General features: G+C 43.1%; 1 protein-coding gene, 1 long non-coding RNA gene and 1 pseudogene across 3 annotated transcripts; 2 read left to right on the top strand and 1 right to left on the bottom strand.

Moving 5' to 3' along the window:
• The first annotated feature begins 5,575 nt into the window (after positions 1-5,575).
• Positions 5,576-9,399, top strand: LOC309974937 (bolA-like protein 2; annotated as a pseudogene). Its single transcript has 2 exons — positions 5,576-5,701; positions 8,883-9,399. The product of its transcript is annotated as a bolA-like protein 2 (transcript).
• Positions 9,400-34,963: 25,564 nt separating this feature from the next.
• LOC309974783 lies at positions 34,964-41,381 on the bottom strand. The gene is made up of 3 exons (XR_014326914.1): positions 41,118-41,381; positions 39,627-39,731; positions 34,964-35,297 (listed from the first exon to the last, which is right to left on the bottom strand). It is a non-coding gene; the product is annotated as an uncharacterized lncRNA (long non-coding RNA).
• A 2,402-nt stretch (positions 41,382-43,783) lies between these two features.
• SLC46A3 (solute carrier family 46 member 3) lies at positions 43,784-61,031 on the top strand. Its single transcript, XM_082859547.1, has 6 exons — positions 43,784-44,546; positions 45,003-45,216; positions 50,536-51,406; positions 52,869-52,952; positions 57,101-57,257; positions 59,281-61,031. The coding sequence occupies exons 2-6, from the start codon at positions 45,028-45,030 to the stop codon at positions 59,363-59,365; spliced, it is 1,386 nt and encodes a 461-aa protein (XP_082715673.1). The 5' UTR covers positions 43,784-44,546; positions 45,003-45,027; the 3' UTR covers positions 59,366-61,031.
• Positions 61,032-72,089: the final 11,058 nt, after the last annotated feature.

The following is a 72,089-nucleotide window of genomic DNA, read 5'->3' as shown; positions in this document are numbered from 1 at the left end:
AGATTCATCAAGACAGAAAGTAGAGTACTGGTTGGCATTTCCCTGGTGGCGCAGTGGTTAAGAATCTGCCTGCCAGGGCAGGGGACACGGGTTCGAGCCCTGGTCTGGGAAGATCCCACATGCTGCAAGCAACTAAGGCCGTGCACCACAACTACTGAGCCTGAGCTCTAGAGCCCACGAGCCACAACTACTGAGCCCACGTGCCACAGCTACTGAAGCCCACGCGCCTAGAGCCCGTGCTCCGCAACAAGAGAAGCCACCGCAGTGAGAAGCCCACGCACCGCAACAAAGAGTAGCCCCCGCTCGCCGCAACTAGAGAAAGCCCATGTGCAGCAAAGAAGACCCAATGCAGCCTAAATTAATTAATTAATTAATTAATTATTTTAAAAAAAGAAAGAAAGTAGAATGGTGACTGCCGGGGCTGGAGGAGGGGAGGATGAGAAGTTATTGTTTAACGGGGACAGAGTTTCAGTTTTGCAAGATGGAAAGAGCTCTGGAGAGGGATGGTGGTGACAGCTGCACAACGATGGGAATATATGCCTCGGAACTGTACACTTAAAATGATTAAGGTGGCAGATTTTATGTTACGTATATTTTACCACAATTTGTAACAAATGTAACCAACAATCAAAATAATACAGGAAGCAAAGGATGGTTTTCATAACAACTACAGCCTCTGCCTCAAGGATCAGTGGGATCCTCCCTGCCTCCTTCCCGGGCCAGGTGACACAAGACTGCCAGGCTCTGGGGCCTGTCCTGTGTAAGGCTCGGGTGTCGCGTGTGGGCGTTCCCCGGCCAGTGACAGGGAGCCACACCTCCCCAGTCTGAACGCTGCCCGGCTTCCAGGCGAGTGGACCACACAAAGCCTGAAAGCATGTTTCACCTAAGCCCTGGGCCCCGCACAAGAGGCTCTGGAATCCCAGCTACTCCTCATCCCTCTACTGTGGCTCTGGGTGCCCGCCAACCTGGCTTCGGGGAGAACGGAAAGCCTTTCACCCAGAGCAGGGAACGCAGAGCTGGAAGACGAGAGGACCAAAGGCAGACTTCTCAGGCTTCTGACAGTGTTGCTGGGAGCTGGACTTAGCTGTCCGTCTTTCTTTCCTCAACATGTTCATTGAACACTGGCTTCAGTTATTAAATACCGTCAGCACCACCTCCAATGTAGATGACACGTTTGGTTCCCGTTCTTGAAGCCTGGCTCTAATGTCCAAGAGTTTAAAGATCTTTTTTTCTCCTGAAGTTTGATTACGGTTTAGAGCACTGTAGTTAATAGCCTGAAAGACCCTGGCACAAACTGGGTCGACTGGGTTTTGCCTCACACATGCACACTGTCTTTCCCTGTTTGCCCTGAAGGTCAGTCTTCCCTCCGATTTGAGGCTGCTCAAATGATCCAAGTGGTACAGAAATCATAATTTCTGTCCCTAGACCTCAGATAAATTCCCCCAGGCAATTATATTTGACGTGGCTGCAACATCAGGAGAATAAAAATGGCTGCAATCCTCTTGATGCTACTTGAATTTTAATGCATGTTGACTCTCTTGACAATGTGACGTTAATTTAGGGCTATAACAAATACTGCATATTGAAAGACATGTTCTTCGCTTCCCTTTGCTTATTTTGTGTACTTACAGCGAAATAAGCTTCAGTTATTATGGCAAAGCCTATTGAAAAATGTATACATCGATTTTAACACAATCTATAGCATACAAAGAATCTTCTTCAGGAGATCTGATATAGTCAAACCAGTTTTCCTAACATCCCAGATTCCCTAATTGTTATTTTATGCTATAGTGTCTAAAAACCAAATCACAGAAGACGTTGCAAGAGGCTTTTTTTAGGAGAATGGAAATCCCCTAGCATTTTACCTAGGATCCCAGAAAGTCATTTCTCTGGAGAGCAGTGAATACTGACCAAAAAAATCAGACATGGTTATAAAATTTGCACAGTACTGGTACACAAGGTACTTATATTCCTCCAGGCCTCCCATATCTTGACCAGTTTGCTCCAAGAAAGGTCTTTTCCTCTTTCGCTAGGTGTTCATTCCTCCACAGGTGCTTACTGGGCACCTACTTCACCCCAGCGCAGTGTGAGGTCCCTCCTCTCAGGGAATTTACGTTCTGGGTGATGACAGCTGGTGCGAGGACTGCGGAAGAAATAAATGGGACAACACGATGGAAACTTGGAGGGGGTGGGTCTCGACTTTGGACATGAGCGTGTCCTCCACTGGTACTGTGTATGCCTGGCTGTGCCTCTGAGGGAAGGAAAGTGACAACGTGCCCAGGTAGAAAAGAACTTCTAACTACATCTTTGTCTTCATAACTTTTTTTCTAATTTTAACAACTAATTTTGAGGGTTTTTTTTTTTAATTTCAGGGTTTTTTTGAGCTTTTATTTTCCCAAAATTGAATTATTGGGTTAGAGAATATTAACTAATGACTACATATATATATAACAAATTATATATGTGTGTATGCGTATATATTGTATACAGGTGTTTGTATATACGTATATCAAATATTTGTGTGGCATATGTATATCATATATGCCACACAACATATATATATACACATAAATAGAGATCCAAATAAAAAAGCCCGCACCAGTTTATACTCCTATCATGAATGTACAAGAAAAGCTATTTCACATTTCTTCTAATCTCCTTTAAAATGCTTGCAAATTTGATAAATATAAATAGTATCCAAGTTCTTTCATTTTTCTTTATCATGTTTTTAAATATAATATTGGAAAATACAGAAGAATATGTGACATGTACATACGTTACAGAACAAAATAACACAGGTGAACCCATAACTCAGCCAGTAACTTGCATCCATCCTGAATAACTCCTCTATCCTCTTGCCTCTTCCTCACTCCATCCCCAGGAGAACCTGTATCCTGTATTTTATGCCCATTATTCTCTTATCTTTCTTTTAAAATAACTTTATCATATATGTATATATAACTGAATAATGTATTAGTGAATTTGGTTTTTTAGCCTTATAAAAATGATATCATACCTAATGGAGTTCTGCAACTTGCTAGTTCACTCAACATTATGTTTCTAAGATTCACCTATGTTATGGCACATAATTTAAGTTCATTTGTTTTTTCACTGTTATATAATATCCATCATTTTCCTGCTATATAATATCCATCATTTTCACTGCTATATAATATCCATCATTTTCGTGTTGGGTTGTTTTCAGGGTTTTTTTAAATTATAAATCCATATGAACATCTCATAAAAATCATCTTGTGTATCAAAAAGCATTCAAGGGCTTCCCTGGTGGCGCAGTGGTTGAGAGTCCACCTGCCGATGCAGGGGACGCGGGTTCGTGCCCCGGTCCGGGAAGATCCCACATGCCGCGGAGCGGCTGGGCCCGTGAGCCATGGCCGCTGAGCCTGCGCGTCCGGAGCCTGTGCTCCGCAACGGGAGAGGCCACAACAGTGAGAGGCCCGCGTACCACAAAAAAAAAAGCATTCAGTATAATGCTAAATATTTTTGCAATGTACCAACGGAAACATCAGCTGTACCAATGTACATTTCCACCAGCAATATATACCATTTATCCTCATTCTCTCCAACACTTGACATGGTCAGACTTCTTCACTGTTGGCAAGCAATTGTTGTGGGTATAAAATAACATCTTGCTGTGGTCTGACTTGATATTGCCCTGATTACTAATGAAATAGAACATGTCTTCTCATGGTTACGTGCCATACATATTTTCTCTTCTGTGAAATACCAGTCCACCTCTTTTGCACATTTTTTCATTTCTATTTAGTGATTTATCTTATAGATTTATAGAAGTTCATAGCATATTCTGGATTCTAATTCTTTGTTGATTGTATATATTACAAATATGTTCTCCCAGTGAATTACTTAATTTACGTTGACATTATGGTATTTTTTGAAGAAGTCTTCATTTTAAAATAGTCAAGGGACTTCCCTGGTGGCACAGGGCTACAAAGTTGTAAGTCTTTATATCAGCTAGAGCAAGTTCATCTACCTTATGCTTCTTGACTCTTTAGAACGAACCTGTCAATTTTTTTAATTAATTTATTTATTTATTTATATTTGGCTGTGTTGGGTCTTCGTTTCTGTGCGAGGGCTTTCTCTAGTTGCGGCGAGCGGGGTCCGCTCTTCATCGAGGTGCGCGGGCCTCTCACTGTCGCAGCCTCTCTTGTTGCGGAGCACAGGCTCCAGACGCGCAGGCTCAGTAGTTGTGGCGCACGGGCCTAGTTGCTCCGCGGCACGTGGGATCTTCCCAGACCAGGGCTCGAACCCGTGTCCCCTGCATTGGCAGGCGGATTCTCAACCACTGCGCCACCAGGGCAGCCGGAACCTGTCAATTTTAATGAAGATTTCATTTCAGATTTTCTTTGGAATTTGGAGAGAATAAACAACTTCATGATACTGAGTATTCCTTTCCAAAAACATGAATATTATTCCATTTTCTTGGGCGTTCTTCAATGTCCTCCAATAAGACCTTATGATATTCTGCATATAGATCTTGCACATCTTTTGTTAAAAGTATTCCTAGTGTAGCAGGTTGCCAGTTGTCTCCAAAAATCCATCCATCTCTTCCTGGGCACACAGCCACCCAGAGAGATTCTACTCACCCCAGGAGTGATGGTACAGCCTCCAGGTAGCGCCTACTGAAAGAATCACTGCTTTCCCTGGACTCAGCTTTTCCTCACCTGTGCTGACCACGACACTGATGTGGAAGTGGCCCAGTTCTGATAATTCAGATGAGTACAGGACTCTCGGGAATGACCTAGCAACAAAGTGAAAGGAACCCAGGTCTCTGGATGACCTGTTGAAGCAGAGCTGTCTGCCAGCCTAGACCAACCACACTAGAAACTTCTCTTTTATTTAAGCCATGCTATTCAGGGGTTCGTTATGTTATGCTATGTTTTTTACACGCTGTTAGATTCTGTTTAGTAATGTTTTACCTGGAATTTTTATATCTACGCTTAAGAGTGAGATTGAACTGCAATTTTCCTTATTCTCGTGTTCTTTCCTTGTTTTGATGCCCTAAAGTGCATTAGGAATATTTCCAGCCTGTCAGTCCTCTGGAGGAATTTACATAAGATGAAATAATTTGTTTCTAGAAAATTTAATTGAACTCATCCGTAAAACCATCTGGATTTCATGTAGTTCTTGTTGGGAAGAATTTTTACTGTGAGTGATTTCATTTTAACACTTTCTTTATAAATAAGTAATGAGTGCTACCTCGATGCAGTTTTAATTTCCGTTTTATATTACTAATAGAGTTGCTCATCTTTCCATATGTCTATTAATTGCGGTTTCCTATTTTGTGGGTTGGCAGTTTATTTCTTTTTCCCATTGTGATCATTTAGATTAATTCAGCTTCCCCTCCCAGTGTGGATGGAGTACCATTCTCCACCCCAGTGATGTTGGGCTTGGCCATATGACTTGCTTTGGCCAATAGAACAATAGCAGACATGACACAAGCAAAAGGCTTTAATTATGCTTGCTCAGATTGGTGTATCTCTTGCACTAGTGCTGTCACCATGACAACCAGCCCTGGGTAATCACTGGCCTTAGAGTGATGAGCACACTTGGAACAGACCTGTACCCAAACTGCATCCTGGAGCCAAGCCCAGCAAACTTGGAGCCTGAAGAAGCAGAGTCACCCAGCTCAGTGCAATCTAAGTCAGCCAAACAGCAGACTTGTGTGAGAATAGATGCTGTTGTTAAAAGCCAGTGAGTTTTAAGGGGACTTGTTATGCAGTAATATTGTAATAATAGCTGACTAACACATCTATTATCTATCAGCGTGTTAGAGAATTTCTTATCATTTTTTGTAATCATTAGCTTATATAATTTTAATAGATAAATTAATATTCACATAATTTATATAATTATTAGTTTATTGCTGTAACTATCCCCCCGCCCCCGCTAGAGTTTGTCTTGTATTTTGATGGTGTTTCTTAATTTTCCACATAGGGAAATTTTACTCATTTTTAGTTAAGTTTGTACATTTCTCCCCCTGTTGCTCTTCTATTCCTTTTGAACCTAAACAGTCTTTCCCAATTCTGAGATTTAATAAATAATCAATTCCATTTTCTGTTTTATAAAACTTTAAAAGTGTGTAATTCTCTAATCTATCTGGAATAAGAGAGGTGTATTAATCATTCCTAGACCCTCTTATTTTTTTTCCTGAGTTCAGTGTGATATATCTAGGACCCCTAAAAATTAATCCCAATTCTAATTGGAAAAATGTTTAAATTGAAAACTCATTAGGATTATATAATAGTCACCCTTTTAGCTAACGGCTTTGTTTTTGCTTTAAATTTTTAATTAAATTGGCACACCAATTTAACTATCCCAATTACTTTGTGTTTAACCAAGCTGAAATTACACTTTCATTTGCTGTCCAATTCCTCTAGAGAATTCAAATTCACCACAATCTTTTAGTAACCCACAGCTCTGTTCCTTATTAACCAAAATAATTCAATCACTCACAAAATTTTTTACTATTTTTTCCTAGATTATCTTACAATCCTCTTATCTATACAAGTTGAAATTGAAGGAGGCATACTGCACTGTTAGAAGGACTAGAAAAACGCTGTGTGAATAGCATCACTGTATTGAAGGTATCCTGCTGTGAGTGAAGGTGTGTCCCTCGGTGGAGCCTTCCCGGATTCTGTAAGGGGAATTTGCTGCTGTTCTCCCTGTGGTCCCGTAGCACAGTATGTATGGGACTTGCATTGCAACGTACTTTTGTTTACATGTTTGTTCACCCCATTTGAGTGTGAGTCCCCCATTGGCAGTTACTCATTTCTAGTTGTCTAGCACCCATCTTGGTACTTGGCTCATAGAAGATGCTCAGTACCTATTGCTTGATTGATCAACTGATTGGAAGATTGCAATGGGTGATAGTAAAGTGATGGTGGGCAGCCTATTTGGGTAGCTTCCTTTCTCTTTCCTTTCTGTGAGACCACGACCAATATATAATTCATTTAAACTCTTATACCAGGTCATTCTTTTATATCTCCCACTCTAGGTAGTTATTGGAGTGCCCAAAGACCACACAGGAGATAGGAAAGTGGGGATTAAAAACTTCTCCCCAGTTTCTATAACTAAGTTATTCTAGCACCATGATATATTGGAAGGAGCACTGAACTAGGGGTAGGGAGACTTAGGGTCCAAGTCCAGCTCTTCCTCTTAATACCCAGCTTAGAACAGGTCACTTCATTCCCCGGGGCTGCAATTTTGCCATCTGCAAATTGAAATGTGCCACTGCATTGCACAATCTGTTAGGTCCTTAGGACTTTAGTTCTGTACAGAACTACTGAGGATGAGAGTCATTCATCAGGCAGCCACACTGCATAGTGGAAGGACATGGGGCTTTGGAGTCAGGTGGTTGGGGCATTGTATCCAGACTGTCAGTTACTAGATTAACAACCTTGGGCAAGTTATTTAGCTTCACTGATGCTCAGTTTTCTGTGGGACGTATAATACCTCTCTTGCAAAGCTGCTGTGAAATTTAAATGAGATAAGGCAGATGAAGCCTGTGGCACTGCGCTTAGACTGCAGTAGAGTCTAGACAGGAACCTTAGTTGTGTTCGTCACACCCCTGTCCTTGCACACAGAGGAAGCTCATCTTTCACCTTTCACTGATGCTCACATACACTGCACACACACGTGCACACACACACACACACACACACACACACACACACACGGTGGAATAGTTAAAGACAGCAGAAGTCCAATTTTAATGACTTTTTTCCCATGGTTCTAGTACCATCATTGCCAAAAGGAGAGGCTATCTTACAGGCAGTGATTTAATGGTTAAACGTTAAATTCTTGATGTCTTACAATCATTAAATAAATAGTCCCTAGGTAATTCCCCCTATGTCCAATAAAATGAAAAATCACCTGATATATGGAACTTGGAAACTGGAGTTATTAGGTTCTTTAAATCCTGGACACAGATACCATTAAAGTGTGGGTCCCTTCCAATAACTTTTTAATTATAAAGAATATTTCATACACAGTAAGCAATATTACAAGATGGCGCAATAAAACAGTATTGCCAACAGTTCCAAATGTTATGTTTCTGCTGTACTTTACATCTTGGGTCTGGATACTAAGGTTTGTGATTGCTTGTTTTAAAACAAAACCCATCTACCTACAAGGCAATTCACTTTGGAATCGGTTACTCAAATTTGCAGCAGGCTTCAAAGCCCAGAGGGAGAACATTGATGATTCAACTATCCCCTCAAATTGGGTTTTGAAATTCGTGATTTGGGAGCACTCTCTTCACTGACTTTGAGGGAGCGCTAACACCTGGTCTGCCCAGCAGAGGGCAACAGGACCCGAGGAAAAGCAGCAAGAGTATCAGCAGGGTTTTAAACTCAGGCTCCCCAGGAGGGGCCACCCAAGGCCAGGGCCAAGGAGGATGACACTCCTCCCGGCCACGAGGAGCACCAGGGCCAGTGCAGAATGGAAAGATGGGTGCCTTGTCCAAAAGCACCTCAAGCCCACTCCCCTGGACCGCTCTTGCCCGGAGACAGTGGGGACGCCCCCCTCCATTCACGCACAGCTCTTTAGATGTCACCTTCTCAAGGAGACCCTCCCCAGCTAAAACAGCATCCCCATCCCCCTCTAAGTGGGACCTGACCCTGTAACCAGCTTTATTTTTCCTCCAAGCACTTACCGCCAACACCTGATGTATTATATTAGTCTGCACTTACTAGAATGTCCACGGGAGCAGGAATTTTCTAGAGTTTTCGGTCCATGACTGTATCCCCAGCTTCTGGAATGGTGCCCAGAATGTGTAAACACTGGACTGTTGAAATGAGGATATGTCTTGACAACCACTGATGATACAAAAGTAAAAACCAAAGAATATCAGTGCGGCAGGGGCCCGAGTTGCAGTTCGTCCCCGCTTGGGGACCACAGTGGAACTCAGCGCCCAGCACCTCCAGGGAGAAGCTGCACGGGGACCTGGAGATGGAGCACGTGCAAGTGGGGGACACGACTCCCAGCTGTTGCGCGTCCAGCCTCCGCGTCCTTGTGGTGTCGGCCAAGTTCAAGGGGAAGCCGCTGCTTCAGAGACACCGGCTTGTGAACACTTGCCCAGCAGAAGAGCTCCTGCACATCCATGCCTTTGAGCAGAAAACCCTGACCCCGGCGCAGTGGGCCCGTGAGCAGCAGAAATAAGGGACCCAGACCTGCACACCTATTAAATTATGGATCAGGGCCAAAAAAAAAAGAGGAAAACAAAACAAAACAAAAGAATAACCAGGGCAAGGCCTGCAGGGCATACCTGTCAGATCAGCAGATGGGATGGGAAAGACTATCCCTTTACCTGAATGCAGATTAGCTCTGAAAGCAGAATGCCGACTGCATAGAACCATCATATTTTCCCATCACCTAATCTGTGATACTTTTACAACGTCCTTGGAGAGTGACTGCTTCACTCCTTTTACAGGTGAAATAAATAAAGCCCAGAGAAGTACAGAATCTTACACAAGATTCCAGAGTCACACAGCTCCCGTGGCAGAGGCAAATCAAGAAGACCAGAACTGGGCTTCCCTGGTGGCGCAGTGGTTGAGCGTCTGCCTGCCAATGCAGGGGACAGGGGTTCGAGCCCTGGTCTGGGAAGATCCCACATGCCGCGGAGCGGCTGGGTCCGTGCGCCACAGCTACTGAGCCTGCGCGTCTGGAGCCTGTGCTCCGCAACAAGAGAGGCCGCGATAGTGAGAGGCCCGCGCACCGCGATGAAGAGTGGCCCCCGCTTGCCACAACCGGAGAAAGCCCTCGCACAGAAACGAAGACCCAACACAGCCAAAAATAAATAAATTAATTAATTAAAAAAAAAAAAAAAGACCAGAACTCAAGCAAGACTGACGTCTATCCTCCTGCTCTTTCTGAGGTCACGCTGTTCCAGACGTGCGGTCTGCAGTCTGACCTTTTCATTCTATCCCAGGGTCAGGAAGATGAACTTAGTGGCCCAGCGCCTTGGGAATTGATTCAGCTTGTTTGCAGAGACCAGTCAGCTTTGCCTTGGATTCAGTTCATTGTCAACATATCAGTAATTCTTTTTTTAAAAAATAAATTTATTCATTTTTATTTATTATTTTTGGCTGTGTTGGGTCTTCGTTGCTGTGCGCGGGCTTCCTCTAGTTGCGGCGAGCAGGGGCTACTCTTCGTTGCGGTGTGTGGGCTTCTCATTGCGGTGGCTTCTCTTGTTGTGGAGCACGGGCTCCAGAGTGAGTGGGCTTCAGCAGATGCAGCGGGTGGGCTCAGTAGTTGTGGCCCGTGGGCTCTTGAGCGCAGGCTCAGTAGTTGTGGCTCACAGGCTTAGTTGCTCTGTGGCATGTGGGATCTTCCCAGACCAGGGCTCCAACCCGTGTCCCCTGCATTGGCAGGTGGATTCTTAACCACTGCGCCACCAGGGAAGCCCAATAATTCTTTATTAATAAGCCCAAGCATGTGACATTTCTGAGCAATTGCATATTGAATGTCAAGGGAAAAGATAGGGAGTGCATTGTGTGTTGTGAAATATTGCAATAGACAGGCATATTACAAGTTATGTGATTCTAAGCGTTGCTTCATAAATGACCCTTGATCTCTGGCTCCTGTAGAGTTCATGATCTGGCCCTGAGCTGGCACTCACTCCAGACCACATACTGTAGCTAACTAGCCACAACTATGTTGCACACGAGGCTTTCCTTTGTGGTGAACTTTAATATTCAGCTGGAGAAGAGACACTCTTATTCCTTTAATTGTGTTTTTCTAATTGAATTGCAAATTGTAATTGTTTCTTCCTCTTGAAAGATCTTAGGTTTCATCATTGAGTTCCTGTGCTCACATATCATCTTAACTATTTTTAAGACTTTGGCATGACTAAATAACCAAATAGACCTTGCCCCATAGATAACTTTTGGATAAATATAAAATTTCCTCTTTGACAATAATCTTCTCACAACGTGACTCTCTAACAGTGTCTGATGTATAATTATTACAAAAGGGACAAGAATAATACGTCAGTGTAAACAGACAAAATGACATGTATTGTACCCATATCTATGAACCACTATATTTCTCCTTTCCTGATCTTTAAAATGGAAGAAGTTCCATTTGACTCTGCTCTACTTAAAGGAAGATTATGAAGATTAATTGAACACTCTTGGAAAAATCAAAAATATTATAGAATAAATTTTGGCAAGCAAAGTTACCAAGTTAATAATAAACTTTTTTACAACATAGCTATCTCATAACAGCTTGATAAAGATGATGAGATTTGTAGAGCACAGAATTTTAAAACTGGGGGAGATTCCAAAGGTTATCTGGCTCAAATTCATTTTACAGAGGAATAAACAAAAATGTGCAGAAATAGCAAATTTGAGACACTGTTTTAAAGTTTTCCTTTGATAGACTAAGATTATATAATAAGTTATGTTTAGAGAGGGAATGAAACTTCCTATTTAACTCTAGGCTACAGCACAATAGTGAGGCCCTAGCCTCTCTTTGAGGGGCTCTGGACTATTTACAGCAGCTTCTTTATTCTTCATACATCAGGCTTCCCAGATCCTTCACGATCCTGATAAATTTTAAATTGTCAGTGTCCTTCTCAAAATGACTAAACTTAGATCCTCAATCCTATTCTCACCATTATAGGGAACTGTGGGGTTGGTTCCACCTTGAAACCCAGATGGATCTAATTAATGCAAACCAAAATCACATCCATTTTTGGAACGCCCGCCTAAGCTAAAACCGCTACCTAGGCTTCTCCTATGAAACTGCTTTAAACTGGGGCACAGCTGTCCTTTTTGTCTGCTTGGGAGCCATCTCTCCTGCTTCTGCAACAGCACCCCACGTTTGCTTTGGGGAGTTACCACTCTAACCATCTGAGAGAATCTTGGAGGGACTGTCAATACAGATGGCCTGCCCTCCCCTGCCCAAGAGGTGGGTATGTGAGTCAAGCTAGACCAACCAGCTGCCCTCTCTCCAGGCAAAGATCTTGACTCAGAAGAAGCTACGAAGAAGCAGGGGCGGTGGGGTGGAAGGCAGGACCTGACTGGTTTGAGTGGGTGTGCTGAAAAGATACTGTCCGTCTGTCAGTCACTTCTAGTTTCCTAGATCCTCAAAGTTATTCTGGTTTGGGAGCTTCCAGATCTTGATTCTCCAGCCTTTCCTTCGATTCTATGAGTACCCCCTGCATCTTTTGTTAAAAACAAAGTCAGTTTCTGTTGCTATTAACCAAAATCTCTACCTGGTACACCTGGCCTCCAGGCTATTTTCCGGTTTGTTTCCTTGTGTGTTTTCTGCCCCTCATCCTCTTCTATCAGAGATGGAAGCTTGTCTGCCCTGTTCATTGCTGGATCTCCAGAACAGAGAATTATGTCCGTAACATGGGAAACTCTCAAGAAATATATGTTGGATAAGTGACTGATAGACAACTCCCTAAATAATCCAGTTGTCAAATCTGAGTACCTTGGGATGATAAACTGAAAAAAAAAAAAAAGTTTTGTTGCTGTTGTTTTCGTTTTTGTTTTTAATTTTTTGGCTGAGTGGCACGTGGGATCTTATTTCTGTGACCAGGTGTTGAACCCGCACCCGCCGCAGTGGAAGTGCAGAGTCTTAACCACTGGACCGCTAGGGAATCCCCAAGGGTTTTTTTTTTTTCTTTTTTTAATAAAGGTCTATTACTTTATTAACCTGAGCTCATAAAAGAAATGAGGAAAAATGTCTATAAGAGAGGACGTAAGACCTGATCCTCACTAACTCAATGCAAGTCCTGTTTTCTGCCAAATTAGCCTCAGAATTGAGCAGCTGGGCAAAGGGTGGCGAGGACCTTGTGACCAAGTGGATGGTTCAACTCCTTCTGCCTCGGGGGAACGGAGCCCCAGGGAAGGACTGCAGCTGCTGTGGCCACAATCACCCCCCGCCCCCATCCCCCAGCCCAGCAAGCCAGGGAGAAAAGCAAGCAGCTGAGTGGAAATGATCCATGGAGAAATGGCTCTGCATTTCTGCACTTGCTGTGTGATCCATGATAAATTTCAGGTGGGCCTAAGACTGGTCTTGGTTTAAAAAGAATGAGGAGAAGCAGCAAGAAAGGGAGGAGTTGTCCCAATAGGATTATTGTGGCCAGTGTTTGCTGCTGAAGATAATTAGGTGAATACTGAAGCCTTTGGCACAAGAGGATGCTCCCAGACTTGCCACCCCCAGGTAGGATATAAACAAAATTCGAACTATTATTGCTTTGGAGGCCTTTAATAAACTATGGAGGGGATATGAAGTAAAGCCCTGTGTTACAGAAGAAGTGTCAGTTGGTTCTTACGCCTCACAGGGGCCTTACCAGAGATGCTTCTTAATAATGGCTAATGTGAATGAGTGTCTGTTGCATCCCAGACCAGATGCTGACTGTGCTAAGTGATTTGCATGCATTTTCTTGTGTGATTGCACAATATTCCGGGGTAGATACTGCTATAATCTCCCATTTACAGATCAGGAAAGTGAAGTTTAGAGAAGTTGACAACTTGCTCAAGGCCACACAGGTACTAAGATTTCAACTGGATAGCAAGGGTTGCTAGTCTAGAGAGAGGGAAATGGAATAGGATAAAGGAGAGAGGCCAGGGAGATCCCTGTATCTGCCCCCCTTGTGGGTGTGAAAGAGAAATTTCAGGAAAAGATTAGGCAAGGAGAAAACCAGAGGGGAGTGTAACAGTATTCAGACGGCCCAGTTTTAATGGGGACCTGAGTGTGTCCTGAGCCCTCCCAGGGGGCCACTGCTCAGTTCCCATCCCCCTCCCCCTCTGTACTGTTCCTTCCAAACCATTCCTCGTCCACCCTCACCCAACACCATCTGCAGTCCCTTTGTAGCAACTAATCCAACTGAGAGATTTGCAGGAGTGATTTCCACGGATGTCTCACTAAAAAATAATGAGAAGTGGTTTTCTCACCCTCCTCTCAGAAAGCAATCATGGCTTTGAGTCTTGGAAACTTGCATTTATTCTTGACCCAGAGAAGAAAGAACAGGTCTTTTAAGTGCCCTAAGGTTTGCGAAAGAGGGGGCGTGACCCCTCCAGCCCCAGGAAGAGTTGGATCCTCTAAAGAGAGGGTCTCAAAACACTGCCCCCTGGCATCCCCAAGACCATTTCAGTGGATAGAAGAGGTCAAAACTACTTTCAAAATAATATGATTTTATTTGCCTTTTTCCCTTTCATTCTCACACCGGTGTACCTGGAGTTGTACCTAATGTGTGACATCACAACAGACTGGATGCAGAAGCAGATATGAGAATCCAGCTGTCTTCTATCAAGCCAGATATTAAAGTGATTTACAAAAATGTAAAACAAAACAACACAGTTCTTCTCATTAATATTTTTTTGCGTTGGAAAATGTCTAAAGCTGACCTTGAGGACAGTTGCATCTTGCCCTAACTTTTTTGCTACAGGAAGAAACAATACTTTGGAGACAAAACAAAACATTAACCTTCAGGAAAAGGATTCTTTTCATTCATGTCTTCCTCCAAAAAGCCATACAATTTATGACTAGGTTGCCCTGTTTGCGTTGCTGCCGTTTTGGTTTGCTTTGGTCACTTTTCCTCCCTTCTGAGCCTCCCCAGCCTTTTAATCCAGCTTACTCTGGGACACAATGAATCACTGAAACACAGGTGTCAGGCCACCCGAGAGCAGCCCTAGTCAACGATTGCCCCCAAAGCGTGACAACTTATTAATCAGTAGGGTTATCAGTACATTTTATCTTCAAGAATCTAAAATATCACTGCCCGTCCATTTCATGGCTGGTGGAGACTCCCTGGTATCTGCTCATGCTCTTCAGATAAGAGCTGTTTATGGGCAGGGCCCCTAGCTAATGCAGCCCCACGAGCCGCCACAGGCCTCGTGAAGCACCTGGCGCACAGAGGCACTCAGGAAATGTGGAGTAAATATAGTTGGATTGGACTGCAAAACCCTTGGCCCTGCCAATCCAGGAATAACCAGAGGGACCTGATGAGGTGTGACATATCGCCAAGCCAACCAAGCCATCCCAGCTGGTACCCCGAATTCTGCTGGCCCTCCTCATGGACCCCCAGTCAATGCCTTTGCCTATGGGAGCCCCACAACTGCCCTGCCCTACCTTCCTCCCTCCGACCAGACCGTGAGGAGATAGGAGGCCAGAGAGTGGATGGGAGTACCCAGAGAGGCCTCCACCAACATTGACATGGCTCATCCTGGCCTATTTGTATCCAGACCTGAATAGTCCTGCAGTGATTGTCTATCACTTATAAATGTTAATGTGCACATAACCACTTTACCGAAACAAAAAAAAATCAACTAAAATGTTTCTAATTCTGATCAGTATTGAAACTTGAATTTTTAGAGTTATAATCAGTGAGTTATACTCTAAACTATTGAGTATGCTCATTTTTTATTGAATATAATCTATATACTTGTCACATTGATGGTTATGTAGAGTTTTTTTTATACTGATGTACTATTGTTTGCTTAACATTTGCTGTGCATTGGTTACTTGGGTCGCTCCAATTTTTCACTACCAGCAATTGTGCTATGATAAACATATTTGTGCAAATTGCCTTTTTTTGTATCTTTTAGTATTCCTTAGACTCTATTTCCACAGGCTATACTCCTAGTAATTCTACCAAACATTTAAAAAAGAATTAACACCTAGCATCTCAAACTCTTGCAAAAAGTTGAAAAGGAGAGAACACTTCCTAACTAATTTTACAAGGCCAGCATTACCTTGATAATAAAATCAGATAAAGATACTATAGCAAAAGAAAACTACAGATTAATATCCCTGAAAAATATGCAAAATTCCTCAACAAAATACTAACAAGGCAACTTCAACAACACTTTTAAAAGATTATACACCATGATCAGGTGGGATTTATTCCTGGAATGCAAGGACAGTAAAATCAGTCACTGTAACGCATCGCGTTAACAGGATGAAGGACGAAAACCACACAATAATCTCAATTGATACAGAAAAAGCGTTTGGCAAAATTCAATACCCTTTCATGATAAAAACACTCAACACACTAGAAAGAGAAAACTACCTCAACATAATAAAGGCCATATGTGAAAATCCCACAGGTAATGTCATACTCAATAGTGGAAAACTGAAAGCTTTCTCTCTAAGATCAGGAAGAAGACAAGGATGTCTACTCTTTCCACTTCATCTAAACTAGAAACGAAGAAGTAAACTCATCTCTGTTTGCATGACATGATCTCATTTGTAGGAAACCTTAAAGATTACACACATACATCCCTGTTGAAACTAATAAACACATTAAGCAAACTTGCAGGATACAAAATTGACATGCAAAAATCAGTTGCATTTCTATAAACTAACAATTCTAAAGACTTCTATATACTAATGAACAACTTGAAAATGAAATTAAGAAAAGAATCCTATTTACAATAGCATCAAAAAAAAAAAAGAAGTATTTAGGAATAAATTTAACCAAGGAGGCAAAAGACTTGTACACTGAAAACAAAATACTGGAAGAAATTTTAAAAGACATAAATAAATGGAAAGACATCTCATGTTCATGGGTTGGATGACTTAATATTGTTAAAACGTCTGTACTACCCAAAGCAATCTACAGATTCAATGTAATCCCTATCAAAGTCAAAATCCTTATGAAGTGGCATTTTTTGAAGAAATAGGAAAAAACATCCTAAAATTCATATGGAATCTCAAAGAATCCCAAATAGGCAAAACAATCTTGAGAAAGAAAAACAAAGCTACAGGCCTTACATGTCCTGATTTCAAAACATATTACAAAACTACAGTAATCAAAATAGTATGGTACTGACATAAAGACAGACATATAGACCAACAGTATAGACTAGAAAGCCCAGAGATAAATCCTCAGATATATAATCTTTGACAATAGGAAAAGGATAGTCTCTTCAACAAATGGTGTTGGGGAAACTGGACAACCACACACACACACACAAAGTTGCATCCTTACACTATGAACAAAAATTAACTCAAAATTGATTAAAAAGCTAAATATAATGCCTGAAACTATAACACTCCTAGAGTAAAACATAGGGAAAAGCTTCATAACATTGGACTTGGCAAGGATTTCTTGGATATAAAACAAAGAGCAGGGCTTCCCTGGTGGCGCAGTGGTTAAGAGTCCGCCTGCTGATGCAGGGGACACAGGTTCGTGCCCCGGTCCGGGAAGATCCCACATGCCGCAGAGCGGCTGGGCCCGTGAGCCATGGCCACTGAGCCTGCACATCCGGAGCCTGTGCTCTGCAACGGGAGAGGCCACAGCGGTGAGAGGGCCGCATACCGCACAAAAAAAAAAAAAAACAACAAAGAGCAAAAATAGATACATGGGACTACATCAAACTTTAAAACTTCCATGTATTTTTTTAATTAAAAATATTAATTGAAGTACAGTTGACTTGTATTAGTTTCAGGTGTACAGTACAGTGATTCAGATATATATAGATAGATATATATATACTCTTTTTCAAATTCTTTTCCATTCTAGGTTATTACAAGATATTGAATATAGTTCCCTGTGTAAAACTCCTCTGTGTTAAGGGAAACAATATGAAATATTCTGGTATTCAAATACCCAGGACTGAATAACAATAATTTGACGGTTAATCATTCTTTAAGTAAAATTGTTGTTCCGTGGGGGCGAGGGCGCGCAGTGGCTAGTTGAGCTCACATCTCAAACAACTGAATGAGCACTTTTCCTTATGCACGTAACCATCATACAGCAGAAGTACTTTAAATGTACTTCCATTTCATAACAGAGAATATTGAAAAGAAAGGTACTCAAGGGCTGACATTTAATAAACCTAATTTTTCTGCTTCCGTAAGGACATTCTTATATTTTTTAAGTTTTTTTTTTTGATGTGGACCATTTTTAAAGTCTTTATTGAATTTGTTACAATATTGCTTCTGTTTTATGTTTTGGTTTTTTGGCCACAAGGCATGTGGGATCTTATCTCCCCCACCAGGGATTGAACCTGCACCCCCTGCATTGGAAGGTGAAGTCTTAACCACTGGACTTCTAGGGAAGTCCTTAAGGACATTCTTAAGTGAAACAGGGAGCACATGGTGGTGAGGAGCACAATGGCTACTGGTGTGGATTGGTACCACTGCTGCACTTCAGAGACTGAGCTGGTCAATCACTGCTGATCTACAATCGAATAACCACAGCCCTTTTTAGTTTACAAAGTCAATTTTTCTGTTATTCCCATTTAATGCTGACAATGCCACTTATCATTATCTGCCATTTACAGACCAGAAACTGAGGGATAAGAGCTTGAGAAACTTCCCCAAAGTCTTCAAGTTGTTAACTGGCAGTGCCTGCTCTTCTGACATCAAATCCCATGCTGTTTTCACCTCTCACCACCACCCATCATCGACTTGACCCCCAGAGCCATACCCGGTACCAAGCCATGAAGTAAACGAGTCTGTCTCAGGGTCTCCTCACTTCTTTGTCCCCCTTTCTTGACACTGTGGGTGCTCAACCATCCAGATGTCTACCCTGTCCCCACCCATCCTCATGCTCCTCTCCTGCAGCATCTTTGCGTCTGCCTCCCTCAAAACAGTATTAGTACCTGACATTTGTTCTGTGCATTTGAGTTTTATGAGGCATTTCCCCATGCATCATCTCCTTTGGATTTTGATCTTCAAACTACTTTGTGAAATAGTTTTTCATTCTCCCGTTCTGCAAGGAAAATGAGGCTCTTTGAGGTGGGAATTTGCCCAAGTTCACATAGCTCACCTTTCTTGTGCCTCCTTTTCTTAAGATCTTTCCAACCTCTAACAGATTTATTTATAAGGAGGTTTACATGATGGATAGCTTCTTCACATGTTCCTTCCAAGAACTATTAGTTTTATGAAAGGAAGTTTAAAAAAAAAAACAAAACTTGTATCTATGAAATGACTGCCTAACCTTGAGACTCTTAAACGTCATCATTGTTTGTGCCTCTCCAGGAGAACGATTACATGTAGAACTGAAACTGGGCCATGGAGAAACAGAAATGATCATAATTTTGCAAGTGAAGGTGTAATGGGTATACATTTTTGCAAATTGTAATAAATAAATATAACTATTTACATTTGGAAGTGGTAGTATCATCCACTGTGTTCCTTTCGTCTCACAGGACATCTCAACAAGGCATGCATCCTCCTCTGAAGCCACAAACCACAAGAATAATATAACAGATGTGTTCAGATTGGATACACACAAGAGTATTAGCAGAAATTAGTTGAATAGCATTTAATGATCGCGTTCTTTGAACAGCCACAGACCATTCTGTAGGATAACTAAATGCCCAATTAGAGTAAACCACAAAGAGTTAAAAGGAAAAAGCATCGGAGCCCAAACCTGGGAGGCCCTGCTTTGAAGTTCTTTTACAAGAGTATGGCAAGGGGAGGGAGTACTTTAAACTGAGGAAACAGGAAGTACCTGGATAAAAAGTTTATTTCATTTCCTGGGGGGGTGGTCTTTCCAGAAGTGCTCTTCCAGGAAATCAGGCCTTTCCCACCTAGGTGTTCAGGTTTCCTGAGAAGAAATAGATAACATCCCCCTGTCACAGTGTGGAGGATCAGCTAGTCAGTAAAATTTAGCTGCAGAAATCTGAGTTTGCCCCTCTCAATGTTATCAGCTCGAAGGAAGAAGACTTTGAAGAAAGGGCAGGGGAGAGAAGTGGTGTCTGAGGAAGAGGCTGCAGTGCAGACTAGCCTTCTGGAGAAGTAAGCAGAGCCCAGAAGGAGAAGCGGAGGTAAGGGACAGGTAGCTGAGGGTGTTTATGCACGGATGTGCGAGACGGGGCTCCATCCCCTGGGAAGAGCCTAACTGGGCACCGCACCCACTGCAGAGATGATGCAGAGGATGGTACCTCGGGGCGGAGGGGAGGACATCAGTTAACACACTGAGCCCTGTGCAACTGAGACCTTCAAGTAAGCCATTCTCAGATAATTCCGTTCTGTCTGCAGCTCCACCGGAAGGACCGTGGCTGGAATGGCCAGATTTGCGTAGACCGCAGTGACCCCTGGTGGAGGTGCACGCCAGCCGCCACCCACTTGGGGCCGTGGGGCTGGGCAAAGGGGGTACACTTTGAACGAGCTGCAGGATCGTGGCTTCCTTTACACACACAATTTCTCCGTCTTCCCAAACAGCAAATTATTCAGTTACGATACGCTGGCTGCGGCTATCCATGCGCCATGCTTCCTTCTGAAGATCACTTTCCCCCATCCCTTCATGTTCAACTAAAGCGGACTTCCCGTCGCATTCAGCCGGCTCCGCCCTTCCTTCCCTGGATGCACAGCACTCGCATGTCCTGCTTTTTTCACATGCTCTTTCGTTAGATGCCGCTTCCCCAGCTCATTGTTCTCCTTGAAGTCCCAGCTGCCTCTTCTGTTCTGATCCGAATGAACCCAACTTCGCTGGTACTTTGTCTTCGCCAGCCTCCTTCTGATGAATCCTGCCAGCTCGCCACGTGGTGTGGGGATCCCACCAAACTTTTTTTTTTTTTTTTTTTTTTTGTGGTACGCGGCCTCTCACTGTTGTGGCCTCTCCCGTTGCGGAGCACAGGCTCCGGACGCGCAGGCTCAGCGGCCATGGCTCACGGGCCCAGCCGCTCCGCGGCATGTGGGATCTTCCAGGACCGAGGCACCAACACGTGTCCCCTGCATCGGCAGGCGGACTCTCAACCACTGCGCCACCAGGCAAGTCCTACCCACCAAACTTTTTTAGTGATTTGGTATTTGTTGAAGCTTCAAAACGCTCTTTTAGCCGAAGAGACATTGCTGGTCTTGCAAAGAGCCCTGTCCAGTCACAAGGGACATTGAGAACGGCCAGAGTCCCCACTGATCTTTGCCAGCACGTGGCTCTGTTAGAAACTGCAGGCGCGTGACTGCAGCCAGGCAATGGGTCAGCACTTTCCTAAAAGGGAAACATCCCCAGAAGAATGAGGAGCAAAGGCTTCCCATGCAGGAGTGCTTGTTTCTGAAAGTATGTGAGACAGCATTATTCCTGAAGAAACTTGGTGGTAGTATTTTGAGAGAAGTAGACGTGCCTTGAACCAGTACATTTGCTTATACGTTTCTAAGGGTTAAGAGATAAAAAGAGATACTGTTTTTCTCATCATAACTTTATTTCCATACCTATAGATATTTTTAGAGACCTTTCTGGTTCAGGAATGGAGATGAATGTGGTGTTTCTTGGAAGTGTGAAGGTACAGTAAATAACCTAATTCTGAAATATTTGGAGATTTCACAGAAGCCTTGAAATCAATGCTCTTTGAGTAATTGTAAAATAAAGTAGGAAATAGACCTGGGTAAGTACATAGGATAAGAAAACAAATCACTGTAGTCTAAATATGACACAGGTAATTCTTTTCAACTTCCAGTATAAAACATACTTCAAACCAAAAAGAATGTACTGAATGAACCCAAACAATTCTCATCTTAGATGTCACAACCATGCAGTTTCTGGCAAAGTATCGGGGTGTGTAGGCAAATGTTAGCATCTGGGAGATGGGTTATAAGGTGTGTTAAAGAACTAATGGAAGCCTCAAATTTATTTTGCCCCTAAAACCGTTTGTGTTTCGGAGAATTTCTGGGAAACTACATGAGATCATTTTAAAAAATAATTCCTAGGCGTTGCCCAGTTGACAGCCAACATAAACATTGTATTCTCCGGGATCAAAGAAACTACCCCATCAAAGAAAAACTGGACAACGCCAGGAATTCGATCTTTCAAACTGTTGGATAAATGCCGCCGAAAGAAGAGGAAAGCATAGGATGTTTGGAAAGGAGGTATAGCAGAGTTTTCTTTAATGCTGAGACTTTTAAAAAAATTTTTCAATAATAGTAGTAGTAGTAAAATAACAGGCATTTATTGAGCATTTTGGGTGACCCAGCGCTATTTGCTGAGACCTTTACACATACTCTTTCATTTCAACCTCACCAAACTCCAATGAGGTAGGTACTATCGTTATCCTCCTTTGACAGCCGATGACACTGAAGCTTAGAGGTCATTAACTTGCCTAAGGCCACAGAGGAGTGGACGCCGGGGCCTGTACCCTCAGTCGGGCTATTTTCCTCCTTTCTGGGCTAACACTTCCTAAGCACTTGCTGTTTCCCAAGCACGCTTCTTGCAGGTGTTGACTCGTGTAATGCTCACAACAGCAGCCAACGAAAGATACGCTAACAATAGCCCCATTTTACAGGTGAGGAAACTAGGGCACAGAGAGGCTGAGGAAGCTGCCCACGGCCACCCAGCTAGTAGGTGCCACAGTGGAACTCAGACTCAGGCAATCTGAGCTCAGAAGCCAAAATCGTCATCACTTTCTAATACTACCTCTCATGTAGGATTAAAAAAAATTTTTTTCCGTCTGACATATTTGGTTTCTGAGTTGCAGCCTAAACCATTAAGCCTGCCATTCAAAACATCAGGGAGAACTAATATTTTCTTTATTGGCACTAATTTCAAGCCCCGGAAGGACTGGAGAAAATCATGACAAGGAATGCCCACGGATGACTCAGTGTTTCATTATCAGCTACTGGCCATGTCAGCAGAGGTGAGATACGGCGAGTGGAAGATTTGGGGAAGGTTTTGGTCACCAAGTCAAAGAAATGGCGGGTCATGCCAGGAGGAAGCAAGCAGGATCTGCTGGCCAGGGCTCCAGAACTAACTTCCAAATGGAGCAGAGACAGTACAGTAGCCAAGTGGGCCTGGTACCTGATTCCTCGCCTCCCCCACAAAAAGGATTACCCCCGAGCACTTGAGTCAATCCTCCTTCTAGAGAGAGTGTAATCTGATGCTGGTTTACTACATGTGTCTTTCTTTTAACAGCTTTCATTGAAGTCTGGATATATCTAGATCCAGGATAGATGTGCCCTTGAGGGGGGCGTTGGAAGAATGATCAGGAACATGCTATACACATATTAAAGTGTTTTTCTGGGGTTTTCTTTTCTTTTTTTTTTTTTTTTTTTTTTTGCGGTACGCGGGCCTCTCACTGCTGTGGCCTCTCCCGTTGCGAAGCACAGGCTCCAGACCCGCAGGCTCAGCGGCCATAACTCACGGGCCCAGCCGCTCCGCGGCATGTGGGATCTTCCCGGACCAGGGCACGAACCCGCGTCCCCTGCATCGGCAGGCGGACTCTCAACCACTGCGCCACCAGGGAAGCCCTAAAGTGTTTTTTAAATAAATAAATATTTGTGAAGTCCTCACAACGTACAAGAACTTCAGCTCTTACTGTTCCTATCAGCCAGCTGTTTGAGATGAGGAAGTGATTCCTCACGGTGGTTATGATAACTGTCTTCTTAAGCTTGAAAGAACTAGTCCCCTCCTTCCCAACCCCCATCCTACAATAGAAAATGAAGACAAGGGAATTCCCTGGTGGTCCAGTGGTTAAGACTCCACGATCCCAATGCAGGGGGCCCAGGTTCGATCCCTGGTCAGGGAACTAGATCCCACATGCTGCAACTAAGAGTTCAGATGCCGCAACTAAAAGATCCCACAACAAGGCAATGAAGATCTCACACGCTGCAACTAAGACCCAATGCAGCCAAATAAATAAATATTTTTTAAAGAAAGAAAGAAAATGGAGATGATATCTGAAGGCCGTTTCCTAGCAGTTCCGTACTTACAAATGATGGGTTACACCACCAGCTGAATGCCAGTGGAGCAGTCAGGATAGAATAGGTTAGACTGCTGTAACAAACACCCCCCAACACACACACACACACACACACACACACACACACACACACACACACACACATCTGGGGCTTAATACAATAAAGGTTTATTTGCAGCTCATACTACATGTGTAGTGTGGAGTGCAGGATTTGGTGATGGGGGTGTGCCTCTCAACGTAACCGTCCAGGGGCCCGGCTGCAGGGTTGCTAGAAGATCCCTCTAGGGAAATGCTTCTGTGATACCAGAAGAATGGGAACAGAATTGTGCATAAGCATTTAATATTGCTTCCTGGAAGTAACATATAACTTCCATCCACATTTCATTGGCCAACACAAGTCACATGATAAGCCTAACTTTTTTAAAGAGAAAATAAAATACAAACTTAGCATGTGCCCAGAGAGGAGGAACATTGGACTCTTTATTTAGGTGCAGCCCTGATGGCTAAGACATTGAGTAAAGGAAATTTAATGTCAGAAACAGGAGCTCGTAATCATAAAAAAAAAAAAAAAAGGAGGGCCCCTTTAACTGTGTGGATCTCAAACTAAAGGCCTGCTTGATGAATGACTCAAGACTGATGACAGGTAATGTTTCGGTAAGTAGGTGTGTACAAGAGGTACAGCCGGATGGAGCTGGTGTGGCCAGTGAACATAGAGACAAGGACCGAAAATCTACTGTGCAGCTACCAGTTTAAGAATTTAACAGCTGAAGCCTGAAGTCGCCAGATGCACGCAGGCCCTGCAGCCTCAGAGGAGTGGCATATGTGGACGTTAGGAAGGGGAGAAATTGGAAACTATTTTACCCACAACCCTGTGACTCAATGAAACATGTTTCTTAATGAAAGCAATCGTGTAATAGGCAAAAACTCAGTCCTGGCAGACTTCGGAATTAGGCGGCAACCTCTCCACACAGGACTTTCAGACTTTGGCCTTGATCTTTGACTCACTAAATTTCCAAAATCCCTGGTGTTTCTCTATGACAGAACACTGGGACAAAATGACCTCTCATTCCTGATAAAATTTAACTTAATGCTTTTTGTGAAATAAAACAACAGGCAGGACCAGGAATATGGGAAGAAAAATGGGAGCTCATCTTGAGAGGTAAATGTTCATGGCACTGTCCATCCCCAAGGGCTTCTCCCAAAAGTAGGATATTGTCTGTAGGGCCCAGATTTCTCTGTAAAATGGGAACACTGTTGTCTCTGATGAAGCTGGCGAGTCATCTGCCATCCATACCAATCTCATTTGCACTCTATAACCCCTCTAGAAAGTATAAAGCGCACTTTTAAATCTCAAAACAAGGACTCAGTTTGAGTCAAGCAGGTTGACAGCTGAGAGGGGTAAGGTTATTAGCTGGACCCATCTTCCTGTTGTTCAGGGCTTTCTGCTCTGCAGCTGTGAGAGATGCAAAGCTTCTCTCGGTTACTGTGGGTACGGATCCAACATGCTCCAGAACGGCCAAAAGACAGCACGACAAAGAGCTATAGTCTCTGACTACTCGGTGTGTTCCTCCCACAAGCAATATAGGGTTCACCTGGAACTTCCTCGAAATGCGGACTCTCAGGCCCTGCCCCAGACCTGCTAAACCAGAATCTGCATTTTAACACAGTCCCTGGGTGATATGTACGCACCCTAGTTTCAGAAGCTCTGTTCTCCAGAGTTTTAAACTACCCATGAAAGATGCCTTTGCTACCATCTTCAATTGAACAGAATTAAAAATCAAGGCCAACTTTTCCCAGCCTGCCTTCTTTCCCATCTTGTTGTCAAACAGTCAAATTGACACCAAATGCCCAGGTAATAATTCACCTGCCTCAGAGCCTTTCAAAAGAGCTGGTATTTGCATGAATGGAACTGCCCTTACTTTGGACAATTCCATTTCAGTATGTCCCTACAAAAACTAAAAGTATAATTTTTTTCTTTAAAAAATCAGTTTTAAATACTCTATAAGCTGTACACTTATTTCTCCCAGACTATTAATTAGACACACACATCTGACCATTTTATTTCTAACTATCTCTTCCCCCTCCACCAACATCTGCCAAGTACAAACAGGGATAAGTGACGGTTTACACAACGTGCGCAGGTATTTCTATTTACAGGGATTCAATGGAATGTTGTCTTTTTCATTTGCTTTGTTTGTTTTGCTTGAGAGACTAGCTGGGCAGTCTGGACTATGTCCTGCTTTGCTATATTCATCTGGTCTAGTTGAACATCCATATCTGAAGGCATCAGTAGAAAGCTGAGAGACACCACCTGGCAAGAAATCTCCAGTGACCTATTCTCTATTTTCTGAAAGTTTTGAACCAGCACAACATGTTTACCTTAAAATGTTAACGCTTAATATCAGAGCAGTTTAATTTGAAAATAAGGTTTTATTGTGCTAAAGAAAATATCATCATGATGTATGTGTTAATTATGTCTCCACCTGCTTTGGGAACTTAAGTGAAGCAAGTAGACAGACGTTAAACTCAAGGAGTCTGCATTAAAAGGATATTTTGCTTTTCATTAGCGTTTACTTCTCAACACAAAACTCCATTTTCTGCCCTCAAAAGCTGAAGTAGGTACAGCTGATGCAAAAGCGTATTTTAACATGATTGGTGGCAACCCAGACACTAAGTTCGCTGGAGGATTTCTATGACACACTGTTCTCAAAAACCTTTAAATAATCTCTAGTAAAACGGAAGAGGGAATATTTCCAGGTGACAATGGGGCTGGAAGTGATATGACGTTTGTACGTGATGGGCTACTCATTTTTCTGAAATAAAGAATCTTGTGAAAGGAGGAATTATGACTAGTATTTACAACAGATTTTCATAAACATCCCCAAATTCCAGGCACAAGACAAAAGGCATGACTCAGATCACAGTAGGTGTGATGGCCGGGGAAGTGGTCCTGGGGAAGATTGCTTCCCTGCTGCCTGAGAATAGCTCTGGGGAGATTTCTGTAGGAAGCTGATAATGGGCTATTTCATTCGAGGATCACCAGTAAAAATCTGGTTTTGATCAAGAGCATTTCCTTAGCTAAAAATGTCATGTTTCCAGACCTTGATTTGATGTTTTAGTAGATCACGGCTGAAAAGACTGAGAACTTGAAAAAACAATATGAATGACTGTGATTTTTTAATCTGTGCTGCCACGTGAATCCATGTGATAAGATTATCTTGATGGGTGTGGCTTGAGTTCTCCTCCACGCTGTGGTTTTTAGGGGGCTGAATGTCGTGTCTCCCTGAAACCTCTGCAGTCCCACTTGTAGGAGGCATTCCTGGGAGTGCAGGAGGCGGTGCTCACAGGAGTTTGCTTAAAAGCTCACACTCTGAGGTCCCACCTGGTCTGGGGTGGGCTTAGGAGTCTGCTTTTTTATAATATGGTTCTGAGGAGGTGAGCTTCAGAACAAGTTTAGAGAAAGGCTGACTACAGCCCAGTTAGTTCCTCATCTTTAAGAAAAAAATCCATCTTAAAAAAACAGAAAATAACAAGCGTTGGTGAGAACGTGGAGAAATTAGAAGACTTGTGCGCTGCTGGTGGGAATGTTGAAGGTGCAGCTGCTGTGGAAAACAGCATGGAGGCTCCTCAAAAAAATCAGACATACAATCACCATATGATCGGACCTTCCTGGCGTCCAGAGGTTAAAACTCTGCGCTTTCACTGCAGGGGTCACGGGTTAGATCCCTGGTCGGGGAAGTTCCGCATGCTGCAAGGTGTGGCCCCCCCCCAAAAAAATTACCATATCACCCAGCAATCCCACTTCTGGGTAGACACCCGAAGAGTTGAAAGCAGGGTCTCACAGAGTGAAAGGCAGGGCCACGGTCTCAGGTCCACCCCTTCCCTTCTGCTCCTCTACTCAGTTCCCAGAGATTCCCAGCGAGGAAGCAGTTGAGCTGTCAGGCTCCCAGGATGTGGGCCTGGCTTGTTGGGATTTCCTCTATCACCTCAACCCTTTCACCCCGAGAGAGGAGTGCACAAGGCTTTAGAAAATGCAAAACAGCTTCTCCTCTCAAACAGGCTAGAGATCCGTATTCTGGGATGGTCAGAGTCAATTCCACGGTCTAGTGGGAGAGGTGGACCTCAGAGAAGTGTTTGTCCCGGGGAGCTCACACAAACTTCAAATGCAAGTTGATATTTTAAATTCATCTTTAAAAGATTTCCATGTTACGTCACAAACACATTTTTCTTTTTTTCTTTTTTGGTCTTGGACAAAATTGACAAAAATGTCCCTATACCATAGTTCGCTTAAGTTTTACAATTACATAACACACACACACACACCCTTATACATATCCACCAATGTACATATACATCCACATACACAGTATTAATACCACATATATATATAAACACACATATTTAATAACTACATCCTTAATTAATCTGGTTTCATATGTGTATCTATATATACGTCTATTCATGTCTATAACTTCAAAGAGGTGATGGTTGGGAGTGGTCTTTGGAAGAAAACCTGACATATGAACGCAATGTATTTTCATTACGCATCACTGGGTGAACAGATTGGACTCATTCCTCCTCACAGAACTTACTGCAACATGCAAAAGAGCTCACCTTCTCACAGAGGTTAAAAGGAGCCTGCTTTCCTAAAAAAAAAAAAAAATTAAAGAAAATGACTCCTAACAACAGAGGACATACAGACAAATGTAAGTCATGAAAAAGAAATGAATGTAATTTGACATTAGCTTCAACTGAGAATTAAACCATTAACAGTCTGGGGTAAACACATTCTAAGCAAAGACCCAAACTCGACCTAGCAGCCATCTAGGAAATGTCCTAAAGTAGTGCACGTGGATCAGAAGGATCTAGACCAGTTCTGCTGCCCAAGGAGGGTTCTGAACCTGCTACTATTTGCCCAATCAGCCAGCCTTGGGTTTGCGGGACAAATCTAGTTTAGACCTTGAATCCCAGGGCAGGTTTGGAGTAGTTTAGGGACTCTGGAGAGAGAGTAAATGAGTCTCTGTCGAATCTCTTTGTTTTAAACCGATTTCAGAGCACAGAGCCCAACTCAGCCCAGGTCTCCCCAGGTCCGCATAAGAAGCACCCAGTGGACTTCCAGAACCCCCTCATGCCCCGAAGCCTTGAACCTTGACCAAACCCAGAGAAAATGACAGTGCAGCCTGGTCTTGCCAGGCGAGAGCTCCGGTGTGTGGGCTTCACAGCCGTCTCAGAATTCAGGCCAAGGCTCCCTGGGGGCTTTCATTAGACTTGGTACCCAGCTCTGCAGGATGCAGATTCTCCTGTGATGTCTACTGCAGATAAACGCTCCCAGAGGAGAGTGGAGACAGGCACCGCTCTGCCGAGGCTCCACTGTGAGGCGACAGAAGGCAAGGGATGGATTCGAGAGCTATGCGCTGCCGCTGTCCGGCACTGGAGTCTGAAGAGGTTTTCTTCTAAACCTTTGAGAGCTTCCTGTACTCACTGTGTAGGTGGCGTATTTGGATCTTTTTCTTAGGGAAACATATAGGACTCTTAGAGGAAACAGGACAGACATAAATATACTAACTTTTTGTTGAGGCTGTAGGTTCTGTGAACAATAGCGGTTGCCAGTATGAACAGAACAACTGAGAAATGTGTTACTCTTCTTGTATAAATATTGCAAACATAATCTTTATGTTTTCTCCATATCTGTTTCCAAAGAGCTCAAAAAGCTTTTCAGAGAGTTTGTAAGAGGTTCCCAAGCCACCAGCTGCGCCAAGATTAGTGTGGGAAACCTTGGTCCAAGGCAGCTGGAGACCCAGTCGTCCTCTACATCTTCCCCCAAGGTCACTGTCCTGCAAAATCCGGAAAAATTATCATAGATCTTTAACTGGTGCCTCTTGGATGGCGTGTTGCATTTAACGATGAGGCGAAGAGAGATAAAGAGATTCTCGTGGCTGGAGTTATCTTTGGTCATAGGACCTAGATTTCCCAAGGCCTCCATCATCAAGTCCTCCCCAAAGTGGCCCATGACAATGACAAGTTTCAGTCCAAATATAACTCACCCCTCCACCTGCTCTGTAACAAGTTTATTTATTTTATTTTTTGGCTGCACTGTGTGCAGCTTGAGGGATCTTAGTTCCCCGACCAGGGATCGAACCCAGGCCCACAGCAGTGAAAGCACCGAATCCTAACCACTGGACTGCCAGGCAATTCCCTGTAACAACTTTAGAGCGAGGGTTTTCTTCTACTTTTTTCCTATTCCCCGTGGTGGAGTGACCCGCATAGGACAGTTGCTCAATAAAGAGTCAATTCTCAATTAAACTCACTCCAGTGTAATTTTCATTTCTGTAGTTTTGATGACCTGAAATCGTTCCTTAATTTGTACAAGAAGGGTAGGCAGAGAGAAAGTGAAACTGTTTGGGGGCCGCTGGGAGCTTGGGCAGGGAGCTAAGTTTGACCTAAGAACCACAGAATCAGGCACAAGAAATGTAGCTTTCACATTTGAGCCTCTGTGCCCGTGGACTATTTAAGGAAGAGCTATCAGGTGACAATGAACAGGTAAGCCCCATAAGAGGGACCTTAGAGCCCACCGGGTCAGACCATTTGCCTCCACTGAAGCCTCTCCGGTGATGGTCACTCTTTATTGTAAGAAGATAAGCATTTCAAGGAAGCTTTACCTATAAGGACAGCCGTCTGGATATGCTACCAAAGTGGTCTTCCCCAGAAGAGAAATAAAGGAAAGGTGGAGGGCATGTGTCCTGGGGCTGCCTCCCCACGAAACAGACGGGAATGCGATGGAGATCTGGGAGCAGGATGTTTACTGGAAGGGCTCTGGGTGGACCCCTGAGGGGGAGTGGAGGACTGGGCAGAGGGAGAAGCAGAGCAACAGGGGCCTTAGCTAGTCTCCAGGAAGCTCTGGAGCCTGGACGGCCCTTCAGAGTTGTTCAGTCCCTCTTATGGACTGAATCGTGTCCCCCGCAACTCACATGTTGAAGCCCTAACCCCTAGAACCTTAGAATACGACTGTATTTGGAGATGGGACCTCTGAAGAGGTAATTAAGATTAAATGGGGTCATAACGGTGGGGCTCTAATCCAATGATTGGTGTCCTTATAAGAAGAGGAAGAGACGCCAGGGGTGGGTGATTAGAGAAAAGCCCATGTGAGGACACAGCAAGAAGACATCCATCTACAAGCCAATGCTGAAACCGTGCACCTCAGATTGGGACTTGAACCCACGCGGCTGGGACTCGAACTCGGCCGAAACCCACAGTCTTCCAACGGAGATCACACACTTTAATGAAGCTCAGGTTCTTGATGTCTCATTGCAGAAAGAATTCAGCGAGAGACAAAGTGATAGGTAAGAAGTGGATTTATTTAGAGACTGTGGGCCCTGCCCCCTTCCCTCCTGTTCCATGTTTGTAAGTCACCCAGTCTGTGGCACTTTGTTTTGGCAGCCCGAGCAGGCTGGTACACACCCCCTTGGCCAGTGCATGGATGGGAGTGGTCCCCAGGGAAGGGGTGGCCTGTCGGGTGAGGAGCTCCCTCCCCATGAGGCATTTATTTCAGAGGCAGGGCTGGGTGCTGCGGCTCTGGGCTGTGCACCACGGCACTCTCTACAGCAAGGCCCCATGGCGGTCCCGTGAGCCAGGTGAAGGCCTGGGACGATTATGAGGAAAACAGTGCAGGGGATGAGGATAGTATTACAGGAATCATCTCAGTGACCTGCCATCATATCAAGCCTTTAAAATCTTGAATAAGTTTGCATTCATAAAACAGCACTTCAGAATCCAAGAGATTGTAAAGATCATCTCATCAAACCCTGTACTTGAAAGCTGGGGGCAAAGAGGCTCAGAGAAGTTGAGATTCTCCAAAGATCTGAAGGCCACTGGAAAACCCAGCTGGACCCAGGACCCTGGCTTCCCAGGGCTCTCTCCAACATGCCTGGTCCAGCTAAAACCAGTTGTATAGTCCCCACAACTATAGTGGCTCTAAATACAGGGGGGTTTGGGGTTTTTTTTTTTGTTTCTTTTGGCTTCACCAGGTCTCAGTTGCAGCATGTGGGATCTTTAGTTGCAGCACGTGGGATCTAGTTCCCTGACCAGGGATCGAACCCAGGCCCCCTGCATTGGGAGTGTGGAGTCTTAGCCACTGGACCACCAGGGAAGCCTCTCTAAATACATTATTTATTTATTTATTTATTATTATTATTTTAAATTTATGTATTTATTATTTATTTTTGGCTGTATTGGGTCTTCATTGCTGCGTGTGGGCTTTCTCTAGTTGTGGCGAGCAGGGGCCACTCTTTGTTGCGGTCCGTGGGCTTCTCATCGCAGTGGCTTCTCTTGTTGCGGAGCATGGGCTCTAGACGTGTGCAGGCTTCAGTAGTTGTGGCTCACAGGCTCAGTAGTTGTGGCTCACGGGACATAGAGCATAGGCTCAGTAGTTGCAGCTCACGGGCTTAGTTGCTCCACGGCATGTGGGAATCTTCCCAGACCAGGGCTCGGACCCGTGTCCCCTGCACTGGATTCTTAACCACTGCGCCACCAGGGAAGTCCCCTAAATATGGTTTTTAATTACAGGTCCCGGCTTGAAAATAAAGACAAATGTAAACTGCACTGTCGGTAAACTTGGTAGTGTGATTCACAAGCTACGACTGTGTCCCAGTGAGGAAAACCCAGGAGACCTCCGTGCTCACGGCCCAACACGCTCTGATTGGCCCCAAACAGCAGGAAATGTGGTGTGAACTGCTTTTGGTGAGTTTGCTCCAGGTGGGAGCAGGATGGAACAGACCTCTTTCTTTGCTTGTCTCACCGGCCCCCCGCCCCTCCCCCCACTTCCTTCCTTTCCCTCTCTATTCTATCACATTACCTGGAGTAATATCTTCAGTGATAGGTTCTCACTGTTTAACCTAAGCGACTAGAGTTTCAGTCCAGAGATAACAAAACGAAAGTGCTAAATACCGAGTGGCCCTCAATAAATGTTCATTTTCTATTTTGTTGTAATATTTTCATAACATCTCCTTTATAAATAGATGGTTTTGGGACTTCCCTGGTGGTGCAGTGGTTAAGACTCCGTGCTCCCAATGCAGGGGGCCCAGGTTCAATCCCTGGTCAGGGAATTAGATCCCACATGCATGCTGCAACTAAGTGTTTGCATGCCGCAACTAAGGAGCCCACGAGACGCAACTAAGGAGCCCATGAGCCGCAACTAAGACACCGCACAACCAAATAAAAATAAAATAAACATTTAAAAAATAAATAAATCAAATAAATACATGGGTTTTTTTCTCTGTAGAGATTTGCCCAGAATAACTAAGACATCCTTACCAAATCAGTGCATCCCAAACCCCAATGTTAGAGACTCTGGCCAACTTTCAGGCTTCCTCACAGAAATTCCTACAGAATGCGCTGATGTCATGAGCAGGCCCAGTTGGCTGAAAGCAGCAGAAAACCACGACTCAAGTGACTTAAACAGTAATGAATGTATTTTCCAACGTAAAAATAACTCCAGGGCCTGAGTAACCCTCTCAACGAAAGAGCATTTTCCTAGACGAAATATGAAGGGCATCACTTTACAAAGCAAAGAGCTGATAAGCTGGTCACCAAAGCTCAGGCCAAAGTTGAGGGAAAGTCTGAATCCAGAGCAACAAGGGGACTCGGCCGCTTTGCCCCAGGGCATCTGCTGCACAAGCAAAGCAAGAACCCATGGGCTTGGATTCCAGGCGGGGGTCTTCCCGGAGTCCCTCCTATAGGCTGATATTCCAAAGGGCCCCCCCCCGCCCCGTCAAGGTAACTGTGAACCAGAGATGAACCTTCCCTTTCCGCACAATCCTAGCGTACCTCGAGGAAGGCTGGGTGTTGACTACGGCTGGAAGAGAAAAGAAGAAATAGAAAACACTGCCAGGGAGGAGTCTTGGCTGCAGCCCCACCTTGGTTACCTTGGGCAGATTTGCAGGCCAGGTTCCCTTCTGGGATATCAAGCCAGGTGTGGGGTTTAAGGTGGTCTTGACTGGTGGAGCCCCTGGGCACCTGGCAGTAGCAAGTGCAAATCCTGTAAGGAGGAAACACCTCTCTCCCAGGCCTCCGGGAAGCCTCAGATTCCATTTTTCTAGGGCAATGGCCTCTGCATAAAGACTAATGGCATTCAGGAAAACAAAGCTCCAGGAGAAAACACCAACAGAAACAAGAAACAGCAGCAGTAGACCTACACAAACTCTGAAAAACTCATCAGATGTGAATTGTAAACCAACTATGCTGCAGTTAGTTTCAAGAAATAAGCAAAAGTCCAGAGGAAAGGCTGCTCCACTGTGAAATAGTTCAGCAAATCAATGATTCATTCAGGGATCTGAATTCTTCCCATCTCTCCACCTTGCCCACTGTTGTCAGCAGCTTGTTTATCCTCTACTAGCTCTCATTACGGTCACAAGATGGCTGCAGCAACTCCAGAGTTCACAACCACACAACTTCCTGAGACAAGAAAAGGGAGGGTGTGTTTCCATGTCGCCTCTTTGAACAGTGAAGCAACCTCGCAGACTTCTCCGGACACTTCACGTGTCAGGATTACATCACACACCCATGGCTAAAGTAATTACAGGGGAGGGAAATGGCTGGATTAGATCAGTAATGATTCTATTTATGGGACAAGAGATGGTAGACCTACCTGAGGGCTTGTGGAGGAGGACAAATATCTGAACATAATTCAAGCTTTTACAGCAAGGTTAAAAAAAATGTGTACGTGATGGGGCTGATTCACTTTGTTATAAAGCAGAAATTAACACAGCATTGTAGAGCAATTATACTCCAATAAAGATGTTAAAAAAAAGGGGGGGGAGGAGTTTTCCAAAGAAAATAAAAATACACTAATTCAAAAAGATACATGCACCCCAATGTTCACCGCAGTATTATTTACAATTGCCAGAAAATGGAAGCAACCTAAGTGTCCATCAACAGATAAATGGATGAAGCAGATGTGATGCATATGTACAATGAAATCATACTCAGCCATTAAAAAGGATGAAATTTTGCCATTTTCAACAACATGGGTGCACTTGGAGGGTATTATGCTTACTGAAATAAGTCAGACAGAGGAAGACAAATACTGTATGATATCACTTATATATGGAATCTAAGAAATAAACTAGTGACTATAACAAAAAAGAAACAGACTCACAGATATAGAGATCAAACTAGTGGTGACTGGTGGGGAGAGGGAAGGGGGAGGGGCAAGTTAGGGTAGGGGAATAAGAGATACAAACTATTAGGTATAAAATAAATAAGCTATAAGCTACAAAGATAAATTGTACAACACATGGAATATAGCCAATATATTTATTTATTTGTTAGTTTATTTTTGGCTGTGTTGGGTCTTCGTTGCTGCGCGCGGGCTTTCTCTAGTTGCGGCGAGCAGGGGCTACTCTTCATTGCGGTGCGCGGGCTTCTCAGTGCGGTGGCTTCTCTTGTTGCAGAGCACAGGCTCTAGGCGTGCAGGCTTCAGTAGTTGTGGCACATGGGCTCAGCAGTTGTGGCTCACGGGCTCTACAGCACAGGCTCAGTAGTTGCGGCGCACGGGCTTAGTTGCTCCGCAGCATGTGGGATCTTCCCAGACCAGGGATTGAACCCGTGTCCCCTGCATTGGCAGGCGGATTCTTAACCTCTGAGCCACCAGGGAAGTCCTTATAACTACAAATGGAATATAACCTTTAAAATTTTTTAAAAATAAAATTTCCAAGTTTGTGTAAAAAAAAATTTTTTTAATTCAAACTGTAAATATATTATGCATGAACTAACATGTGCATTTACCAAACAAAAATATTAAGTCCAGCCCATATTCAGGAGAGGGGAATTGGGCTCCACCTGTTAAAAAGAGGAGTATGAAGGATTTGTGGACACATTTTTGCCACACACAGCAATTCTTTAAAACGAACACACATGTGTGAGGAGAAGTATTTTATCTCTGATGTTGTTTAGAACACTGGCCCAAGTTGTTAATAAAAAGCAACCACCCTTTAGTCATTTTTATCATGTCTTTACATCCTTCACAGGCAATGCACCCCTGCTATCTGCACGTGGGACAGATCCCCACTTCCCTGCCCTGGGTATCCCATGGACTAGAAGGAAGTCACCAATGTAGAAGATACGGGGAGTTCTAGGTTGAATTGTGTCCCCAAACCTTGTTTGGAAATAGTGTCGTTGAAGGCGTAATTCGTTAAGATGAGGTCATACTGGAGTAGCTGGCCCTTAATCCAATGTGACTTGTGTCCTTGTAAGAAGAGGAGACAGAGACACAGAGACACAGGGAGAGTGCACTGGCTGATGGAGGCCGAGATAGCAGTGAGGCGGCTGTCCGTCAGAGGATGCCAAGGACGGCCAGGGCCACCAGGAGCTAAGAGAGAGGCCCTCCGCAGAAGGAACCAGCCCTGCCCACACCTTGATTGCAGACTTATGGCCTCTAGAACTGTGAGGAAATAAATTTCTGTTGTTCTCAGTCTCCCAGTCTGTAGCCCTCTGTCACGGCAGCCCTGGGAAACCACAGGTCTTTGTCATCTCGGCTACTGAGCATGTGAACGGCACTCCTATTTGGGAAGGTGAAGAGAAGCTATTCCCCTTTCCCATCCCCGGCAACTACACCACAGACGCCTCACCCAAGCGTGGCGAGTTAGAGTCTCCCTCTGAGACTCTGAACCTTGAAGAGCGACTGAGTTATCACCCTGAGATCCTCACAGCGGCGGAGTCAATAGAACAGCACTGCGGCCAGTGTCCTGGGACCAGGACCTGTCCCCGTGACCAGTCCTGTGGCAACTTCTTCATTTTGTCTTTCTTTTCTATGACTTCCCGGACTTCCCGTTGATTCTGTGAACTACCTAATGCCCTTCCAGAAAACTGCTCTCTTAAGTGAACCAGAGTCAATTTCTGTTATTTGTAACCAAGAATGCCAACTAATACACACTAGAAATTGGTTTTGACTCAAATGCCTGTTTAGTTTGGTTTTATTTACCCATTTCTTTCCTCCCATGAGCCTTCTGCATTCATTTGTTTATTCACTCATCCGTCTAACATTCACTGGTTGTCTTTTATGCCAAAGTACTAGGTGCTTGGAATACACGGCCTATTAAGACATGGCCCCTACCCTTTAAAAACCCACAGCCTAGTCCAGGGCCGAAGAGTCAAGAACACAGATGATTATGCTACAGAGTGTAATTGCTACGATTGACAGAGAAGGCGCCTAACTTACATGTTAGGGAAGGGTGGGAGGCGTCCTGTGGCCACTGCTCCCTGAATTGTGTCTTAAGGGATAAACTGGATGGCAAAAGCAGGAAGGGAAAGGGGAGGGACATTCCATTAAGAGGAGGGAACTTAGCACATCAGGACATTAAGTTACTAAACCAGAGTTTAGTGTGTCTGTGCGTCACATTCTGGGTGGGGCGTGGTAACAGTTGAAGCTATAGAAGTAGGCGGAGGTCAGTGCTGTAGGTCTCACTCAGGAATCTGGACTTTATCCTGATAGCAACAGGTAACCCCTGAAGTAGAGAGGAAGCAGCCAGCTTTATATTAGAGATTGATTTTGTTTTAGCAGCAGGGCAAAGAAGCTCCCACACTGGTTCTCTCCTTGGCTGTGGCCAATCTACTCTTGAGCCCACGAAAGACATTCTTCATTTCTGTTATAGTGGTTTTTGGGGTTTGGTTTTTCTGTTTGTTTTTTGGCCGCATCACTCGGCTTGTGGGATCTTTGTTTTTGATTTCTAGCATTTCTTTTTGATGCTTTCTTGAAGTTTCCATCTTGCTGCTTACATTACCCATCTGTTCTTGCAAGTTGTCTGCTTCTTCCAAAAGAACTCTTAAAATATTAATCATAGCTATTTGAAATGGTCTGTCCAATAATGCCCAGATCTCTGCCCTATCTGCCGAGTCTGCTTCTGATGCTTTTCAGATTGTGTTTTTGCTTGCCTTTTAAAATGCCTTGCAATTTTTTGTTGAAAGTTGGACATGACGTGTCACGTTATAGGAACTGAGCTAAATAGGCCGCTAGCCTGAGCTTTGCTATCAGTCTGGCTGGGGTTTTGGCTGTGTTTAACCTTTTGTAGCTGCGGGTGCCAGAGGCTTCACAGTAAATAGAGTCGGCTCTTCAAGCTGTAACCCACTGTTCTTTACTGGCTCTGTTGCTGGTGGCCAGGTGTGGGCGGAGGGGAAGCATTCTTACATAATCTTGGGATTAAATAGCAGTCTTTCAGTGGACCCATGTCCTCGGGCTGTGACCTGCACAAGTATTTATTAGCTTTGTTTCTCCTCCGTTAGGTGAGATAGGAAGGCTAGAGGTGGCTGGAGTCAGGGAAGTGCCCGTCCCCAGGTGGGACAGGTCTTTTCCCTGACAGAGTAGGCCTTTGTTACGAGGATACTCTAGGCATATTTCAAAATCTTCCCCTCCCTCTGCCAGACATAAGGAAGTCATTCTGGGCTCTTCAGCAAGAGAACCTAGCGGGGGTCCTGTAGACAAAAAAAAAAAAAAAAGCATGGAGCCCCCCTTAGGTGACAGATCCCAGGAGGCTCTTACTCTCGGGCTACTCCACGCTCAGCCTCCAGCAACTTATCAAAATTGCCATTAAATGTTCCTGCCAGCATGTGTCTCTAGCGCCTTCTGTCCAGCTAAGGAGACCTCGGCTGTGACTCTGGCTTTGCCTGTCCCTCCAGATCATGGGATGCAGCTGCGCCCTGTGACCTCAGGCTCTGAAGGGCGCAAGATAAAGCACTGATCTTCAGCTCCTTCAGCTCTTTTTGCTCTAAGGATGAGAGTGATGACTCCCAAGCGCTTTACACGTTGGAGCTGAAAGCAGTCCCTCGATACGCTGCTGTTGACTGAATAAAGTAGAATAATCAGGTCTGAATGAGCACTCGTGGAACGAATGCACTAGACAGAGAAGTCCAGGATGAAACCGGGGTCTGGCTGGGATGAGAGTGGAACACAGTGGGAGAAGGAATACAGTGGGGAGCAGATATTTAGGGAGCAAAATGAAAAGCTAACAAGCAAAAAAGCTCATTAATAAGGAGTTCCGCTTAGTTTTGTCCTGAATACCTATAGATTACCTGTTCTGATTACCTGAAGGTATTCTTTTTTTCTTTCTTTTTTGAAACAACACAAATTTATTCACTTAAGCTCTAGAGGTCAGAAGTCTGGAATGGGTCTCACTGGGCTAAAACCCAGGTGCTAGCAGGGTTGCACTCCTCCTGGAGCCTTTAGGGGAATAATCTGTCTCCTTGTCTTTTCCAGCTTCTAGATGCCACCTCCCTTCCTCTGTTCATGGATCCTTTCTCTGTATGCAAAGCAAGAAGTGTAGCATAGTCAAATACTTCTCTGGTTGTCACCCTCCTTCCTCCCTCTTTCACTTGTAAGGACCCTTGTGATTACATTGGGTCCATCCAGAAACTCCACATACCTGAAATGTCCCTGTGGCCATGCAAGGTAATTTATTCTCAGGTGCCAGTGAGTAGGACATGGGTCTCTTTAGCAGGGGCGCTATCCTGCCTGTCATAAGAGGGAGGCACTTGCCAGGAAGCAATGATTGGATTGACCCTCTTATAGACTCCAGGGAGTGCGGGGAGAGAGGTGAAGTGATAACACTTTCCCCTCTTAGTGTTCTGTCTTTTTTTCCTATTCCCTCTTCCCCTCTCTCTTCTCAGTACCAAGGGAAATTCTCTTGCCCTACTTTTTCCCCTTAACCTTAACAGAGGGTTTTCTGCAGAGCATTAGAAATCTATGATCAGAGTTACACGAGAAATAAAATAAACAATAATCCATCTGGTCGGGACTGATGTGAATGCTGACAGCACAAGTTATATTTCCTTTCACTTAAAAATACCCGCGGGCACGGCTCCCCATCAGTGTCATAGAGAAGGTGGCGTGACTGCCCTGTTTTCATAACCTTGGAAAGTGCAGTGGCCTGGAGGCCACGGCAGTAAAAACTGGGTAATGGTGGGAGCAGCTGCTGAGTGGAAAGATAACAGAATACATTTTACCTTCCCAGGGCACTTGCGTACCACAGAGCTTCTCCTTTATAAAATCTTCTTCTTAAATTTCCAAACTGCCTTCTTAAACTCCTTCTTAAAAACTCCACTCATTTTCTGTCAGGAAAACGAAGGAGGAAAGATGGGCGGCAGCAGGGCCTGGATTCCAAGCAGGGTCCTTTCCATATCTCTGTGAGCACAGGACTATAAAACGGCAACTACGTTCCATGAAGAATAACACAGCAACTCCCTTTGGTTTTGGTTTTCTTACGGGTAAAGTTAGGGGCCCCGACTAGAGGGTTTCTATGCTCTATGAGTCTCCCTGTTTTGTGAGTCTGGTTTTAAATAGGTTGATCCAGGCTGCCCAAAAGTTCACCCTGGTTCTCCCTCCATTTCAGAACAGTTCTTTCTCCATTCTTAAGTAACTTTTCTAGATAAAGGACTCTTGATTCCCCTTCAGCCGTTGGCATCCACCCTGTCTTATCTCAGGCCACCTGTCACAGTCCAAGAATGTCAGTTTGCCATGTGGTTGCTGATTCAACTTTAAAGCTTGTAGAACCATTTGGAAAAGCATCAACCTTTGGGGCTTTTTTCCTGAAGCTTTGTAACAAATATAATGATTTTACAAGAAATTGTTTTATCAATTCCTTTTCTCATTTCTTTTTAAATAAACTTTTTTCTGATTATAAATTAATACGTGTTTATTGCTGAAAATGTGGAGAATACAGAAAATTATACTGTCTATGGTATTTAATAACACAAAAATTGTTAGTAATCCGACCACTCAGAGATAATTGTTATTAAAATTTGATACATTACTTTATGGCCTTTTTTCTACACATTCATATGTATACTTTTTTGTATTTTTAACAAAAAAGTATGTATTTTTAACAAAATTGGGATATACGATATACTTTTTATTTCCTTTTTTTTTTTTTTTTACTTACTGTCATAGCATGGAAATTTTTCCATGTAACTAAATATTCTGTAAAAATATAGTTTAATGGCCTTTCTAAGGAGCTGGGGATGGAAGGCAGAGGACTAATCCTCTAAACGTGGCCTATATTATGGAGTCACTTGTGCCTGAATTTCACGTACTCTGCTGACTTTAAATCCTTCCCTACTCCCATAGCCCAGTAAAAAGGGGACTGACTCCTCTTAAGGAGGAAAGTGATCGCTCTGTGGGATCAAAAAAGGAAAGGCCAAATTGAAGCAGAGGTCAGGTTCTTCTCTGTAACTGCTCAAACACAGTAGTACGTGTGTCTAATTAAGCAAGATTTAGCTTCCAATCCAAAGATTACTGAATACCCACCAAGTGTCAGGCCCTGTTCCAGGAGCTTTCACATATATCCTATGTCACCTGCTGTGGTGGAAAATGAAGCCACGTTTAAGTTACTACACAAATAAATCAAATTTGAGCTTCCATCCTGACTGAGAGAAGTCCATTCATCATTCTCTGAGTTTTCCCCTCCTTGCAAATTAAGACCCCCTCAAGGTGCTTACTTCATCCAGGTGAGTCAGTCTGGTTTAATATTTCTGTTGTGGAGAAAAGAAATTGAGAAGTCTGGTGTGACTGCTTAAGCTTCCAACTGCTGCTCTGGTGAGGCTGACACAGAAAACAGGAAGTCCGGCTCTCGGGTGTAAGGGTTCAAAGTCTACCCACTGAGACAGTGCGGCACAGATTGCAGGGAGGGAGGAGAACCCAGGCTAGCAACGGTTACCCCACACTATTGGAGACTGGGTTCCCAGTACAACTTTAGAGACAGATATTTTTATTTACAGAAAATCAGTTATTTCTCTTAAGGAACCCCAAGGCCCAAGGCGGCAGATGAGGACAGGGTGCAACATCATTCCCCTGTTCCTGACTGGCCTTCCCCTGAGACAGGAAAGGCTCTGGTGCTGGGCCTGCCATACCAGCCCCGCTCTTTTACTGCACCCCCAGCAGTACCAGCACCAGCAGCGTGGTGGACACATTCTTGCGGGCCAGTATTGTACATTTCTCACCACTCGGCTTACTAGGACCGTCCCAACACATCACAAGTGTTAGAATAACTTGAAACCCCAAAGGGGAAGAGTCAGGATTTCTGACTCTTTACCGGGGAAATCCCTGGGCTCTTTGCAGATTTGCCCACCTCCTCCCCAGCAACCTTCAGATTCCATTCACCAGTGGGCTGATGGCGAGACAAAGCCCTAACCTCGGACAAGCTGAAAAACTGCCGCTCAGCCCAAATGCTCTGGATCCAGGGGCCCACTTGCCTTATAGCCACACACCTAAAAGAGGTATAAATCATACCAGTTATGTTTATGACATAAAAGCTACAGCATTTGGTGATCAAAAAGCCAGGTACAGGACTTCCCTGGTGGCACAGTGGTTAAGAATCTGCCTGCCAATGCAGGGGACACGGGTTTGAGCCCTGGTCCAGGCAGATCTCACATGCCACAGGTTCACCACAGCTACTAATCCCATGCACCACAACTACTGAGGCTGCGCTCTAGAGCCCGCAAGCCACAACTACTAAGCCCGTGTGCCACAACTCTTGAAGCCCGCGTGCCTAGAGCCTGTGCTCCGCAACAAGAGAAGCCACCACAAGGAGAAGCCCACGCACCGCGACGAAGAGTAGCTCCTGCTCTCCGCAACTAGAGAAAGCCAGCAGGCAGCAACGAAGACTCAACACAGCCAAAAAAAAGCCAGTTATGATTCCCAGGTCTCTGACTTTGCTGACTGGACAGGTGATGTCATTAGTTGAAACAGGGTTTTCAGGAGGGAATTGGATTTATAAGGAAGATGGTATATGTTTTGGACATTTTAAAGTCTGCAGTGTTTTTTTAAAATACTCGGGTGGAAGCTCTGGGTGTCAAGTTCAAGAGAACTGGGTGAGCTTGAGATTTGGGAGTGATGGGTATACTGGTGGTTGATCACAAGTGTCGATGTGACTGACAGGGCAGAAGAGGAGCTGGGACGGAACCTGAGAAACAGTACCCTTGGAGAAGCAAGCCCACTGAGGAAGCTAAGGCGCTGTCAGGGTGACAGAAAGATCGAGTTGTGTCATGGAACCCAAAGAGAGATAATATTTCAAGAAGGAGAAATTTGGTCAATGGCATCCAAGGCAACAGAGGTCAAGAAAGACAAGCATTGAAGTTAGGTTATGAATTTCTCAGGTAGATAAGACCTATCCAGGTCTGTTTTGGCATATTATTAACCAAGGTCATATGATCAGATAATATTGTCTTTCAACAACTTGTGCTTGGAGTTGTATGATTAAACTCTTATGAGCACAGTATTGACAATCACCTACTTAGCAGTCATTGCTTAGTGTAACTAAGATCTTTTCACCACATCTTACTTTGCTGATTTTATCAGAAGCTTAAAAGCCATTTCTTCTTGAAACTAACAAAATCTAGTAGCTACTATATTCTGTTTTGGTTTTGCCACTTGAATATAGCACTGCCTGGTACAGCACAGGTTCTTTTGAGATCAGTATGTCTATTCATGTGTCAGGTGGTAACTCAATTCTCCCACACGTTTTACTGGAATACTATAAAACGTTTTGAACATGATATGACATCCTTGGTCTTCATTTAGCTTGGGTGTATCGTTTATATAGTTAGTCCACCTCTTTTCTCTGACATTGCTAAAGTACTTCTACTTGGAGCCAATGTGATCATAAGTGGAAATACAAATACAGGTGACATCAAGTGCCGGTACTTGATTACAAGACAATTCAGAATATGCTTACGTTAAAATCTCTAGGTCATTAAACTGAAAACATAAAATTTCAAAATTCTCCTGGAGACCTCTGCCCTGGAAAATATAGCTTTTGATCCCGTGGTTCCCTGTGAATGCATTCCTCCCCCTTACAAGAAGTAGTAAATCCAGCTCGTTCATCTTCAGGTGTGTTCCTGGTGGGCTTGCTGGGGGGAATGTACTGTCCCTCCTTTGCCCCGGGGATGTGCTGTATGCATAGCTCGAGGGTTTCATCACAATGATCCGGTAAGGCTGTTAATGACCACCTGACAGATAAAGAAATGGACGTTCATAGCGATGAAGTAATTAGCCCAAGGTTGCATCACCAAGAAGAGCCAGCGACCACATTCCAGACCCCGGCTAACCCTGCCAGAAGCACTCTCTCTCCCGCACCCTCCACGGGCGTCCCTACCCGGTCCCCCTCTTCTGCGTTTCTCAGAGCACTTGCCTGGCCCGCACGGATGCTTCAGTGGCCTGCATCCCAAAATGTTACTTCTGCAACAAATCTCCTGTGTGCTTCCGTGAGAAGTGATACTTGGACCCAGAAAAGCTCTCTAACCTCAGAGTCCTTGCACGAACCCCGGGGCTGCCGGCTGCGGCGGCCCCACTGGGGCCTCCGGGGGCGGGCGCTCGGGAGCGACGTCGGAGCGGACCAATCCCCGCGGGGGTGCCGGCCAAGGGGCCCAGTCGCAGGAAAGCAGGACAGCGACCGCCCAGGCGGCGGGGTACCAGCACCCCCGAGGCCCGTCTCCTGGGCCGGAGGCGATGCTCGGATGGCGCAGCTGAGTCATAGCGAGCGCAGGCCGGGCCGCGGAGCCAGCGACAGCCCGCCGACGGCTCAGGGAGCAGCTGCCCGGCGCGCGGGCCCCGCGGGAGCTCGCCGGGCGGAGCCCGCAGGGCCACTCAGGAGCTGAGCGAGGGCTGCGTGGTGAACTGTCACCGTTGTCACTCTGGACGCGGAAGTGCCCTCTCCTGTTTTGCTTTAAAATCAGGCTTGCGGTCTCCCGACCTGTGCATCTGGTCGAATTCAGCGGCAATTCCCCTTCCCATCCCAGCGCGGCGGCGCAGACCCAGCCTCCGTGCGCACTTGCTGCCCAGGAGCCCCTGAAAAGAGACAGCCCCCGAGACTCCGGCCCCGAAAACGGTCAGACCCGCGCCTAGATCGGCAGGAAGACTGTGACCGTGGGGTGAGTTAAAACAACATAAACAAACCCTTACGATTGGAAGCTGCTTTTTAAAGGCCCCCTTCCTGTCCGCTGTTCACAAGCAGCAAAATCAATAATAAACAATTACGTAATTGTCTCGTCCCCAGAGCAACCTCACTGTTTCCCTTATGAAAACCAGCTGGCAGTATTCAGTGTGGGAATTGTAGTGTGACCACTGGATAGCCAAAGTGGTAGACAGCTTATTAAGACTATCTTAAAGAATCATCTCAAGGGCGGGTTGAGTCCTTAAAGGTCCAGCTCTTAAAAATGGTAAGTATGACAGTCTGAGGTTGTTGTTGTCTTAGGAAGTGCTTACTGCTTTCTGTTCCCTAGTTTGCTTGTGTACTCCACAAAGTTCCCCCAACTTCCCCATCATTGAAAATCTAGCCTCTCAGATAAGAGTGCAACTGATTATCTCTCTCCTTTTCTTCTTAATAGAATTTCAGCTACCTACCCAAGCAAGATGAAGATTCCATTTGTGGAACCTGCCATCTGCTTTAGTGTATTTGCTATGACTTTGACTGCTCCACTGACAACACAATACGTGTACAGGAGAATATGGGAGGAAACAGGCAACTACAGCATTGCACCCGATAGCAATGTTTCTGAGTGTGCAAAAAACAAAAGCAGCCCAATTTTCACATTCCAGGAGGTAAGAAATTAAAATATTCCTAACATGTATTAAAAAGGGAATGTGCAACAGGATTTTAAAGGAAAGAGGATCCTGCACTCCTCATACATTGATCTCTTAAGGGTCACACGAAAACCCCTAAGTCCCAAACCAAAAGCCTTTATTCTCCTTTCTGTCTGAAGCTTCCTGACACCTTTAATCTGCCTCTTCTACTTAAAACCCCCTTCTTCTGTGACACTGGCTCTTCTCCTTTGTCTCAGAAAATGTCAGGGCAGTCTCATCTCCTCCGTGGTTGTCTCCTTTCTTCTTCCCCACGGAAAGCCTGACAGTTGGGACAGGGCAGGCTGGAATGGTACTTGGTGGCCAGGGGTCGGGTGAAGCATGGGTCCTGCCTTTCCCTTGCCCACTTCCTCCCTACCCGCTTCCGCTTCACGGGCATGACCCAGTTTTCAGTGACCCCAGAAAGTGGACCATCCCTGAAGACTGTGGGCCCGGCGCCAGGGTCTGTCATGGGGTGAGGGTGGCATTCGTCATCCATCATTCGGTGTTATCAAATCAGTTTGACCCCCTAGTGCTGAGGAGCATCTGTGTGAGGATATGGGGGGTGGGGAGCACCCACTTGCGCTCTGAGGACACAAAATGTTCAGCCAGATACTCCAGAGCCCTTCCTTCCCCAGGTCCAGCCTCCTCCCCTAGGAGGTAGGGCGCCAGTCTCCATTCCCTTAGGCAGTCTTTACCAGTCTACCAGTGTCCAAATGCAAAGCAGAGAGAGCATCCAGATTTGGAAATCCCCCCCCCCCCGCCATGCCTGAAAAACAACCACACTTGTAAACTTTGAACTCTTCCCCTTGGGAATATTTTATGATGGCAAAAGAGTGGTGCTGCTTCCCCAGTCAAAAGATGAAAAGAGTCTAAGGGACTCTGAGTCATCTGCACCCATGGAGAAAAGAACAGATTATTTCTGAACAGCCGTGCAGATATCAAGGTTCTGGCCTAGAGTGAGGTCATAAAAACAGAAGGGCCAGCAAGGGGCTCGCCTCTTGGCTTTGTCTCCCTTTAAGAATGTTTCCTGTTACACGTATATATCTCCAGGGAGTAAGAAGGTTCCAGAGGTTCATCAGTTTCTCCATTTCATACTGTGAGTTCCTTCACCAGCCCCCTGGGAGCAGTGGGAGGGACAGAGGAGAGGACTTGAGTGTCTGGAAAGGTCGGCTGTCCTCACCCTCTAGAGTGACGGGAGACGGGCCTTGGTCCAGCTGCTTTGGTGACCTCTGTGACTGTGCAGGTGATGAGTATTGGCCCCGCTCCCTGCCTAACCCAGCTGCTGAAAGCCCCCCACTGCCCAGAGCAGGGGTCTCATTTTGAAGATTTCTGCCAAATTTTTTGATCGATTGACTGCTGTTTCACTGGATTAATGTTCAAGAGAACATACTGCCCTAGATCCTTGCCTTACAGTCGGTGCGCTAGAGCTACAGGTGCTTCTTCTAAGATTGGGGAACCAGAAACCATCCCACCCACAACTGGGACAGGGCGTGGCGACCCACTCACCACTCGCTCCTTAGGACAGAGGAACACCTCCTTCTGACCCCTTCCCTGGATCCTGTCCCTGCTCAGCTTCTCAGAGAATATTCTGCCCCCTTTAAATCCGAGAACAAATGTTCCCTGTTCTGTGAGCTTCCACTTAGAGATCTGTGGACTGTTCTTGTAACCCTAAAAATAAGAGATGTCATAGTACAGGGTCAGCCCCTGATAAAATAAATAAATGACTTTTTCAGCTCAGATTTTTCTCAGATCTCTCCCAAAAGATCAGTTGTGTGTAAGAATACGTGTTGAACCTCTGTTATGCTGTTTTTATTTAACCTTCCCACGTAACAAATATACACACTTACATACGTATTGGTACGCAAGATAGTGTCATGAATTTCAGGGTACAAATATCAGAATAATCGTAGCGATTTCACTTATATTTAACATTTTGAAAGTCTATTTGGATGAAAGTCATATTTTTCAATCTATCTGGGGTTAAGGTATATATAACATATATATTCATATGGCTATTGATCTAACCTATCTTTCAAATCTTCAAGTTTTCTGAGCCCTGTGACTGTAAGTACAACTACATACTTCTCTTGGGCGATGAGATTAATCTCTAAAAGGCCTCTTAACAAAGTGGCAAGGCTGTGGAAGGAAACTCTTGGCAAAGGGCAGAGAGTAGGGAATTCTGGGATGTCTATTGACTTTTGTGGAGGAAGGAATTTTTAAGCCCCTTACCGCCCTCTCCTTCCCTTGTAAATGATTGGTTTTCAAGTGTTACACCGGCCACTGTGGCCTGTTCTCTTCAGGCAGCTTTCAAGATAGGGACTCTGCCGCTGAGGGGACAACTTCGGGTCACCCAACAGATCATGAAGTTGTTCTCGCTCAGGAATTTATTTATAAACCTTTTAATAACACAATCCCTGGTTACCAGCAGGTAAGGAATACCTTCTGCTCAACTGGAATTAATATATGCATTTTAGCCTATGAAATTGTGCCTTCCTTAAAATTGATAGCCCTTTCCTTAGTTTATCCCCGTCTCAGTACCTTGTCATTCTGTTCAATCTTGTATAGGAAATAGCTTTTTTTTTTTACTCTGATTTCTCCCATCTACCCTACTATAACACATAGCACAAAATTCTCCAGAGTTTATAATGTTCAAACACAATTTCTTCTGTCTCAACATTGATTTATGGTTGAAATATGCTTTGAGTTTGTTAAGATCTGAATTTCACAACATGGTTTGCAGATGAGGTGAGTAGTCTGTGTAACAGACTGGGTTGGGATGACAGTAGGAAAAAAGGAGGGGACAGGACTTAGGCGGAGGCGTGGAAATGGGAGGAGGAACCCCACACTGGAACATCTTGCTGAGGAGTTGATTAAACGATAACTGTTTCATTTATTTGTTTATTCAATAAATATTTACTTGATGGCTTCTGTATCTGTAGGAGATACAAAGATGTGCTCAAAAGATCTAACCTAGTAAAAATGAAACAGCACTGACTGTATGAGGGCCCTGTGTGGAGCACCTTATATTGACTTTAATTTTAAGTCTCCTGACAGCCTGCAAGATTGGGACTGTTGACATTCCCTCTGGTCAGATGAAGAAGCTACAGAGACAAGCCATTTGGTCAGGATCACACAGAGCATGCAAGCTACAGAGGCCTATTTTACTCGATGGTTTGTTCAGTTAATCAATCTGTCTATTGAGTACCTACCCTCCCTAGAAGCGCTGTTCTTGGAGCTGGTGATACTATGGTGAAGAGGACAAGGTTTCACCCCAGCTGGGAGCTTAGATTGTAGGAGGGAAGTCACACAATGCACAGATCGAATAAAATATAATTTCCTGTCAAGGAGCCGGTGAGTCTCTAAGGAGAAGAACAACAAGGATAAGGGGCTGGAGCGCTGGGCGGGATTAGTGGGGTTGCTTTGGATTGAGTGATGGTCAGGGAAGGCCCTTCTGAGGAAGTGGTTTTGAACTGAGGAAGTGAGCTGTGCAACGATCAGGCAGAGGGAACAGCAAGTAGCATGGAGGTTTGTGGAATGGCTTGTCGGCCGAGAGGAGTGAGGAAGGGGAGATGAATCAGAGGCTCCGTGACGTGGGGTCGCCCCTCGCCGTGGCAAGGAGTTTGCATTTATTCCAGTGTAAGGAAAGCCACTGGGGGGTTGGCAGAGGAGTGACACGAGCTGATGTGTGTTTTTAAAGACCACTCAAACTGTGGTGTACAGAACTGACTGTATTTGAATCCAGATTCCTCTGACTCCAGAGCTCAAGCTCTTAATCAATACACAAAAAAATACAGCTGGGGAATGATAACTGTTCTACGAGAAGGTTCAGAAAAAGGAGTGATGACCCGTTTGAGAATTTCAGGCAAATCTAAGTGGGACCTGACTATGGACTGTGCCTGGAGCATAGACCGTATCTGGGGGGAGAGTGGGGATAACGCTGAAGATGAGATCAGGCCACGTCTCGGGGGCCTTAAATGCCAGGCTAAGGAGTGTGGACTTTCCCAGGCAGTGGGGAGACACTGCAGCTTCTGAGCAGGCGAGAGACATGCCGATAGTATGCTGTGGTGCTATGCAACATGTGCCCAACAGTAGTGTCTGTGATCTGCAAAGTGGTAAGACTGACATTATATTCTGAATTGAATGAAGAGACCAGTTAGATGCCAGGGTGGTCCAGGTGAAAACCAATGGGAGTTGTCATCCAAGTGGCAACTATGGGACCATCAAGAAGGTAAAGTGAGCAACTTTAGCGGGACAGGATAGATTGTGTTGGGGGGCATGGACGAAGGGAAAGGCTAGAAGCAAAGATGACTGAAGTTTGGGGTTTGAGTGACCAGAACATCTCCTGGCAACATGGAATGGCTTGAATTATATAAATATATAAAAATAAAAATAGGCTCACTATTTGAAAAAGCCATTCAGTATCTGATATTTCTGTGGTTAATCATATTTTTGTGGTTTTTAGGGTGCTTTCTAAATATTACATGAATAAATCTTTTTTAAAATGAGTTTAGTAATCTCCATTATAGAAACGGCACATATCCTTTAATATAAAGTTTGGAAAATACAGAAAAGTGGTGAGAAGAAAATGCTTTTAAATCACCCCAAGTTCTTCCCATCATGTACCTAGTGTCACGATTGTTACATCTGCCAATCCACGTGTACGTAGTTGTTTTGGGCCTCAGGAAAGTTGAGTTTAGCTCACTCCTTAGTTCATGGCATGCTACCATCTTTAGTCAATACAAAGCTCCTCTTCGAGTTTTATCTTAATTTTTAGTAAATAAAGGAATATTTGTGGAGACACATGAAAAGGACAGCTGAGCTCTATCTAAATAAAGGCCTATCAGACACGATGTTTACATGTGATATTCATTCCCCTTTAGGCAGAAAGGTGTATCATGGGAAAGGGTACCGTTCTTGCTTTAGAACAGTGGTCATGATCTCTTAGTGCTAACTGTTCACAGAAGAAGGAGAGGTCATTACATAACCAGTCCCTGAGGCCTTGGGTTCTGTGGATCCTCTATATAAGTCAGACATACACCAATACACACACTTCTATTTTTATGGATTAATGTCTCCACTGTGGTACTTGAATATTGTGACTGAGCATTGATGATTGTATCACCTCTTGACATTTGCTTTGTGAACTGGATGAAGATTTAAGCTACATCAAACCCATGCACTAGAGATTCCCCATCCCTGACCTACTGGCAATATCAAGAAAAAGTATGTGCCAGGGTATTTTTAGGCACATTGTATAAGCCTCTGTAAACACTTTGTCTTCTTTTTATTTATTTGCAGGAAGTTGAGAAAAAAGTGTCTCTTTTTAATCTGCAGATGGACATGAGTGGGCTCATCCCTGCTCTCGTGTCTACATTCGTGCTTCTGTCTCATAGTGACCACGGAGGACGAAGATTCCCTTTGATTTTATCTTCTGTTGGTGCTCTTGCAAACAGTGCTTGGCTCTGTTTGCTTTCCTATTTTGCCTTTCCAATCCAGCTTTTGATTGCATCTACCTTTTTGGTTGCACTTTGTGGCAATTACACCACACTTCTGGGAGCCTCTTTTGCCTACATAGTTGATCAATGTAAAGAAAAGAAACAAAGAACAATTCGAATAGCTATAATTGACTTCCTGCTTGGAATTGTCACTGGATTAACAGGACTGTCTTCTGGCTATTTTATTAGAGAACTAGATTTTGTGTGGTCATTTTTAATTGCTACTATGGCTCTTACTGTTAACTTGATTTATATTTTATTCTTTCTTGAGGATTCGATGAAAGAGCCTTCATCTCAGAATGTTTCTGTATCATGGACTGAAGGCTTTAAAAACTTATTTTACCGAACTTACATGCTTTTTAAAAATAATTCTGGTGAGCAACGATCTTTGCTCTGTTTGTTGCTTTTTACAATGATCACTTATTTTTTCGTGACAGCTGGCATTTCCCCCATTTTTATCCTTTATGAATTGGATTCACCGCTCTGCTGGGATGAAGTTTTAATAGGTTATGGATCAGCGTTGGGTAGTGTCTCTTTTTTCAGCAGTTTCCTAGGAATATGGCTTTTTTCTTATTGTATGGAAGATATTCACATGGCCTTCATTGGAATTTTTACCACCATGGTAGGAATGGCTATGACTGCTTTTGCCAGAACAACATTGATGATGTTTTTAGGTAAGTTACAAATGTAGCCTAGAACTGTGTATTGATGTTTACATAAAATGAATTTAGTCTGTTGGGTGAGAAACTTTAATATAAAATTCTCTATTTAATGCATTTTAGTTCAAGTAAAGGTAATGTGTTTAAAGCTAGCTTTCCAGAAGCTGAAAACCAACTGACTTTAAAGGAAAAAAAAAAAGTTGAATAACCACAATTTTCCAAATTTGCACATTTGCCAAAAAATTGTTTTGAGGAACATTCTTCTTGTGAATCAGTCCTTCAAAATAGCATTCACCAACTTGAATATTTCTTAAACTGATGCTAAGAAGGCTACAATTTTAAGACAACTGTCTAAAGTATACTCAAAAGATACATTAAAAAAATTCATTGAATATATTCAAGAAGATTTTGCAAATTGATCTTTCAGCAAATTGGTCATTTCATGAATTGGCTTTTGATGAATCACTTTCTGGCAAATAGGACTGCTTCCTGAACTAGGGCTTGAGTGAGATACTGTGTTTGAAAGGGTTAAAGGATCTGTTCAAGTGGGACCTCAAGAAAGATCCAATTTAGTCTTTTTCTACAAAGGCAGTGTTAACCTCTTGCTACCTTGCAGGGAAGCAGAGTGACCAAACAGAACTGGGCTTAATTTCCATCTACAGCACTAGGTGACCTTGGGCAAGTTACTGAACTACTCTGAGCCCTTGTTTTTTCATCTATAAAATGGGCATAGTGGTACCTAAGTCAGAGGGTTATAACGAATATTAGAAGAGATAACTGTAAACCACTTAGCGCAATGCCAAGGGTTCAGTAAATGCCAGTTCTCCCTCCCTGTTTCCCTTGGAGTTGCCAACTCCAAGTAAGTTAATATATGTGAAAACATGTTGAAAACTTAAAGTGGTCTGCAAATGTAATATCTTACCATTTTGTCATATAACTAAAAATGCTACTATTAAGGGTCATAATTTAAGAGCAGAGGCAACTTGTGTTCGTGAAATTATTCAGCCACAAAGATGAAGAAGCAAGAAGAAACCAATTTACCAATAAGTAGATCAATATAATAAAAGAATTTTAACGATGAGAATGCCAAGTCTGAAGGAGCAAAAACAGAAAACAAAAAATTTATTAACAGTCGCAACCTGCTAAACATGACGTTACTCTAATAACTAGGGAAACAGATCCATTTCAAGTGGCAGATTATATAGATCTGGACCTGTAACTTCCATGAACTCTTGTTCTCTGCACTAGAATAAGAATTTAAGAGTAAACTTAAACTTGAGAGTAATCTTAAACTGACCTGTCTATAGTCTATCTTAATTCATTAAACAGAATTCTACCATTAATTAATTTAGCCGTTAGATGCAATGAGTTAAGATGCTTATAGAAAATGAAGTATTTAGAGATTAAGTGTTCCACCTTTAAAATGGACCCTTAGTTTTCTGATTCAGCCAGTAATTTCCGACTATTCCTCTCACAGTCAGGCTGCCATTCCTTTTCACTGTTGTGCCATTCTCTGTTCTACGGTCCATGATATCAAAAGTGGTTCGTTCTACTGAACAAGGTGAGTTTAATTTGCTTAAGGAACAGAATGAATCTATGATCTGTACCAACTCATATCTGTGTACAATCAGTGTTTGATTCTTCAGGATATTCTACAACCCTTTTTCTGCACGGAACTCCTTTGGAATTGGTAAGGGCTGTGTTAGGGGGGCTTATATTCAAGCAAGGGAGCCCCTGCCCGGGGCCTGGTGCTTTAGAGGGTTTTCTCTGGAGCTGCCCCGCCCCAAGGGGAGAGGAGGCCTCACGGCCAGGAGATATGCCCCCTGGGAGCCCACAACACTCCCCCCTTCTAGGCTACGCTCTGGGTACGTGTACGTGGGTCCCCATAACTCCCAGCTGAACAGCTCATATCCAGTGAATGCCTTGATGATCCTCTTTCTCAGACCCGTTCTGAGGGTAGACTGTGACCCCAGTGTGCTCTCCTGTACACCAAAGGGGTAGCCAAAGGGTGACTCTTTACAGGAGGGTCTGGCCCAACCTTGGAATTGCAGGGTGGGGTGTCTACACCCACGTGTAAATGACCCTTTCTGAGCAGAACAAGAGGTAGAATACAATGTGGGTGGCTGCAGCCTGCAGGCTGGGGACTGGAGGGTGAGGGCCAGCTCTCCCAGGGCTGTCATGTTCCACATGGAACTCTAAAACGTCTGAGAATTCTAAGTTTGTGTCTGACCTCCAAATCATTAGGAAGGTATTTTCTCAGAGTAGGGAGACAGAACATACCTTAGTTAACAGTCTGTTAGTCAAAATTATAACTTTATTTTTTTTTTGGCTGTGCCACACGTCTTACAAGATCTCAGTTCCCCGACCAGGGATTGAACCCAGGCCACATCAGTGAAGGCCCAGAATCCTAACCACTAGGCCACTAGGGAACTCCCAGAATTATAACTTTTAAATACTTAGAACTTGTAGGCCTCTAATTGTATTCTTACGCTGGATCCCCCAAATGTCAGAGCTGGGCCTGAGTCAGAGTCCTAGAAAAAACAGCATCCCACTCAGCTGATGCAATCAAGAGACTTCAGGGAAGGGCAGCACAGAGGAGAGGACGGCCCAAGGAGGGAGGGAGCAGAGAAGAAACTGCATAGCCTTCTCCTCCGGGACCCCACTGACCAAATCCAAGGAAGTCCAAGTCATAATATCTGTGGGGTCAGCCTCCCGAGCACAGAGCAGGGCACAGAAGATCCAACAGCTGAAGGGGAGGACAGGGAATGACCAGTACAGAAGGAAAACAAAAATTAAATCTCTAGTTAGGACTGGGTACTTGCTAGATACTAGGCATATGTGGTTGACCTCCTTCTGCTTCGATCATATGAATGTGATGAGACCTTGGAGCTTTCTTTTGTTCCATGTCTTAGCCTGGTGCAAATGTTCATATCAAGTGTTTATGAATAATTCATAATTATGCTATTGTACTTATGGCCCTTTAGTCAGCACTGGAGAAGACTGCATAATTCAATAAGGTTGAAAATACATTTCTTGATTCTTTTCCACTCATAAGATGTAGCACATATTCACACAGCTGTTTATAGATTGTGTGATGAGGATTAATTGGAAAACCACTTAGGAATATTGAAACTACAGTATGTAAAAACCTACCTGCTTCCTTGAATTATGCAATGGTTTCTTAGATACGACACCAAAAGCACAACAAAAAAAGAAAAAATAGATAAATTAGACTTTATCAAAATTAAAAACTTTTATGCTTCAAAGGACACCATCAAGAAAGTGAAAAGACAGCCCACTGAATGGGAGACTATATTTGCAAATCGTACGTCTGATAAGGAACTTGTATCCAAAATATGTAAAAACTATTAAAACTCAGCAATAACAAGAAAATCCAATTAAAACATGGGCAAAGGATTTGAACTGACATCTCCCCAAAGATGTACAAATGGCCAACAGACACATGAAAAAGTGCTCAACATCATTAGCCATCAGGGAAATGCAAATGAAAACCACAGTGAGACCCACCAGGATGGCCAAGATGAAAAAGCCCATAAGGAGTGTTGGCGAGGATGTGGAGAAACTGGAGCCCTCATACGCTGCTGTGGGAGTGTAAAATGGTGCAGCCGTCTTACAAAACAGTTTGGTAGCTCCTCAGAAAGTTAAACAGAGTTACCTTATGACTCAGCAATTCCACTCCTAGGTATATACCAAAGAGAAATGAAAACACATGTCCACACAAAATCTTGTACACACATGTTCACAGCAGCATTATCTGTAATAGTCAAGAAGCATAAACAATGCAAATGTCCATGAACTGATGAATAAACAAAATGAGGTGTGTCTGTCCAACGGAATATAATTTCGCACTAAAAAGAAATGAAGTAATCATAAGTTGTGCTGCTCAGGGAAGTTCAGCAACAAGCTAGAGCTACTTCATGAGATGGTTGTTTGTCAGAACACAGCACGGCCTGACCGAGTTCCCAACAAGAAAGGACTCAAGCGGCTGCATAATAGGATTAGCACCATACCACCTGTCCCCGGCTGTAGCAAGGGATCAGAAATAAAATGAAACAATAACGTAGATACATAACTAGGAGAACTTCTTTCCAATTAAACTAACTTCCTGTATTGTCATAAATCATAGAGGCAGTAAGTCCATATGCTACTTGATGACTGGTAATTGCCCTTGAATGAAGCTTTTATTCATTCATTTGACAAATATATATTAAATGTCTACCAGGTGCCAGCACAGCTACGCCCTGGGGACACAGCAGTGAAAAAAGCATATGTGCCCTTGACATTGACAGAACTTTCATTTTGGTCAAAAGAAGACATATCTCTGATAACCCAGCATTCTGCATAGAGATGTTTGTTTTATGAACATGTGTCCTGTTGTTCAGTGAAGACTTTGAAGCAATGTATGAGAATATGTATAATAAAGTGAAAGTTTAAATAGATAAAAATCAATACACAGTCTAAAAGATCAAGACCATGGGGAAAGTTAAAGTCTAGACATGTAAACTATAACCAAGCTAGATCCTCAAGCTTGCCCTTTTCCTTCCTATCAGTCCAATCAAACACAATTATTTACAGGATTTGCACTGTCTGTAAGAAAAATATATTACAATTTGTCATGGAAAAGTAAACTTGGCAAAGTAGGGAACAAGCAATGGTTTTAAGAGTCTGCAGAAACTACGTAGGAACTTATGCCACAGAAGCCACAGAGAGCTGAGAACAGCCACAATTGTAGTGATGCAGAATTTGACAAAGAGGAAAAAAAGCACATCAAGATGACCAGCTGTCTTTCGGAAGTTTCACTCTTCAGTCAGTATGGTCTTGGATTCCAGACTAAATTCAAAACTTGTAGAATAATGACCATTTCTCTGATTGTGAGCTTGGGCCGACCATGCGGCCATTTCAGGCTTCTTAAGCAATGCTCCATGGCCTGCCCTTTCCCACACTCGGCATGTGGCAAGCGGGAAGGACAGCAGAGTCCCCTCAGAGGGGAGCCAGTTGTAAGCACATAAGACAGAAAAATACACGTTTTAAAGAATCACTCAATGTCAGACTGTGGCATAACCTTCACTAGAGCACCGGGCACTTATGTAGTTACTTGATGAGTCACACAGGAATCTCGTGTGACTGAACTTTTTGTTACTCTGGAGGAAGAGATCAAATTCAAATTGCAGAATGTATGGTAAGAAGATTATCTCTCTGCCTTGCCTGTCACTCTTGCCAGATCTGACTTGACCTTTCAGAGGGCCGGTGGGTGGGACGTTGCTTGCCTGGGAGCCATCCTGCCCCTGCAGGTGTGTCCCAGATTAGCGCAGGGACTGAGAGTGGAAGGTGGCACCTCGAACCTCAGGGGCAGGTGGGGCTGCGTCTTAGGCTGTAGCAGGGACGGGAGATGCGGCAGATTCCACACGCCTCAGCTTCCAGTGCCTTTTAGCTTTGCCGCACGGACCCTGGAAGTACTGATTCCAGCTCCTCTCACACCAGGTCCAGGGAGAACTCCTGAGCTCCGTTTCTTCACCCACAAAACGGGTGACTGCCTTCTCAGGGATTTTGAGGGAGTAGCTTTCCTTCACCAAGCAGTGCCCCCAGGGCTGCACTTTTCACTGAGTAGCCACTTTCTGCATTATTTTTGTTTGTTGTTTTGTAACTCAGCCTTTTCTCTCTCTCCCTCCACACCCTGACCCCAAACAGGCACCATGTTCGCTTGTCTCGCTTTCTTAGAAACACTTGGCGGAATCACTGCAGTTTCTACTTTCAACGGAATTTATTCAGCCACTGTTGCTTGGTACAAAGGCTTCGTCTTTCTGCTCTCCGCTGTTTTATTACTAATTCCAGCCATCAGTCTATGGTATGTCATTACTTTTTATCCTTTTATCAAAGCATAGATGGATTGAATTCCCTGACCTCACCAGTGCAATTACATAGATCTGTTGAAGTTTTGCCTTGGACTGTACTTTTCTCAAGAACTTTTAGACATGAAGACATCTGTCAATAATTTTGGAGACTTAGAAAGAAAGAGACAGTGGTGTGGCCAACCAGGACTAAGAGAAAGAAACACTGGGTTAGACAGAGACTCTGAGAAGTTACTCCCTTATCTTTAAATATGAACAACTGATGAATTTAGTGTCTAAGAATATATATGTATTATCAGTACATATATATTCATATGTATATTCAATACACATATATTCTATGAATATGTATATACATATATATACATTCAAACAATGACTTCCTACAGTATAATATCCCCTGAAGGTCAAAGATTACTCTAAGAAGATATACTTTAATACAGATCCTTGGGTAAATGACAAGAGCAGATAGCATGCACTGGATATTAAGAATTCTCTTTCCTTTACAGAGAGTTGGCTTATTTGATGATTTCCTTTTCAAATGTAAATATCCAAGTAAATACAAACTACAAAATTCTATTTGTGAATAGTACATAGAATAAAAAGACCAGAGGCATAAACTTACAAGAAATATGTATTCTCCCTGTCCCTTTCAATGAACAAAATGTGTAAGCCAACTAGATAAGTGGTTGTGAAAACGCACAAGCAAATATATTTGACACATTCTCTGGGGCCCAAGCATTGAGCTAAGAGCTCATTAACCTGCTTCTGCTGGGCTTGCCCATTTCACATGGCTGCTGCAGAGCAGGGTGATGGGGATGGGTAGAAGGTGGGGCACAGGGTCTGGCATCTGCCTTCCCCTAAGCACTGTGGGCTGTGGCTGCGAGGGAGGGAGAACAGAATCTATCCACACAGGCTTTAAACTCTGCCATGGCTGTGAACTCCTTAAAGGGCTGGCCTGCATCTTATTCAGAGTAGGACCTCAGTACATACTGTCTCAGTGGGATGCTGATACCTAGATCTGTATTAGGTGGACTACAATGGTATTTACAGTTCCTCTGTAACTGTGATGAAAAGCTATTTTTACTAGGTATCTTTTTAAAAGGAGACTATCACCTATTGAATTGGCAAAACTAAAACTCCATGCTTTGCTAGTGAGCACGTGATGAGACCATCAACCTTATACTTTGCTGGGAGTAGTGTTATTCGGCCTTATCATTCTTGGAAAGCAATTCATGAACATGTATCAAAAGCTTCCCCAAAAAATTCATGGTATTTGAACCAGTAATCCCATTGAGAATCCTATCCTGAGGAAATGATCAGAAATGTCAAAAATTTATATATAAACAAGCTCATTATGGCAAAAAATATTTTAATGACCAAAATGGCCAATAACAGGAAATGGTTAAGTAAATGATGGTGCATCCGTATCATGAACAATGACTTTAGCAAGAACTGTATTACATGGGAAGTAGAATAATGGGTCATGTTGATTTTATTCTTCATATATTTGTAAATACTCTGTTATGAACACATATAACTTTTATAATTGGAAAAATTAGTGCAGAGAGATTAAAGGTCATTGTGCTTTTAATAATGCATCTAGTGTAAATGTAGTTGGTCTTCTGAGATTTTTTTTTTTTAATCTGTTCAATATTTTTAAAATTAAAATTGCAGGTTATTTTCATTATTTCCTGATGTCTTCTATCCTAGCTTCAGTTATAGGTATTAAACGTGAACTTCAGTAATAGCTTTAGTTACAACTATTTTATGTGGACTATGTGGAGGAGACAATGGGACAGATGGACATTTTAGGGATCTGGAAGGGGAAGCACTCATGTAGATTTTTTTTATTTTTATTTTCAGAAAGCTATGCATAACAGGCCTGTTAGATTCAAAATACCAGTATCCTCCTTCTTTGTATAATTTATTAAAAGCCATGTAACCAGGGAAAAGATGGAATACAGATTATTTATTATTTATGTATTGCCTTAATCGATGTCTTATTTGCTTTGGCAGTGCTGTCAAGTGCATCAGCAGGAATGCGGGAAGCTATGTCCTTCTTATACAAGAAGAATCCAGCGAAGACACTTCAGACAGATGATGAATTGTGATTAAAAAGAATCCAAATGCTCATATCATATACTCTTGACTTCTGAAGGATATAAACTAGCTCCACAATCAGTACTTCATGAATAATCAATGCTGCAAGTCCTTTCTTCTAAACTAAATAGTCAGAAATAGTTGCTGCTCCAGCTTCTTACAGCACCGTGCACTTTGAGCACTTTATGAAGACCACGTGACATATTCCCAGTAGATAAAAGAACAAATCTCAAGACACCTCCCACTTTGGGATTTACCAAAGAAACTGAAACTTATCAGTATAAAATGGGACTAAGAAATCTGATACAATCAAAAGCAATAATCTCCCTGATATACTCCAGTCTCTCACATTAAGACCAGGAAGAACTCTCTGTCTGCCTCAGTTTCTTCATCTGCAAAATGACTTTTTGACCCCTCTCAAAGATTTTGAAGGCATAACTGTTGAAAATTATGATGTCAGTCGCTTATAGGAGAATGATAGAAGTTTCAAGTATTCATAATATAATTTTCTTCTACTTGGATGCTTTGTTTTTTAGAGCCCATCAAGGTGTTAGTGATAGTCAAAGCTCTCAGTAGCTGCAATATCCTTCAAAGGGAAGCACTTTAATGAATACATTTTCACTTTTCCTAATATGTTTCATCAGTGACAGGCATGATAATATTTCCATAAGTAACACAGGGGTGACTGAAAAAAGAGATTACAAACAGTTCCTACAGAAATGTAAAAACTGAGTAAACAGGCAATCATGATGTAAAGTAACTAGTACTTATAGAGTCAATATTCACTCCTTCTTTCTGTCAAAGGGTATCCATCTCTTACTGCCTTATACTCATCCTGGGACCACCATGGTCCCTGAAAACACCGCATCCTCTCCTGCCTCCTGTCTGCACACAGGGTTCCACTGGGCCTTCTTCCCTCCCTACGTTGAAACTTTTAAGTCTCAGCCAAGGCATTGCTTCCGCTTCCTCCGTGTCCCTTCCGAACATTTCTACCCTCCCCTCCTGCCCACCTCCACCCCCCCACCCCCGTCCCTGCAGGGCCCCCACAGCTCTCTGGGTACTGCCATCCAAGCATTTTCCCTTGTCTTGTAATGTTTGTTCCCCTACTTGACAATGAGCACCTTGAGGACAGGGACAATCTTTGATTCCTCATTATATCCACAATAAAATTTGAATTAAATGAACACAGAGTTTTGTTTTCACTTGTAAAAATCATTTAAAGCTATATATTTAATGCATTATGAGAGTAACCACTGATACCATGCCATAGTCATTAAGCCAGCCTTGCAAATAAATTGAAAAATATGTAGCCCATATGCATTTATATTTTATGGTATTTTCACAGGTCCTTCAATATCTCCCATTTTCTAAGTTTCCATATATAATAACACAAATGTCTTGAAGTACACCTAGCTGATTAACTCCTTTGTAATCTCTTGAAAGTAGGTAGTCTTCTGTTTCATAACATTGTTTACGGCTTTTTCCTGTAAGGTAATCAATGATTGCTTGACCAGCAAATAGCACTCACAATTTAAAAGACTGGAAATTCTTTTTTCCAAGACCATTCCCTTCAGGTTTAGCTAATGTCTTCTGGGCTATTCTCAGATTGACTGACGGATTGATTTTTGTTTTACTTCCTGTACAATGCTCTTCCCAGAACAAAAGAAAAAGTACTTTATGGTTTACAAAATGCTATGTCAAGTTATTTTACCCTCTTAATAACCCTGCAAAGCAGATCTTCCTTTTTCCCATTTTATGGACAAGGAAGGCAAGTCTCAGGCTTCACCTGACCATGGTTATTCAGCTACCACTAAGCAACAGTATTACACAGAGATGGATTTGGCACTGCTGAGGTTCTTCACAGAAGGGTGTGACAGATTATAAATCCAATATTGAGAATTGTATCAAGGAGAGTATAAAGTGCCCCCCAAACACATAAGCACTACCAGTACCCAGCTAACTGCCCATAAGGTTGACTTTTTGAGGTTAGATAAGGCCTATAACAAAGTCCCTTCCAGCTCAACCGTCCCTGAGTTTACACATTCCACCTGAAGTGAAGAGAACACACATGGGGATGTTTAATACCGTGGGAGGATTAACAGACAGTTTCTCAGTTGAGCAAAGACCATTTGAGATGCAGTAAGTGTGTAAGGGGACTGGACTGCGGTAGCCCAGGGTAAGAACACAGCATGAATGGGCTTAGCCATCTCCAAAGAGTCTGTCCTAAGAGATAATTAGTAAATGGGATGCCAGGAGCCTAGAGAAGCATGCAAGCTGATGGGGGTATTTAGCCAAGACATGGGGTGGCAGGGGTGGAGGGGAAGCTATTATCTAACCTCCTGTAATGTGACCTGATTATCTAACTATCTGAACAAAGAATATTAATGGATGACTTGTTTTTATGGCATCTATATAAAGAGGAACCAAAAGGAAAAACATGTTCCTTTCATCTAGGACTGTACAAGGGCAGTTAGGTATACCATATCTAACAGAAATAAATATTTTCATCACTCAGGAGGGTGTATTTCCATTTCTATGAGGCTGGACTATTCAGTAGGATCCTCCATAGCCTGTACTGCACAACACAAGAAACCCCTTTTCTCCACTCCTATGCTCACTAAATAATCCTCTGGTTACTCACTCAGTATCCAAAAATCTTGCTAGTAACAATAAGGTGCCCTAAGTTCAGTCTTCCTTAAAGAAATGTCTGTATGTCAGGACCACCTGAGGAATTTTTTAAAAATCTCTGGAGATTCTAATTCACTTGGTCTGGAGTGGGGTCTTAGAATCTATGAAAAAAAATCTCCCCAGGTGACAGACACACATTCAGATCTGGAAACTACTGCCCTAGATAAGTGCTTCTCATTCCTAAATGCACACTCAGACAATCAGCATGGGCGGGCAGTTAAACAAATACAAATACCAAGCCTTACTTTAGGCCAGTGGTTCTCAGCCTTCGCTGCTGGGCAGAACTGCCGGGGAGTTTTAAACACCGCCAATGCCCAGGTCCCAGCCCAGGCCAACCAAGTCAGAATTGCTGGGAGTGGGAGGCGGACAACAGTAGTTTTTCAAATGTTCTCCAGGTGATTCCAGTATGTGGCCAGGGTTGAGAATCACTGCTCTAGATCAGGGGTCAGCAAACTTTCTCTGTAAGTGGCCAGAGCGCCAGAACGTAAATATTTTAGGCTTTGTGGGCTACACAGTCTGTCACGGCTACTCACTTACCTGCTGTCGTAGCACAAAGCATCCTAGACCGTGCATAAGCGAACATGCATAGCTGTGCTCCAATAAACAAAACATACAAAACAAACAAAACAAGCTGAACCTGGCCCAGGGCAGTACTGTGCTGAACCCCTGCTCTCCATGGAGGACACACATATTTTGGTTACTGGAGAGATATGTCTCTCATGGTAATTACTGGGATTCTAGGTTACAGAATACATAAAGTAGTGTTAATATAAAACACTTGTTATAGCGCCTGGCTCAGTTCAGGCTTAAAAAATCAGTCTCATTTGATTAGCGTGAGGCAGTCCCTTGAGTCAAATCGATTCTGGTTGCACTTGACACAAGTTTCTGGACTTACATGGCTACAGATCATTACTTAGAGACAGCTTTCTTGGGAATGATATGCAGCTAGAATGTGATCAAGATGGGACACAGCCCAGATGGTTCCATTGCCAAACATTTAAGGAACAAACAGATCAATTCTACACAAGTGTTTCCATAAAATAGAAGCAAGGAACATTTCCCAACTTGTTTTATGAGGTCAGCATTATCCTGATACAAAACCAGATAAAGAAACTACAAGAAAAGCAAACTACTCCTAAAAAAAAAAAAATTTAAGAAGACAAGTTAGGTGATACAAACTTTAACACTTCATGAAGGGGACAATCTACATTTGGAGACCGGCAAAACGGAGTGGAAGGCAGGAAGCTTTTTATATGATAAAGAACACAGATCAAGAAAAGTCATCACTCAGGATCAGTTCCAGGACCCTTCCCTCCCCCTCCCCCTGAGGATACCCAAATCCATGGATGCTCAAGTTCCTCATGTAACATGGCACAGTACTTGCATATAACCTATGCACATCCTCCTGTGCACTTTAAATCAGCTCCAGATTACTTATGATACCTAATACAATAGTTGCTGGGATGGCAAATTCCAGTTTTGCTTTTTGGAATTTTCTGGAATTTTTTTTTCAAATATTTTTGATCTGAGGTTGGTTGAATCTGAGGATGTGGAATCTGTGGATACAAAGGACCAACTGTATAAAGCCCAGAGTTGGTTTGGCATTTGGGGATGGGCTGACTGGATATACTGCCTTTCTGGTCAAGGGAAGAATTTATGGACACGAAAGTTACCTAAGTTTTGGTTTGCTGATGTGGCACCCAGGCAGGAGCAGCTCCATCTTGGGCCTAGAAAGGTATTTCAACACTGCACACTAATATGTCTTATGAACATAAACAAAAAATTCACAACAAAATATTAACAAATCAGGTAATATATAAGAAAGATACTACATCCTGACGAAGTGAGGGTATCCAGAAACCGTGAGGCTGACTCAATATTTGAAAATCACTTAATGTAATAATGCATCATATTAACAGACTAAGGATAAATAAACCACATGGTCATATCAATAGATGCAGAAAAGACATTTAACAAAATTCAACATCTATTCATGATAAAAATTCTCAAGAACCTAGGATCAAGCTAATAAAGGGCATCTACAAAACAAAAACAAACAAAAAAACCCCATACAGCTAACACGATATTTAATAGTAAAAAAACTGGATACTTTCCCCCTAAGATTGGGAATGAGACAAGGATACCCCGTCTTACAATTCCTATTCAACACTATACTGGAAGTCCTAGCTGTAAGGCAAGAAGGCATACAGATGGGGAAGGACAAAGTAAAGCTGTTCATCTACATATGACATGACACAGAAAATTCTAAAGCTTCATTTAAAAAAAAAACTACTAGAACTAATAAATGAACTTAGGAATGTCATAGAATACAAAGTCAATGTACAAGAATCAATTCTATGACTATATACTAGCAACAAGCAACTGATAAAATCAAAATCAAAACCAATACCACTTAAAAATAGTATTGAAAAAAACCCACAAAATATCTAGGGACAAATTTAAAAATATGTTTAAGACCTGTACACTGAAAACTATAAAACACTGCTGAGAGAAATTAAGGAAAACCTAAATAAATGGAAAGATACGTGCTTATGTATTAGAAGACAACACTGTTAAGATATAAAAGTTCCAGAAGAAAACATTATAGAAAATCTTTATAATCATGGGTTAGGCAAAATTCCTTAGATAGGATGCCAAAGACACAAAACACCAACACTCACATTAATTGGATTTCATGTAAATTAAAATTTTCTGCTGTTTGAAACACACCAATAAGAAAATGAAAAGGCAAGCCAAGATTCCAGAAGGTATGTGCAATACATATATCTGACAGATGCTTTATATCCAGTATACATTAAAAAAAAAAAAAACTCTTGCAACTCAACGAAGTAAGCAAACTACAGATCTGCCTCAACTTATGATGGGGTTACGTCCAGATAAACCCATCATAAACTGAAAATATCATAAGTCAAAAATGCATTTCATACCCCGAACCTACCGAACATCACTGCTTAGCCCAGCCTACCTTGAACGTGCTGAGAACACTTAACATTAGCCTACAGCTGGGCAAAATCATCTAACACAAAACCTATTTCAAAATAAAGTGCTGAATATCTCACATAATTCATCAAATACTGTACTGAAAGGGAAAACAGAATAGTTGTCTGGGTCCAGAATGGTTGCAAGTTCACCGGTTGTTCACTCTTGTGACGGCGTGGCTGACGGGGAGCTCTGCTCGCTGCCACTGCCCGGCAGCACAAGAGAGGATCTATGCTAGCCCAGAAAAAGGGCCACAGTCAACATTCAAAGTACGGTTTTTACTGAATGCCAGTTGTTTTTGCACGACGGGAAAGTCGAAAAATCATAAGTCAGACCATCGTAAGTTGGGGACTGGCTGTACTTTTTAAAAGGTGGAGGAAAGGGCAAAAGATTTGAGAAACCAGTTCACAAAATAAAGATACAGTAATGCTCAACACCATTAGTCATCAGAGAGATGCAAATTAAAACCGCAATGAGATACCACCATGTACTCTCTAGAATGGCTAAGTTTAAAAAGTGTGACAAGACCAAGTACTAATGAGGGTGCCAGCACCTGGAATGTTCACGCACTTACCACGTGACTCAGCAATGCCACCTAGGTTATTTACCAAGACAAATGAAAACAGGTGTCCGTACGACGGCTTGTATATAAATGTTCATAGAAGCTTCATCCATTATAGCCCCAAACTGGAAATGACCCAAATATCCTTCAATACATGAATGAGTAGACAATATTGCTATATCCATATAATGAAATATTAATCAACAAGAAAAGAGAACACTACTCAACAACATTGATAAGTTTTTAAACATTATACAAAGCAGAAGAAGCCAGACACAAAAAATTACATACTGCATGACTCTATATGAAATTCTTGAAAAACAAAAAACTAATCTACAATGTCAGAAAGCAGGTCAGTGTTTGCCTGGGGCTCGCATCAGGAAAGACAGGGATAAAAAGGGACAGGACAGAACTTTTAGGGGTGGTTTGGTGGTGGTTATACAGTTGTATACGTATATTTGTCAAAATGTATATAACCGTATACCTTAAGTGGGTACATCTGCTCTATGTAAATTACACCTCGATAATGTTAAATAAGAAAGACTATATCAGGGCTTTGAAGCCAGCACTAATATATGTTTGAAAGCCTTGGTAAAGGTATGTTATCCAGCTTGTCTTGCGAAAGACAGTTAGGTGGCCAGTGAATAGGGGATTTACATCGGCAAACTATCTGACCTTCCTCCCTCTCAAAGTATTTGATCTCCTCCCTCTATACCAGCAGTTCTCAGAGTGTGGTCCCTAGATTAGCAGCATCACCATCACCTGAGAACTTGCTGGAAACACAGATTCTCAGGCTTCACCTCAAACCTCCTGAATCACAAACTCGAGGGGTGCGACCCAGCCATCTGTGATTTTAAAAGCTGCCCCGTGATTCTAATGCACAAAAAAGTCTGAGAACCACTGCTCTGCACTACACTAAGGACTTCTGGCATCTCATCTTCATTCAGTATAGGCCTGTGTTGAATCCAGTTTGGGAAATTATTAAAAACACATCCACCTTCTTGAGTTAAATGAATCTGGAATTATCTTGTGTAAGGGCATCATATTGTTAATCTAAAAGCACATTCAAGATCTCTTCGTTCACATGTCCCTGAAATTCCTGTAGACATAAACTGGCAAGGTCCCCACATTCTTTCTACATGTTAAATTTCTTTGGGTTTGGCCTCCAGGGGGCATGCTGGGCTCTAACCACTGGCTCTGGGTTTGGAAATAAAGAGCACTGGGGCAAGAGGCTTACTGGCTTCCCTGATACACTGACCCCTCAGGTGAAGGAAGTCTTAAGGAAAAAAAGGACGACTTCTAAGTGAAGTGAATTCTTCCTTCTAAGTGAAGAATCTGCTTCCTTCCTCAATCATATTCCCGCTTAGTTCTCGGGGTCCTACACAGTGCTCCAGTTTTCACACTTTAAACCTGGTAGGGCAGTAACTGCACCAGCTGTACTAAGACAGGAGACTCACATCTGTCTTCTGCCAAGTGCTCTACCTGTAAGAAATGACACTCTTTAGGTTTCTGTAGGTTGGTTTGGAGATTTGAATATGTTATTTACTTGCTTTAAACTTTCACTGCTGTCAGAAGCAGCCACCCCACCATCCTGACTTCTTCCCATTCTGGTTGCCCAGAACCTTGCTGTAAATTGCACGTGTGACTTCATGTGACCAGATGGGGTAGCTATTTTACAAGTGCCTGCCAGGGACAGCTAGATTTCCTACCTGGATTCACTGCCTAACCTGACTCAGTGAGATAACCAGCCCCAGTTCCCAAATTTCTCTGGGGACATGTTTCCTGTAACACCAACTGTTTAATGCCAATTACTGCATCATTCAGAGATCCCGATTGCAGGCAACAAAGTGTACTGTTTATTTCTGTTTATTTAAGCCCACGGGGATTTACTGGAATAAAAGTAGGAGCTCACAGCTCCAATAAAAAGCTTAGGAACAGCCTAAGAAAACAATCAAGAGCCAGGGGAGCTCCAGACATAAAGCGGCAGCAACACAGCAATGATCATGCAGCACGAAGGGCGAAGGGCACTGCCTCTGGCAGTGATGGGTCGCCTCACTGTTCTCCTCCTGTCCTTGCTCTAGAATCCAAGTCCAGGACTGAAGTTTGATCAGCTGACCTGGGTCACAAGCCTTCCCCAGGAGGCATTAGGAGCAGAGAGGTGGGCCCTCTTAGCATTCTAGAGAGGGAACAGCACGCCCTCCCTCAAGACAACACAACTCAGAGAAAAGGCGGTTCCCCTAAAGAATTCAGAGTCTATCAGAGTAGATGCTGGACAGCCAAAATAAAACAAATGAGTCCTACAAAGTGCAAGGTGAAATAAAGAGAAATGGAATCTGGGTGCTGACCTTGCCTATCTTTCACCCAAAGCCAAACCCTGGAGTTTTCATTTTATTAAGGAAAGAGAGAGCCTCTGAAGCCAGGGGTGAGAAGAACATGTTAAACTGTATCACAAAGATGCAAACAGTAAAAACTAGACTGTGGGAAACTCTATGGAACAAACTACTTGGTTTCTTCAACAACTCGCAAGAAAAAGAGAAAGAAATGGAGGTAGAAGCCATAAATTATGAAACAGCTGGCACAAAACCAATCACAATGCGTGTAAATTACTTGGATCTGATTCAAACAAAATAGCTTAAAAACTATTACTGGACCTTCAGAAATCTGAATACTGACTGGACATTTAATTATAAGGAATTATTGTTAACTTAGGTATGATAACAGTATTGTGGTTAGGTTAGCTTTATAAACTGAAATATTTACACCTATAAATAATACTTGGAATTTCTTTCAAAATGACATTGAGGGGGAAAGTGGGTAAAAAATACAGATGAAATAAGATTGGCCATGGATAAATTATGGAACTTAGATGATGGAAACATGAGATTATATTGTATTTTTCCATCTACTTTTAGGTGTTTGAAATTTTCCATGATAAAAAGTTTAAAAAGAAGAAAAATGCAATGCTTCTTGGGCCTTATCAGTTCCCTTTGTCTTTTCTTCAATGTTCATAATATAGTGCCTACTTTTAAGCCACAGTGCCAAATGGAGAAGGCTCTGGCTGCCCTTGCCTGTCCTGGTCTTGTGACTTTCTCATGTGGTCGGGCCACACATCAGTAGATTAAGGGCAGCAGTGTTTCCCTATGGCTAACATAGGATTTCTTCGGTCATAATTTCCATGATAACTACAATTATGATAACTAAAGTATCTCAAATATATTCAATATTCTATGAAAAACATTAATTAGTAATGCTAGAAATTAAATGTAGCACTTTAAAACCAATGTAATTTTCTGTTCAAATGGAACGTCTATGTATTCATTAAAATGATAAGAGTTAGGGCATTAAGAAGAGTAATGATAGGAATGGATTATAAAACATTAAGTAGGAATCCATGAGTCCAAAGGATACCTTAAAGAGGAAGAGAAATGGGGGGAGAACTTGGCTTTACAAAAATCTGTCAACCAATAAATGCAGAAGGAATAATAAAATATCACAATTTTTCAGCCCTTTCCTGTCTCCAATGACCATGTTGTAAATGACTGAGGTAAAGATTTTTCATGGATGCTAAAACCTCTGGGTGAAAGGTTCTTCGGGAACAGGATGTATACAAGGTCTCAAGTTATTATTTCACAGATTATTATTATTAATTACAAAAGGAAAACTCTACTATTACAATGGAGAGCTCTGACGGCCACCACTTGTCCACCAAGTGATCGTACTTAGCAACACCAATAAGTGGGACAACCTGACCTCACATGGCTCTTGATATGACACAGTAAGTACATACATCATCTTTGTAGACTTCTTGCCAAAAACATTTATCCTGAATCTACTCATGAGGAAATAAGGCAGTATGCTGACAACTGGTGAATCTCATGAAGGTTATACTGGGTGTTCTATGTATTTTTTTTTTCCTTTTGGCCGCACCACGTGGCTTACGTGATCTTAGTTCTTTGACCAGGGACTGAACCCGGAACCATGGCAGTGAAAGCCCAGAGTCCTTATCACTGGACCGCCAAGCAATTCCCCTCTATGTATTATTCTATTTTTCTCCAAGTTTCCAAATTAATAAGAGTTGGTGAAAAAAATAATTTGGTTTATGTTTTGCAAGGTTTCTATACAATACAGAAAACAAATAAAAAGAGTGGCTGAAGTCTTGAGTTAAAATCAATCCATCTCTCCAAAAGTAAATAAGCCTAGCCAAAGTGAAAGCTGAATTCCTTCTGGTCCCTCGCTGATCCAAAGCTGTATCCTCTATGTGACCTCTATTTCGTCACAGAGATGAACAGTATAGCTTTTGTCTCCACCAGGTTGAGACACCGAAAAGAAGCAAAAAGACAAAGTACAACTGACAAAGCATGTCTACTGGCTCTAGAAATAAATTCAAGATCTCAGAGCAAACTCTAAATTTTCAAAAGTTGATTTTTCATCTTTAAAAGAAAAAACATTTTAAAGTCCCTTATACTTTTTCGATCTAGGAAAAAAAAAAACTCTGCTGAAATTCTATTAACAAACCTAACAGTATGTTCTCATACTTAAACAATATTTAAGGATGTATAATACAACAAAAGTATAGGTTTTTTAAAACTTGAAATATAGTTGACTACAATATTATGTGTCAGGTGTACTATATAATGATTTGACATTTGCATACGTTATGAAATGATTGTCATGATAACTCTAGTAACCATCAGACCCCGTACAAAGTTATTACAATTTTATTGACGTATTCCTTATGCTGTATATTACATCCCTGTGGCTTATTTTTTATTATTATTGTGTGTGTGTGTGTGTGTGTGTGTGTGGTACGCAGGCCTCTCACTGTTGTGGCCTCTCCCATTGCAGAGCACAGGCTCCGGAGGCACAGGCTCAGCGGCCATGGCTCACGGGCCCAGCCACTCCGCGACATGTGGGATCTTCCCGGACCGGAGTACGAACCCGTGTCCCCTGCATCAGCAGGCGGACTCTCAACCACTGTGCCACCAGGGAAGCCCCGGCTTATTTACTTTATAACTAGAGTTTTCTACCTCTTAATCCCCTTTACTGATTTTGCCCAACCCCCCATCCTCCTCCCTTTGGCAACCACCAGTTTGCTTTCTGTATTTGTGAGTTTGTTTGTTTTGTTGTGTTCCTTTGTTTTGTTTTTTACATTCCACAATAAGTGAAACCATATGGTATTTGTCTTTCTCTGACTTATTTCACTTAGCATAACATAACACCCTCTCGGTCCATCCATGTTGTCACAAATGGCAAGATTTCATTCTTTTTTATGGCTGAGTATTCCATGATATATATATATACCACATCTTCTTTATCCATTCATCTGTTGATGGGCACTTATATTGCTTCCATATTTTGGCTATTGTCAATAATGCTGTAATGAACATAGGAGTGCATGTATCTTTCCAAATTAGTGTTTTTGTTTTCTTCAGAAAAATACCCAGAAGTAAATTGCTGGATTGTATGGTAGTCCCATTGTTAATTTTTTGAGGAACCACTCTGTTTTCCACAGTGGCTGCACCAATTTACATTCCCACCAACAGGATTCAAGACTCCCTTTTCTCCACATCCTCGCCAACACTTGTTATTTGTGGTCTTTTTGATAACAGCCATTCTGACAGATGTGAGGTGTTATCTCATTGTGGTTCTGATTGGCATTTCCCTGATAATCTGTGATGTCAAGCATCTTTTCCTGTGTCTGTTAGCCATCTGTAAGTCTTCCTTAGAAAAATGTCTATTCAGATCCTCCGCCCTTTTTCTTTTTTAATTTTATTTACTTATTTTTGGCTGCATTTGGGTCTTTGCTGTGAGCAGGCTTTCTCTAGTTGCAGCGAGCGGGGGCTATTTTTGCAGCGAGCGGGGGCTACTCTTCATTGTGGTGCTCGGGCTTCTCAATGCAATGGCTTCTCTTGTTGCGGAGCATGGGCTGTAGGCACTCAGGCTTCAGTAGTTGCAGCATGCAGGCTAGGTAGTTGCAGCACGCGGGCCCTAGAGCGCAGGCTCAGTAGTTGTGGTGCACGGGCTTAGTTGCTCCGCAGCATTGTGGGATCTTCCCGGACCAGGGATGGAACCCATGTCCCTGGCATTGGCAGGCAGATTCTTAACCACTGTGCCACCAGGGAAGCCCCTCTGCCCATTTTTAATTGGGTTGTTTTTTTGATGTTGAGTTGTATGAGTTCTTTGTATATTTTGGATGTTAGCCCCTTATCGGATATATCACTTGCAAATATCTTCTCCCATTCAGTAGGCGGCCTTCTCATTTTGTTGATAGTTTGCTGTGCAAAAGCTTTATTTTTTTTCTTTTTTTCTGATTATTCATTTGGGTCCCCTCTCTTCTTCCTTGATAAGCCTGGTTAAAAGTTTAACAATTCTGTTTCTCTCTTCAAAGAACTAACTCTTAGCTTCACTGATCTTTTCTACTGTTTGTTTTTTGTCTCCATTTCATTTATTTCACTCTGCTCTTTATGATTTCTTT

This window comes from Leucopleurus acutus, assembly GCF_964270905.1.
Source record: "Leucopleurus acutus genome assembly, chromosome: 18".
NCBI classification, from domain to species: domain Eukaryota; kingdom Metazoa; phylum Chordata; class Mammalia; order Artiodactyla; family Delphinidae; genus Leucopleurus; species Leucopleurus acutus.
This window is presented reverse-complemented; position numbering and strand designations above follow the sequence as displayed.

Excerpts from the sequence above, each read along its gene's own strand:
- SLC46A3 (XM_082859547.1), top strand. The coding sequence starts at position 45,028 with ATGAAGATTCCATTTGTGGAACCTGCCATCTGCTTTAGTGTATTTGCT. Across the intron at positions 45,217-50,535 it reads CAATTTTCACATTCCAGGAG|GAAGTTGAGAAAAAAGTGTC; the intron begins GTAAGAAATTAA and ends ATTTATTTGCAG. Across the intron at positions 52,953-57,100 it reads GGTTCGTTCTACTGAACAAG|GCACCATGTTCGCTTGTCTC; the intron begins GTGAGTTTAATT and ends GACCCCAAACAG.